At 40.8% G+C, this 60,948-nt stretch overlaps 5 protein-coding genes across 6 annotated transcripts; 2 read left to right on the forward strand and 3 right to left on the reverse strand.

Moving 5' to 3' along the window:
- Positions 1-12,455: 12,455 nt before the first annotated feature.
- LOC129718059 (zinc metalloproteinase-disintegrin-like BmMP) lies at positions 12,456-18,234 on the forward strand. The gene is made up of 4 exons (XM_055668469.1): positions 12,456-13,671; positions 14,687-14,937; positions 14,997-15,167; positions 15,231-18,234. The coding sequence occupies exons 1-4, from the start codon at positions 13,554-13,556 to the stop codon at positions 17,946-17,948; spliced, it is 3,258 nt and encodes a 1,085-aa protein (XP_055524444.1). The 5' UTR covers positions 12,456-13,553; the 3' UTR covers positions 17,949-18,234.
- Positions 18,235-30,036: 11,802 nt separating this feature from the next.
- LOC129733848 (facilitated trehalose transporter Tret1-like) lies at positions 30,037-31,953 on the reverse strand. Its single transcript, XM_055695392.1, has 4 exons — positions 31,916-31,953; positions 31,717-31,819; positions 31,239-31,652; positions 30,037-31,171 (listed from the first exon to the last, which is right to left on the reverse strand). Exons 2-4 carry the CDS (start codon positions 31,763-31,765, stop codon positions 30,234-30,236), a joined length of 1,401 nt encoding a protein of 466 aa, XP_055551367.1. The 5' UTR covers positions 31,766-31,819; positions 31,916-31,953; the 3' UTR covers positions 30,037-30,233.
- An 8,378-nt stretch (positions 31,954-40,331) lies between these two features.
- On the forward strand, positions 40,332-42,088 carry LOC129734090 (facilitated trehalose transporter Tret1-2 homolog). The gene is made up of 4 exons (XM_055695817.1): positions 40,332-40,380; positions 40,477-40,579; positions 40,644-41,057; positions 41,125-42,088. The coding sequence occupies exons 2-4, from the start codon at positions 40,531-40,533 to the stop codon at positions 42,009-42,011; spliced, it is 1,350 nt and encodes a 449-aa protein (XP_055551792.1). The 5' UTR covers positions 40,332-40,380; positions 40,477-40,530; the 3' UTR covers positions 42,012-42,088.
- Positions 42,089-51,421: 9,333 nt separating this feature from the next.
- Positions 51,422-53,653, reverse strand: LOC129717226 (uncharacterized). The gene is made up of 3 exons (XM_055667082.1): positions 53,559-53,653; positions 53,369-53,439; positions 51,422-53,304 (listed from the first exon to the last, which is right to left on the reverse strand). Exons 1-3 carry the CDS (start codon positions 53,651-53,653, stop codon positions 51,422-51,424), a joined length of 2,049 nt encoding a protein of 682 aa, XP_055523057.1.
- A 3,877-nt stretch (positions 53,654-57,530) lies between these two features.
- On the reverse strand, positions 57,531-60,088 carry LOC129727312 (facilitated trehalose transporter Tret1-like). Of its 2 annotated transcripts, XM_055685039.1 has the most exons (4): positions 59,752-60,088; positions 59,036-59,136; positions 58,805-58,960; positions 57,531-58,745 (listed from the first exon to the last, which is right to left on the reverse strand). In XM_055685039.1, the coding sequence occupies exons 3-4, from the start codon at positions 58,938-58,940 to the stop codon at positions 57,559-57,561; spliced, it is 1,323 nt and encodes a 440-aa protein (XP_055541014.1). In that variant the 5' UTR covers positions 58,941-58,960; positions 59,036-59,136; positions 59,752-60,088; the 3' UTR covers positions 57,531-57,558. The 2 variants fall into 2 exon arrangements, with proteins under 2 accessions (XP_055541014.1, XP_055541004.1); XM_055685029.1 differs by lacking the exon at positions 59,036-59,136 and having other exon boundaries at positions 59,752-60,085.
- Between the last annotated feature and the right edge of the window lie 860 nt (positions 60,089-60,948).

Raw genomic sequence — 60,948 nt, forward strand, 5'->3', positions numbered from 1 at the left:
CGACAAGCTCACGTTCGGGAGTCCCGTCGACTATGCCTGTAAGAGGGCCTCATCGGCTATTGCAGCACTATCTCGTATGATGTCCAATAGCTCAGCGGTTTATGGCAGCAAGCGAAGACTTCTTGCCAGCGTGGTTTCGTCCATACTTAGGTATGGTGGGCCAGTGTGGTCCAGAGCGCTAGGTACTAACAGCTACCGTGGTAAACTGGAAAGTACCTACAGGCTCATGTGCCTGAGAGTTGCGAGTGCGTATCGTACGGTGTCATACGATGCAATCTGTGTCTTGTCCGGCATGATGCCTATCAGCATAGCCATCAAGGAGGACAGAGAGTGTTTCGACCAACGTGACACAAGGGGCATACGAGGTACCAGAAGGTCATTCTCGATGCTCGGTTGGCAGCGGGAATGGTCCAACTCCACAAAGGGCAGATGGACGCACCGACTCATACCGGACGTATCCGGGTGGGTCGGGAGACTACATGGTAAAGTGAACTTCCACCTGACACAAATTCTGTCAGGCCATGGTTGTTTCAGGAAATATCTGCACAGGTTCGGACACGCGGGGTCCCCCATGTGTCCCGAGTGCGTGGAGGATGAAAGACTGCTGAGCATGTCTTCTTCGTATGTCCCCGTTTCGTAAGAGCGAGGAGCGACATGATGGCTGTGAGCGGGCCTGGCACTACTCCGGACAATCTAGTCCGGAGGATGTGCAAGGACCCGGACATCTGGAACGCGGTCTGTGCGGCCGCCTCTCAGATTGTCCTGGAGCTGCAACGTGTGTGGCGGGTCAACCACCAACACGCCAACAATACAACAACAATATCGCATGCTATTCTGGGGGCTAATGTGGTCTCGATCAACTAGATTAGTTGAGAGAATTCGTTATCGATATTGTTTTCGGCACATTTTGCATGTTGTAGGATAAGTACAACGATACACCGTGCCCCAGTGCTGAGTCGAGAAAATTTCCAGCTCGAATCGAATCGGGAATCGAACCCGATATCACAACCGTGTGGGAGAGCTAGCCGACGGACATCGCTAACCACAGAACCACGGGGACCACACCACCAACACGCCAGTGGTAGCTAATTACCAGTCTCCAGGTAGTTAACTAGGAGGTTAAGAGTAAAGAGGGTGCATCACGCACAAAAGCCCGGTAATACTTAACCGTCGCTCTGGGAAGACCAGGGCTGGAGACTGGAGGGGTTTTAGTGGGTCGTGACAGGGACCAGTAGTTGCCTGGGGAGTGTAAGTACCCCAGCATCTCTCCCCTAGTCTCATCCGCACACCCTGAGTTCTCTTCTCAGGTGTCTGTTTGCAGATTTACCCGCCACCTTTAAAAAAAATACACATACACACTAGGGTGGGACAAAAAATAAATGTTAGCTCCCATGCACTTTTCGTGTTCCTTATGGGCAGGGTTTACACATTTTGTGTTTTCCCTTGAAAAAATCTGAGCATCTGTATCTGGAACAAAAATATCTGTAAAAAAATCTGTATTGTTCAAACATAAAGAACTTTGTATTTTTTAAGTTTTTATGATACATAAACAAAATTTTTAGCTTAAAACGTGTGAGGAGTTGAAATATGTTCAATTTGCTTAATATTTAATAAAATAAAATTTGGATTGTTTTTAAAAAACTAAGGTCAATTTCGAAAAATCTGTAAATCAGTACTTTTCGACGAAAATCTGTATACCTGTATATACAGATTCTGTACCGTTACTTCGGCCAAAAATCTGTAAAATACAGATTAATCTGTACATGTGGCATCCCTGCTTATGGGTCCCATAACAACTGTGTAACTTTTCAGATCGATCAGTGAAACGCCCGATTTTTAAAGTTTCCATATGATTTTATATGAGAAAATCCACTTTCTCAATACATATTCTCTAGAGATGTCAAGTTGGCTCTTAAAAAATATCATTACATGATATTTGTAGGAAATTTTCCTGGGAAAAGTTCTTCTGAAGACCGTACGGCGCTACGATGCTTGTAGAAACAGCTATTCACCCCAAACTGATTGAGTGTCTGACGGACGGCTCACTATTGAAATTTGCCAGCAACACTGCTACAGCATGCTGCTATTGCTAACTTGATTAAGTATGAGAAATAATTTCGCGTGGAATTAATTTTCAAAGTGTGATTTTTGCTCATAGTATCTTCGGGGAAGCCTCCAAGATAAATTTAAGCGATATCATTTCTCATCACATGGTTAAATTTGCAACAGCAGCATGCTGCAGCAGTATTGCTAGTAAAATTCAATGGTGAGCCGTTCGCCACATATTCAATCAGTCTGGGGGGATTATCTTTTTTCACAAGCGCCTTGCGGTCTTCAGAAGAGTATTTCCCAGGAAAATTTCCTATACATATCATTTATTGATATATTTTTAGGAGCCAAATTGTATGGAAGCTTTAGAAATCGGGCGCAAATCGGGCGTTTCACCGATCGATCTGAAAAGTTATACAGTTGTTATAGGACCCATAAGGAACACGAAAAGTGCATGGGAGCGAAAAAATAACACCATCGCTTTTTTCCCATATAACCGTGTCCCAGTCTAATACACACACGTACACATACAGACGCACACACACATACACACACGTACACGCACACGCCACTCACACATACACACACGCTATTCACACACCCACACGCTACTCAGACACACACGCTTGATATACAACACACTATACCTACACTATCGGCAGCACCCAAACGGCTTCCAAGTCTTCCAATGGTTCCTTCCAACGGCTTCCAATGGTCTCTAGTGCCGTTCACGTCCAATTTCGGGTTGTATTCCAACAACGATATCTGAATTAGATTAACACTGGTGGGGTCCAACTCAGATCGCAGGGAAGCCGAACTGTTCGCCTTGACGGTCGACCAGGGAATGATCTTCTCTCAACACGGATTGTCCTTTTATAGCGTCACTCAGTGTGGGGAACTTGGGTGATTGGGGAAAGAACCAATCACGTGGAAGCATGTCTGCTTTCTGTCTTCGTCGTTTACGTTGGGTGATGAATGCGATGCCAATTAGCTGGCATTGCTAGCCAATGACTGAATGCGTGAAATCATTTCGTCTATGTTTTTTAAGTCTGCGTTAGGGAAATATACCAATCGTATGAAAAATGTATGTGGAATTCGACCTTCAAACTTTTCCGCAATTTTCACGGAGTAATAAGAAAATGGTAACTAAAATTATCATGTTATACAAATCTTGTATATTTTAGCTTTCCAACGGTATATTAACTATTGAAATCGGAACAGTTGTTTGAGCGCTATTAGCATCTAAAATCTTCCTTTCCGCCAACCAAAAACGTTACATGTTCAATCTAGTTTTCACAGAATGTACTTTAGTATAGTGAAGAAAGACGTAGTCCCACGTCAAAAAAGTGCGGTACAGTCAAAATATTCGGACAATGCCATAAAAGATCTGGTTGCAGTGATGTTTTTGCAAAGAAAATATCTCTTCACATTTCAACGAAAAACGTATCGTAAAAGAATTGGACAGGAATTATCAGTCAAAAGTTAATTACATTATAACAGTTAATAATCAAAATTCAATCTAATCTAGCCGCTTCGAATAAAAACTCTTTTGATCTGTGAAAAGGAATACTCACCTTACCAATCAGCTCCAGGCCGAAGTATCCCTTGCTGTTCGAGGAAGTCGTCTCCATTCATTTCGGTTCATGGCTGCAGCTCGACAGCCATGTTGTCTGCGGAGGCCCCGCAGATCGTCTTTCACTTGATCGTGCCACCTTGCTCGCTGCGTGCCTCGTCACCTCAATCCAGTCGGGTCGTTTTTGAGAACTATTTTTCCCGGGCTGTCGTCCGTCATCCTTACAACATGCCTAACCCACCGAAGTCTCCTGATTTTTGCCGTTTGAACGACAGGTGGTTTGTTTCCCCAGTAGCTGATGCATCTCGTGGTTCAACCGCCTCCGTCATGATCTATCTTCCATCTGCACGCCACCACAGATGGCACGCAGCACTTTCCGTTCGAGAACCCCAAGGACATTGGTCCTCCACGAGCATGGTCCAGGTTTCGTGGTCGTAGAGAACTATTGGTCTGATTAGTGTTTTGTAGCTGGTCAACTTCGTGCTGCGGTGGATTTCATTCGAGCGGAGCGTCCTCTAGAGTCCAAAGTAGGCACGGTTTCCATTAGGCCCATAAGGCGCCCACGAATTTCTCTACTGGTGTCGGCAGTCACCAGTGATTTTGCATTGCCGTTATCCGTTTTGATGTTGACAGTTGCCTTACCGGTGACTGTCTTGTCATTTCTCTAATATACAGGTTCATTAGCAGTCACCAGTGTTTACGTAGACGCGTCGTTGACGTCTTGTACACAGCATGCACTGCATAGTAGATCAATGCTTGAAACACAGTGGAGCAGAAAATTGTGAATCTTACAACGCTAAATGAAGGCGCAGCTTATTGCTTTTAAAGTGAAATAGCGGGTAAACTAAAAGAGTTAGATACTTGGTGCCAAAGAACAACTTGTAGACTAGATTTCAATGTATAATTTATTGAATAACGAAGCCCATGTTTATCACACATTGCAGAGAATAAATTGCAGTTTAGTTCTCAAAAAAACATTTGAATTTACATTTGTTGCTTTCTAAGTGCTTCCTATTCTATCTGCTTCGACGTTTTTGAGATACTATTGATAGCGAAATTTTCTCAACTTTCCAAGAAAATCAACATAATTAAGCTAGCTATCACACTTCTTGTGCTAGACCAAGTTGAAGGTAAACATAACCGAAAACTGAAAAAAGTGAATAACTCTGCAGTAGTTAAATTATTTACCATACGCGTAGAAGGATTTTTTCATGGAATAGGATCCTCTATCACTCCTTAAAGAATTTTAAATCAGCTCCTCAACACCCTGTATATTCTATGGTACTGTTGCTTTTACCAGCATGTTTTCTTTCAAGACATTAGTTTTTATCAGACTATAACAGTAGGTTTAAAAAATGTTCAAGAAATAGGGTTGCTTCAAACTTTACGAAAAACCTTTACCTCTGAGACATCAAATTAGTCTAAGTCCATGAAAGCAAACATAAATTGACCTGTCGGGACGGGGAGACGGTTAATTTCATTTTTATATTGATACAGAGAATATCACAGGAGATGGTTGGTGTTATTCATGTCGTCTGTGCTAGGAATGCTTGCACGTGATTGCTTCATTGTTCGCGTGAATTTGTCCTTGAAACTTATTAAATTTTACCGCTTAGAAATGAAATAATAACGATAACTAGCGTATTACAAAAATTCCAACATTTTATTTATCCAAGAACATATTGGTTATTGTTATTCATCCTGTGGTTATGCTGTTATTATAGTTGGAATTCTGACGGAACATTTGCCAGTTTCATTTCCAATTTTATAGAATGGATTCCAGTATAGAAAACAAAAACGTAGTTCCACGTCAAAATTGTCCGCATAATAGTGATTCTGTGCTAATGTTTACATCGATAGGAAACACAGTAAAATACTACAGCGGTTTACGACGCGAAGGAAGAGCGGGCACGCTTTGATAAGCATCGGTTGCTTATATCCACTGAACGGAGTACGGAGAATATGAAGAGAAGAATAAACTCCGATGAGTCACCTGTGTTTACGTTCGTCGGTTTCTCTCAGACCGTCCATTCATAAGTGAAATACAAGGTGGATACGCGATTTGCATGCTTGTTAATCGGATAAATGTCATTGACGACGCCGTTGTGATATGAGCAAAGTGGGTTGCCCCGTGGAATTTCCTTACGTAGGCGTATGTGAGAGCTTGCGTGCGAAATTCTTTTTAACTATCGGCTGGTAACCCCCAGCTGTGGAGCAACTGTTTAGTCGTTATTGGGTGTTAACATACATTACATTCAGCTGAAAGATATGTGACTTGTACCTGTGGAGTGAGCATATTTTTGGAAGCGCACTGTTAAAACATTAATTTCCCAAAGGACATCAAGAGTGAACCGTTTCGTTTACTGACTGTGAAACACGCTTGTGTGTAGATTTATTGATAATACGCCAACGTCGCCCAATCGGAAACTGTTCTATCGCAAGCGAATGGTGACGTCAACGGTGGATTTGTATTGTTGGGTGGATCGTCCCAATACCCAGCAGGAGCTAAAAATAGCCTATTTGGTCTATTTTAGGCTTTAGAGTAATGGAAACGACAGCGCCTAATGTGTGCTAACGGAAACTCGAGCCTGACTGTGCAAGTTTCTTTGTGTTTTGTTAACGGCAGCCGTGTGGAGGTGGAAGCTCAATAATTTGGTGTAATGAAACTTAGGATTAAACTTTGCGACCGAATATAAATATAAATAGATATAAATTTGATTATTCTTTGTCCTCGAATATAAAAAAATGTTCTTTAGTAAGAACTCTTTAGTTCATTTAAACCTTTGAACATATCATTTTGGTAACGAGGATCTCAAGAATCCACGAACTTGGCAGAAGATAGATTTGTTCAGTAGCCGCAACGGGGAATTCAAGATAAGATTCTCAAGATGGTCCAACTTTTACAGCAGATGGCGGCCCAATAGCAGCAGCCTCAGTATCAAACCCCGGAGCAGATTTTGGAGTCCCTCACATCGAACATCACCGAGTTTGTCTTCGACTAAGAAAATGGAGTTAAGGTCGGACACTGGTTTAACAGCTACCAGGACCTTTTTGAGAACGATGCAGGCCAGCTGAATGATGCGGCGAAGGTACGTCTACTTCTTCGGAAGCTGGACACCCATTCGCACAGCCACTATCTCAACTACATCCTGTCAGAGCTTCCCAAGGACGTGAAGTTTGAAGACACAGTCAAGATTCTCAATAAAATCTTCGGGCATCAAACGTCAACGTTCCGGAAGCGGTTCATGTGTCTTTTCACGATTGTTGTTAACCATCTGCCGATAAACACTCAGCAAGCAGAGAGCACTCAACCGCTCCATTGTTGACCTGACCTAGGTTTTCACCCGACGTAATGTGCTGAAAGGGCTTTCGGCTAGCAGGTCTGTAAGATCCAGCTCTTCAAAGTTCTTACAGTCTGCTCTGCTGCAATGTTAATACCAAACTTCCACCTCTCCAACAAAATTGTCAACTTCGTAAAAAATTACGAAACTTCCGGTTTTGCGCTTGAACTCTTCAAACGACATGCGTATTAGGTTAGCGGGATGCAGCAAGAACAACGCGTAGGCAGATGAACTATCTTCACCAAACCGTGTTTCCAGTAAGGTTACAAGAGAATCAAGGTAAGGAATTGTCACAGCTCGGTTCCAATACTCCAAGCTAGTTGATGCAGGCGGATTTGCCCGGTACTTTGCCGCTGCAATGTCCTTGGTGGATCAATTGAAAAACCTGTGCAATTCACGCAACATAGGGCAAGCATTTCAATCAATTATTTTTTATCTGGCTTATACTTTACACAGATGTGTCTATGGGCTAAAGATGTCGTTTTGTGCTATTAGAGTTATTGAAAACAAAATTCTGCACCAATGTCCTAGGGGTGGGGGAGGGGTCAACGGCCCCCCTTGCCCCCCCCTCTGGCTACGCCTATGGGTACGCGAACACGTTACTAATCAAGTTGAACCGACACCCTAGTAGCATCCATTTATTGGATACGCCATTGCGGTGACAGAAAATAACCTAGATTCAACTTATTAAAAAACTAATTTTACCTAAACATAAGCCGACACAAACTAGGGTTGTTGGCCATTTTGGATTGTTCTTGTCTGGGGTCGATTCGCAAGTCTCTGGGTGTCAGGAATTTTTGAAAGTATTTGTCCACTTTAAATTGATTTTCAGAAACTGAAAGTTGTTAGCTTGGAATGCAAAATGTCGTCTGAAGTTGATTTTCGGTCCCGGGAATAATCCGTGTTTCGAAAATACACATATTCAGTGATATCTATTATTTTTTTATTATTTCAGGCAGAGAGAAAATTCGATGTCAAACACCTGAGAGACCAACCTCAGGTTGAGGTTTGACCCACTCAAAACCCTCCAGTCTCCAGCCCATAATACTCCTTGGCATAACCGCTAGTGGGTTGCTGCAGAGAGCGGCTTTTATGCTTTGTGCAACCTGGCTCTATCAAGTCTCTTAGCTAATTAGCTGACTAACCTGGAGACTGATAGTTAGCTAACACTGACGTGTCGGTGGTCAACCTGTCGCCTGCTTTGTAAATCTAGGATTATTTGAGAGGTGGCTGCACAAACCGCCCTCCAGGTGTTCGGGTCTTCTCACATACTCTGAACTAGGATGTCAGGAATAGTGTTTGGCCCGCTCACTACGAGGACATACGAAGAAGACATGCTCAGCATATGGACCCAGCATGCCCGAACCTGTATAGATACTGCCTGAAGCAGCCATGTCCTGAACGGATCTGTGTCAGGTGGAAGTTAACTTCTCCATGGCGCCTCCCGACTCATCCGGATACCACCGGAATAAGTCGGTGCGTCCATCTACCCTTCGCAGAATTGGACCATTCCTGCTGCCATTTGATCATCAAGAATGATCTTCTTGTACCTTATCTGACACTTGTGTCACGTTGATCGAAGCATTCTCCGCCCTCCCTAATGGCTATGTTGATAGGCATTATGCCGGACAGGACGCAGATTGCGTCGTAGGACACAGTACGAAACGCACACATGAGCCTGTAGGTACTTTGCACTTTAACACAATAACTGTTAGTATATCGCTTTGGACCATATTGGGCCTCCATACTTAAGTATGGACGAAACCACGCTGCCAAGAACACTTGCTGCGATTCATCGCTGAGCTATTCGACATCATTCGGAATAGTGTTGCAATAACCGTTGAAGCCCTCTTCCAAGCATAGTTGACGTGACCCTCAAATGTGAGCTTATCGTCAACCATAACACCCAGGATCTGATTTGCGGTTATTCACAACCGTGACCTCCGTCTTATGGTGCGCTAACTCCAGTTTCCTGGATTGCATCTTCGACCTTGCGTATATAGTGCGCGGCCGTCAACTCGACCTCCTCGATCGACTCACCGTAAACCTCTAGCGTTATGTCGTCTGCAAAGCCGACAATCAAAATTTCTCCAGAAAACTTGGGTTTCAACACCCCGTCGTACATGACATTACACAAAACCGGTCCCAGGATAAAACTCTTGTAGTAATAGCAAAGCACTTCGATTCTGGAAGTAGTTTTCCAGAACCTTGTACAGCGAAACCGGTGCATGGATGCTCTTATACCACAAAAGATCAAAATAATGATCGCAGTGGTCCAAATCTTACAAAAATGGATGCTCCTGAGCGCAAGCGCAGCGCGTTCAACAGTCCCAACTGGCGCTATTGAACGCATTCTTTACGTCTTGCGCTGGAATGCTACCTCCGCCGTATTGGTGACGAATAGGATAGCATCCAGCGTGGAATTGGCCTTCCGGAAGCCGAACTGGTTACTTGCCAGACCGTTACACTCTCTGTGTACCTCACTAGTCTGTTGAGGATAATCTTCCCAAGCACCTTACCCACAGTGTCCAGCAGGCAGATAGGCCTGTGTGTCATCTGAAGGTTTCCCAGCCTTCGGCAGTAAAACCAATATCTGCTGCTTCCACCTCTCCGGAAAGAGACAGTCATCCAGGCACCTCTGCATGGCTGCTCGAAACAGCCCGGGGCCGTTTTTATCGCCAGTCTGATTGCCAGGTTAGGAATTTCAACCGATCCCGGTGCCTTGCTCACCTTCAGAGAGTTGGCAATCAAGATCCTCATTCGTAACCCTAACCTCTCCCTCGGTCTCGACATGGCTGTCGTCGCACACGGATGGGATGTCGTCGCACAATATCTGGTCTGTGTCTGAGATACTGGAACGTCAGACGAGAGACTCGACTGCTGGAGGCCAAGGACTGGGCTCGTGGCGTGGTAGAAGTCCCCCGATGATAGCTCCAGCATCGCTGGCGATCGCTCTGTAGGTACCAGCGCGCCTTTGGTCTTGGATATTACGATCCTGTAGCCATTACCCCATGGGTTCGTATTGGGATTGGTCAGCAAGCGGGCGGAGCCAACTGCCTCCCTCGCGCACTTGTCTCATTACCTCTTTGAATACCTCGGCATTGAAATGCGATGTCTTCCACCCGCGGAAACTTTGAAAATCGGGCGCAAAAATATAGTTCTACCGATCGATCTGAAAAGTTACACCAATGTTATAGGACCCATGAGAAACACGAAAAGTGCATGGGAGCTAACATTTATTTTTTGTCCCAACCTAATGTACATTAATTCCCAACGTTGGCCAGATCTAGATTGAGCTCTACCAACGCCTCCAATAAGATCTGTCCCCTCTGGTTCGTAGAGCGACTTCTCCACTCAACAGCCCAAGCGTTGAAGTCGCCCGCCACCACAAACGGCATTTGGCCCGTTAGCTCTATGGATAACAGGTCGACTATCTGGGTGAATCTTACGGTAGACCAACGTGGCGGAGCATAGCAACTGCAGTAGAACATTCCTTTCACCTTGGCAATCACTTCCCCCTCTTTTGAGGTTGAAACAACCTCCTAAACCGAAAACTTACTCGTCGTCTATATTAGGGATGTTACGGATATCCGCGTCTGCATTTGCCTTAGTGTATTTACTGCTCGCTTGAATAACTTTTGCTCTGGGGAGGGACATGGTCATTTGACAGAAGCATAATAAAATACCAGGGACATCCGCATGAAAATTGACATCCGCTTCTACATCTGCATCCGTAATCACACATCCGATTCCGCATCTGCAGATGTCTGAAAAATCACATCTGTAACGTCCCTGGTCTATATGGCCGTCAACCTGGACTCACGATGGTAATGTCCGACAACGACTCAGTGGCTGCTTGGTGTAGCAGTTGTTGGACCGCGAAGCAATGGTTCAGGTTCAGTTGCATCACCCTTACGCCCGTGGTTTCGCAGCCAGCTTACCGTCTGGGCACCTGGGGCTTCTCATGATGTGGCTGGCGTCCCGATTTCCGGAACATACCATACACTTGGTGCAATTCCCGCAGTCCTTCGCTTTATAGTCTGCACCACCATATCGCCTGCAAAACAGGCTCCTATCGGACCCCTTGCAGGTCCAGGACTTATGTCCTCCCTCGAACACCGGAAGCAAATGTTTGGCTCAGGGGGCATACAGAGCAGTCGACCTTCAGTTTAACTTCCCTAAGTGCCAGGTTAGCATCCACCGACGCTACTCGGAAGGTAGCTACCTGGGTCCCCGCCGGACCTTTTCGGAGGCGGATTGACTCAGTAGCCATCTCCACCCCGCACATCGCTTTGGGGGCTTGTGCAATGTCGCACCCCTCGGTGATTACGTCTGGGTTTTTAGACTGGAGAGTCACCAGTCATGCAGGATGACATCTGATTGTTTTAAACTGTATTTTAGAAACCGGAAGTCGCCGTCTGTGTCTATGGTGGAATTCTGACCTTTGGATATCATATTCCAGTTTTTGCCATTATAAGTCGCAACAGACACGAAGAGAACAATATGAATAAGATTCATGGAGATAATACAGAACATGATTCGTTTTTGTACTACAAGTTTTGGCACAAGCATAATCTATCTCTTTCCTTAAATCCTGATGGTGTCAGTCTACAACAACGTTTCTGTAAGGGCTTACGAACACTTAAGGTTTTATAATTTTATTATTTCATTCACATAGTCTTGTCATATTCAAAAATTGTAGAATTTCCTAAATAAGGTACAATATACACAGAAACGTCGGATGAAGGAGCAATACTAGTCGTTTTATTGCTAAAAAGACTGCGATTCCAAAAAACAAGCACTCACAGATACAATTCCTCAGTCGATAGCATATGTTACAGTTAGTTATTATCATTATTACTATGTTTAATATTTCTATAATTAAAAAGACGTAGTAATCATTATTCTGTTACATTTACTTTTCTGAGAGTTAACGTTTATTTCATCACAAAATAGATCTTGTTTTAGAAAGGCCAGATCGTACCTCTAGGTAGAATAAATCGTGTTTTTATTAAATTATTGAAGTATACACACATAATAAAATAAAAAAAAGCATTAAATGAATTCTATTAGTCAGCACGAAAGTAACTGATGCTGAAGTTGAATATATGTTCTTTTCGGGCAAAACACTAACTGCAAAAACGACTAAATTGAGTGTTACATATCCGCTTGCTTGCTTCGGTATAAAAAATGTAGAAAGCATAGAATAGCTCATTCATGCAGTTAGGCAAGGGGTGAAAGACCAATTATCTACACAACACAATCTTTCGGTTATCGAGAATAATTGGGTATAGGACTCATGTCATTCAACTGTATAACCTCTAGCAAAACAAGTTAGGTGTTAGCCAGAATTTAGTGAAAAAATCAATTCACGAATTTTGTTTCGGTTGTCAAAGATCTTTTGCTAGTTCCAGAATTGTATTATTTGTACTTTATTTTACCTAAGTTTACGAAAGTTGTGCATATTATGTTGTACAAAACCAATTCCGTGTTATTGTAATTATTACTCAACATTGCATGCCAAAATTGTTCAACCTAGCATTACTAATTTTCTACAGTTCTAGAAATCGTCATTAATATTCACGTTACTAACATGATTTGATTTTTGTATGAAGTACTTCTACAGTTGAACTCTGTTGTCATATAGGTTTTCCAATTATTTAATTAACGCATTTCAATTTAATTTTCGAGCTTTCAACCATTTATTTAAACACGTGCTCACAACAATGAAATCGGAAGCGACTTTCACCGTGCCCATTCATATCTTCGGAAAATCCGGTTTCCCGTTCGTCACTCGCAGGAGAGCAATATTCTCTTCTCACAGCTGAGCTTTGATTTAACCTCGCGTTGTTTACTTACGGCCCACTCACATGTAATATTATGTATGTACCGCAGGCTTTATCATTTATCGTTGGTATCCAGCAGTGTAATCATAAATGAACATTAGCTACTAGACTAACCTCAAACTTTGAAATCCAATCAAATCGGTCTACCGCGCAATATGAATGAATCAACCACGGCAACGGCGTTCGAGAGAAACATTGCAAGAGAGAAAAGGGAATGAACACTCTCAGCTTATATCTAGCAGTCGTAAATCGCACTCGCTTCAATTAACATTTCAGAACTTAAGCGACCGCGGCCGGATGAGGACTTACTGATTGGTAAGTCCGCTAACACGGGTACCATCATCACGGATACATTGCAGAAAAGGTATTCCAAGAACTGCTGAGTCGTCTTGAAGATAGCAAACCAGTTTGTTAGTCATCCAGTTGGGCGCGTAAATTTTCGAACATTGCTAGTAATTTTCATCGGTGCAAAGTGGAATCGCAAGCAAACGGACCGGTTGTGGTTGTGTTTCGATAGGCGAGTTTTTGGGTGGCAATAAAATCGCAGTTCGAGGTTACAGGCGATTAGCAGTTTTGGGCAATGTGTATCTGCATGGAAAACGTCATTGCCAGTTGTGAAAATCTAGTGCGGTCAAGTGGCTTCCTGTGGCAGCAGTAAAAGCGATTATTTAAGTGATAATTTCCAGTAGCGGGTGGAAGAATTTAGTATTAAACATATCAGTCTCATTCCCTGTGGGTACTGCAATGCAAGCAACGAGTGCCTTCTTCGTACTGTCTGTGATAGTAGTGGTTTGCGATGGACTGAACGTGAGCGGAACTTCGAACGCTGGACTGTTCGTTGAAACTGCAAACAAAAGTGAAGGTATGTAAAGTTCTAAAAGTTCAGTTGAGGGTTACTATTCAAATGATATTTTTCTGTTTTTCGGCTTCGAAGTCACAAAGAGGCGCCCCACTTGCAAACACAGGTTAGGTCTATATTTTTCATTTTTAATGAGTTATTTAGGGGTCTATGACCCGATGGGTCAATTCAAGCAACCCACAAACCCACACTCCCAGTCTCAATTTCTTTGAAAGCTTTAGAGTATAACAATAGTTTTTCAAGCTTTAACTTGATACCAATTCGAGATGCATTTCTTAGAACCGAACAAACAAAACGTCTGTATCTTGAACACGATCTGATGAATCATTTAAGTTTCCTGCTCTGTTGAAGCAGCACAAAGCAGGACAAAAAATCATTTGTAAGCAGCCAGCATTTACAATAGAATACACACCAGTGGCGAAAAGTAGGAAAGCACGACCCGGTCTGCCTCCGGTAGCGATGCTACTTCGCTTATTGATTGTGATTCATTCATACTCTCACGTCGGTCAGTGGACTGTTACGGCATTTCAGCGCTAAGTTAAATGTATACCCCGCTCTAGCCCTCATCTCCACAAGGCGTAAAACCGCAAAGTGGCAAGTCAATAGTATGGCAGGGCGGAAGTTGGTAGACTCTAGACGCAATCGAGTGTCGCTGTTCAGCTACAAGTCCAATACTTATCAGAACTTTTATACTATCTAAACTAAACGCTGTTGTGGTGGCAAGTGATGCACAACGAGCGCGTCCGCCGCAGTAGAGCGTAAAATGAATGTCGAGGTTTACCGGTGCAAGGTTTCACCCGCAATGAATTAAGATCGGAATCACCTGTTGCACACTTTCTCTGGCTGCGTATCAGAAATAGTTCACTAGTTATAGGAATGAATAGATTGAAGAAGGGAGCATGATGGTGACGTTTTTTATTATGGGCTGTACCAATTTCGTGGGGTTTCCCGATATAACCTTCCTCATAATGACATTTGAATAATCGATATAATAACGGATTTCTTTTCACCATTACAGGAGCGTTTGTCCGTTACGCTAGGATTTTCCCGGTTCTACATCCTGATGGTTCTTCGCTGGACGAAGAAATTATACCATCAATAAGTAGGCTATCGAGTATAAGCTACGTTTTGGATGGCGTGAATGTAACGCTTGATTTGGTTCTCAGTGATGGAATTGTACCCGAGATGCATTTTGTTAGTTTGCAAATTAACGGAACAGATAAACCAAAGCGTTTAATGGAGCACGAAATTGATTTGTGTCACTACCACGTAAGTTGTAAATTGTGTAATATGGAATACGAAAATTGTAAATATTTGCTTCTTCATAGGGAACTATACGCGGCCAGCCAGACTCGTACGTGGCATTGTCCGCTTGCAACGGTATCCGTGGAATTATATACGATCAAAGTGAAACGTATCTTCTGGAGTTTGATGACGTCAGCCCTAAACAGCAGGATCATTATGTATACAAACCTGCTCAGAAAACGACTACAAAACGAGTATGTATGAAATTATCATGTATACCCAGCATTAAACTAACCTAAATAAACTAACTATTCTAGATCAAACGAGACCTGGAATCATTCCAACCAACGCTAACGGAGTCGTTTCGCGCGGCTTACCGATCATCGGGATCGTCGAATTTCGTTGAATTGGTAATAGTCATCGACCGCAGTTTGTACCAAATTACCACCAATGTTCAACGTATACACCGATACTGCCTGGATTTGGTGAATATTATGAACGCCATTTACCGACCACTCAATATTTACATCGCACTCGTAGGGGTAGTGATTTGGTCTGAGCGCAATGCGATCGACATCACGCATGACTCGAAAAAAACGCTGGCAAACTTTTTAAGTTACCGTAGAGATACACTAATGAAGATGATCCCTCATGACAACGCTCATCTACTGACGGCGATTCATTTTACAGACAGTGTAGTGGGAAAAGCGGAAATGGGTTCCATGTGCACATACTCCGGATCTGGAGGAGTAGAAGTGGTTGATACAAACTACGTAGCCCTGCAGGCCAGTACGGTGGCACATGAGATGGGCCATAACTTCAACATGGACCACGATGGACCCGAATGTCAATGTCCAAGCGGAAATTGCGTGATGGCTTCTAAGACAGTTCGTAGCCAAGCTGCCCCGAAAGATTGGAGCTCATGTAGTTTTCAATATTTAGAAACCGGACTGAAGCACGGTTTGGGAGCTTGTTTAAAAAACAAACCAGCCAAAATGTTTGTGAAAAGCACCTGCGGGAATGGTCTACTGGAGCCTGGGGAGGAATGTGACTGCGGCCTACCGCACGTATGCGACACAAAATGTTGTGATGCCATGACCTGTCGATTGACGATAAACTCGACGTGTGCAACAGGTGAATGTTGCGATCTAGACAACTGTCAACTGATTAGTGCTGGTCGATCATGCCGCGTTGCCACTGGTGAGTGTGACCTGCCTGAATACTGCGATGGTCAAACGGCTTTCTGTCCGAAGGATGTTTATTTGAGAGATACGGAAACCTGTGCAGGAGGCAAAGCGTATTGCTATCAGGGACAATGCAAAACACGTGATAATCAATGCAAGGTGCTATGGGGGTCATCGGCCAAGTCTATTGACGATTATTGTTACCAAACTAATCGTAACGGATCAATTTTTGGAAACTGCGGGAACAATTTACAAACAGATGAGTACCTGAAGTGCAATCAAGAGGATATAATGTGTGGTTTGTTGCATTGCAGTCATCGGAATGAAAAGTTAGACTATGGAATGCAAGCGTATTCCAAGCTAACTACTACCAAGTTTAGTCACTACGGGCCAAGGGGAACAGTAAGGGATACCATTTGCAATTCTGCCATCATCGATTTAGGTTTACAAGTAACTAATCCCGGGCTGGTCCCGGACGGAGCGAAATGTGGCACAGGAAAGATGTGCTGGAAGCAGCGATGCGTGCCGTTAACATTCTTACAAGAGAACGACATCGGAGAGAATTGTGCTGAGGGGTGTAATGGTCATGGTGTGTGTAACAGTGAAGGAAATTGTCATTGCGATGAAGGCTATGGAGGTCAGTTCTGTGGAAAATCCGGCCCTGGAGGATCGATAGATAGTGGACCTATTCTGGATGAGACAAAATCAATTAATTCTACACTGGCTTTGTACATCTCATTCACTTCGTTGTTGTTCGCAGCGATTGCTGGATTTTTATATTTCTACCGCACTGTACTCGGAGAACAATTGAGAAAAATTCTAATTAAGTTTAGAATGCGAAAATACGGGCACATGGTACCACCAGCTTCGCCATCAATTGTTGCTCCCCCTAAGCCTCCCCGATTAATCATTTCACCATCTGTGAACAATGTTAACCATGTACCAATAGGCACCGAGGTAGTGCCAAGACGACCAGCTCCAGCACCTCCAAGCGAACCATCTCAACATTTTATCAAAGTGAACATAAGCAACGATGGTAAGGTTACAATAGAAAACCAAGTGATCAATACACCATTCCTATTAAGCTCACCATTACTGGACACTCACGAAGCAGTTCATGAAATCAAATCTAAAGGAGTTCCTGCAATTCTCGAACAGCGTTCGATCAGTGTAGATTCTGAAAGTCCACTGATAGATTCTCCAGAACCCGTTTCGTCTATCAACTCGACAACTGCTATTACCGAGCCGCTAACGAACATTGGCACACTTCTTAGCCAGGTCAAACTGAAGAAAGTACAAAACTTTCAAACTTACCGTTCCAAAAGCGATGAGAAGCCACAACGACGTCTGCCGGAGCTACCAAGGCAAAAGACTATAGGTGAATTTCAAAACGTTGTAGCCGAAGTCCACTCTAAGAGAAGTCCAGCAGTGGAAGAGCCTCCTACCAATCCATTCAGTGAGGTTACATTGAAAAAAGTGAAACCTCGCACGCCGCATCTTAGTCTTGAAAATCTTGACGAAATCAAAGAGGAAGATTCTAGTTGCAAGCAGGCGCACCCTAAAATAGGGACGAAACCATTACATGGGCCTGATCTCCACGCCGTACCCAAACCGATTCTACCTCAGAAACTCAAACAATCCACTGACAATCAAGGTGGCGATGGAAAGCCGAAACCAACTAGGAAATTACCTCAAACTCCACAGGTTGAGGCTGGCAAGAGTAGACCCCCTTTGATGAGAAAGCCTGCTATTAGTGAAGATTTGGAACCCAATCCAGCCACAAACAGCAGCATATCTGCGCTTAAAGCCAGACTAAATCTAGAGCAAGTAGCTGGAGGTATAAAACGATGATAGGCTGCCGTGATCCCTCAACTTTGTCTATTTATTGATACTGTTATAAGCGCAACTGAATCGTTTTTAATATTTGAAACCAATTTTGTACTATTAAGTCATTTGTATACTTGTGATTTGTAACGACACTGTACTTCGAAGAAGTTCTACTCTTAGACTGTAAGAAACTCTCATTTCAAAACGCAAATGACGACACTATGAATTAGACTGCTTACAATCATTAGATACTTAGCGATACATATCGAATACAAGAATGAAACTAGTCAATTGATAAGATATACCTAACTATAGTTCCTTTGTTATTTAATCAAAACGATGACCAATTCATTTAGACTACCAAATAGTCAGCCAGTAATCTGAATATGTTTTGATTTGGTTTCGACCTTTAAGAGAAAGCTAATGCTACAAAGATAGCCTTCGAAATTCGTACAATTTCTCGATAAAATCATCGACTAACGACGAGGGTGTAATATTTCTTTATTCAAAACATTCTTCTTTTCTTTCATTTAATTGAAGGAAGTGCATATATTCCGGTTATTTTCTGAATTCGAATATTTTTGATTACGTTCATCCGTCTAAACATTTTTTCTGGAATCTATTTTCTCGTATTCTCATAAATTTTGAAGTTTTTAACCGTCTGGTAATTGGAAATTTCGTAAGGCTAATCGAACATTATTCCGAAACCCGCTCTATGACAGTATATAATTAGGGTGGGGAATCGTTATATGGAAAAAAACGAAACTTGATAGCAGAAAACCAGAACCAAGTATTTTTTGTTCTATTTGGGGCCCCAAACAATCCTGAGTTTATTGGAAGTCGATTGGTTTTGTCTCCGCTTGGCGCATTGCATTTTAAATTTATATGGAGGTTTGTATGGAAAAACCAACTTTTTTGCATTTTCCATTCTAAAGAGCTCAAAATGACTCAAACTATAGGTTTCATAACTTCAAATGGTAGGTTTTTTGATGCCTAAGAACTTGGCCGAAGACACTAAAGAGCTAGGGTGTGCCAAAAAAATACTAGAGCTGTTCAAAGTTGAGTATGTCGAAATTTATGTTGCAAATCATTTTTTCTGCCAACACTGCCAGTGTACCGGCGTCAGTCAGATTTCCATCAGAAGTAACCTCTGAAACACGTTGTAGATTCTATTTAGGCCTAGAATATTGACCTGAATTTGTTTGCTTGGTCCAGCTGAGTGTATAAACTCGTTACGACAGGTTACTTCTGATGGGAATTCTACTGACGCCGGTACATTGGTAATGTTGGCAGAAAACAAGATTTTCTGCATTTAAATCGACATACTCAACTTTGAACAGCTATAGCTCTTCTTAGGGACATTCTAGCTCTCCAGTGTCTTCTGCAAAGATGTTGAGCATCTAAAATACTATACTTTAACATAATGTAGTGCATTATTAGAGCATTATTGAGCTCTCTAGAAAGGTAAATGCAAAAAAGTAGGTTTTCCCATATGAATTTTTATACAAATTTGAAATGAAATGCGCCAAGCGGAGAAAGAACCAATCGACTTCAGGTAAGTTTAGGGTTGTTTGGGACCCCAAAAGGAACCAAAAAAAACTTGGTTCTGGAAAATCGATAACTTTTTCCCACCCTAGTATATATCAAACACATGAGCCAAAATATTTATCCTTCTTCGTCAATTTCAAACGTGACTCCGCAGTGCTTGTTCGTTGACTGTTCACGGAGACTTTTATCAAATGGGCACTAAGCTCTTTTGAGCCTATGAAGTCACCGGGACCGGGTGGCATTCTACCAATCTTCCTGCAAAAATCGGAGCCGTCCATCCAAAGCCGGGCAAAAAAGATATAACATTGCCAAAGGCTTTCAGACCTATAAATCTGACGTCAACGCTTCTCAAGTTGATGGACAAAATTGCGGATAACTACATCCGCAGCGAGATTCTGAAGGATTTGCCCATAAGCATCAATATGCCTATCAACAGGTCAAATCTACAGAAACCGTTCTGGATTGCCTAGTGACGAAAGTCGAGAAGACACTGGCATATAAAGAAACAGCGATCCACGCTTCTTTTGACATTAAGGGAGCCTTCGATAACACGTCCTATGCGTCAATTCACAGGGCTCTACAAAATAAAGGAATCGATAATACTACAATGAGCTGGATTCAAGCAATGCTTTCAAGCAGGAAGATCACAGCTGCATTGGGAGATCGTCTGTCACAGTTGAGGCAGTAACAGGGTGTACGCAGGAAGAAGTTCTCTCTCCACTGCTATGGTCACTGGTGGTAGACGCTCTTCTCACTAAGTTATCGCAGCTAGGCTACGAAGTCATTGGTTATGCCGATGACGTAGTCCTTATTGTTAGCGGAAAATGTGATGCAACTCTTTCTAGTCGAATACAAACGGCTCTTAACACCACCTCCCAGTGGTGCTTAGAAGAAGGGCTGAACATTAACCCACTCAAACAGTCATTATACCCTTTACCAAGCGAAGGTTGCATTCAATCACTCCTCCACTATTGCATGGGGTAAGACTGAGCTTCAGCAGTTGGGCCAAAAACCTTGGAATTATTCTGGATAAAAAGCTGAATTGAACTGTTCAACTAGATTAAGCTATCAAGAAGGCGACTTCAATACACTGTTCGGCAAGACCAGGGGACTAAAACCACACCATTTCTACACGAATGGCTCAAAAATCGGGTCTCAGACTGGAACAGGGATCTACGGACCAGGTATAAAGGCCACTATCTCTTTGGAAAAGTGGCCAACCGTCTTTCAAGCAGAGGTGTACGCAATATATATATATTAGGGCGCCAATCATCGTATGGAAAAAAAGTGACCAGAAAATTTCAAAAAAAAAAACCCTATACAAAATGTTCACCTGCTCGAAAAAACACCCTGTGCAAAATTTCAGCTCAATTGGACTTAAAATGGGGTGGCGCAAAGCGATTGAAGTTTGGCTTTTTTGAAAACCGAAAAATCACCCAAGGGGGAGGGTACGTGAAATTTCGGTTTTCGAACATTTTTTTTGATGCCAAATGACTTAAAAACGCATGAAACGTCGAGAATTGGTGTCATCTGAAAAAATTTTTTTTTGCAAAAATTTACTCTCTGGGACTTAGTCGTTTTTCCAATTGTGGAAGGCGGAGTTCAAAATGTTTAGAATTTATCTTTTGAAATTGATCACTAGTCTCTCGAAAAAGCTTGTATATTGATATACACTATAACTAGCATCGAATACATTATGTTTCATTAGGGTGGTTCATTTATTCGACATAGGGTCCATAATATTGTGTAAAAATGAGTATAAAATGAAAAAAATTACTTTTCACTGGATACCAATAGAAAAATTCCTGAAAATATATTTGTTATATCATTGTCGTTAGGGTGGCAATGTTGAATTGGAAAAATTATAAGTAAAATGGCAAATTTACAAAACAAATTATCTCAACCAAAGGATTGTGTCTCGTGGAAAATGTTGAACGCTTTCATGTCATTTGCAAAATCACACACGGGAGGTACATGGAATTTTGATATTTGAAAAAAAATTTCGATTCCAAGTGTCTTAAACTTTTAAATGAAACGGTGGAAACTGATGGAATATGTTATATTACTTTGTTTGTAAAATCCTTTCTCTAAGACTCTTGCACTCGTCTTTCGAATGTTGTACCAGACAATTTATTCGTTTTATTTACCACAGTAATGTCCTTTGCCAACACTTGATTGAACACACAGTGCTAATATAATCGGACAAAAGACTGTGTCGATATTATTCAGTGATAATGAGAGTATAGGGATCTCAATCAGATACGCAGCACAATTGACTCGTTGTTTCTGGATTTGCGTCGTTTTGACAGTTCGACCATGCATTTTCTGTCAAGTTTACATCATCAGAACGTGAACGTGCCCATTGGCTGAAACTTTGCATAGACGTTTTTATAGGCAAAAGATGCCATTTTGTGCTATTTGTTCAATTTATTGAAACACAACTCATTTTTGAAAAGCTATTGGAAAATGCTAAATTTTTAGAGCCAACACGGTTCGTTTGCGCGGTGTGACATCTTCGGCAAAGTTGTAGATAATAGTTTTGTTTTTCAAAAAAAAAAAAATATATATATATATATATATACACTCTAAAAACAAATTACTAATATAAAAAAAATTAAAGAAAGTTATAAATTAATTATCGAAAACAGCCCATATAAAAAAAAGATTTTTTTATAAAACTACGAAAATTTACCTGAACAACGAAACCGGCCATGAAGAAATCAGAAAAAAGTTATATTTTTTAAATTTATTTTTGTTTCACAGGGAACATTTTTTTTGGAGGAACGAAGTTATTATTTACAACTTTGCCAGATACACTATGCCAATCAAATAAACCGTTTTGACTGTATAAATATTCTTGATTCCTCATAGAGTGTTCTATTGGAAATTAAAAATATGTCTACAGTCAAAACGGCATAGTGTCTTCGGCAAAGTTGTAGATAATATTTTGTCCTTCCAAAAAAAATATGCCTTTTAAAACAAATAATTTAAACTTACTTCTTTTTTTTCAAAAAGTATTTTTATACTTATTTTTCTTGATTTCTATATGATCGGACTGGTTTCATTGTTTTGGTAATCTTTCGTAGGTTTTATTAAAAAAAAATCAAGTTTTTAAAAAATGAGCCCTTTTGAATAATTAATTTTTAATCTTTCTTCTAGCTTTTAAATGAATAATTTTTTGAGTGTAATTTTTTTAGAAAGACAAAGTTTTTATCTACAACTTTGTCGAAGACGTCACATCAATCAAACGAACCGAAGTGCTTTTTTTTATTTTATACTCATTTTTACACAATATTATGAACCACCCTATGTCGAATAAATGAACCACCCTAATGAAACATAATGCATTCGATGCTAGTTATAGTGTATATCATTATACAAGCTATTTCGAGAGACTAGTGATCAATTTCTAAAAATAAATTCTCAACATTTTGAACTCCGCCTTCCCCAATTGAGAAAACGACTAAGTCCCAGAGAGCAAATTTTTGCAAAAAAAAATTTTTCAGATGACACCAATTCTCGACGTTTCATGCGTTTTTAAGCCATTTGGCATCAAAAAAAAATTTCGAAAACCGAAATTTCACGTACCCTCCCCCTTGGGTGATTTTTCGGTTTTCAAGAAAGCCAAACTTCAATCGCTTTGCGCCACCCCATTTTAAGTCTGATTAATCAGTGCGTCTTGAACTGTCCTACAGATCAGACGTTTTTTCGGTTGCTTGTGGACTGGTCTTTGACTGCCTATAGCTTCAAAGTATGTGTTTTGTCAGTGTGTCTCTTAAAGACTACCTGAAAGTTATTTCCCATCAGTCTTTCTCAAGACTACCTACTTTTGAATTTAACATTTGTTTTAACTTGTTTCGTATCACCTGAAATGGCTGGACGGAAAAAGAAACCGCGCATCGCTGCGGGGAGGAAAAGAGAGGCATCTCTTTCTGACACTTCGAGTGTCTGTAGTGACAATCCTTTTGATATTTTGCTTGAGCATGAAGCTGGTGAAATGGAAGTTACCAATAATGAAACTATACAAAATATAAAATCTTTAAAAAAGGAGAAAGTTCCACCTATTGTGGTAACTATTTCTTCTGAATTTAATATATTCAAAAAGGAACTTTCAACGTTTGTTTCTGACGTTAAAGTTACCTATCAAATTGGCCGTAGAGGTGAATGTCGCTTATTAGCCGACTCAGTAAAGGGTCGTGATCGTCTTGTTCAGTATTTAACTGACAAGATGTACAAATTTTTTACATATGACACCAAGAACGCCAAGCCGTTCAAGGTTGTCTTGAAAGGTCTCACCAACGATCAAACCGTTGATGAGATCAAACTTACTTTAACAGAATTACTTGGCATAGCCCCTACCCAAGTAATTCTAATGAAACAAAAATCACGAGGCGAAAACAGTCAGAGAACTGGAATTTCCCTTGTTAATTATTTAATTCATTTTAACCGCAATGAGGTTAACAACTTAAAATTTTTTGAAAAAGCACATGCTTTGTATAATGTGCGTGTAAAGTGGGAAATTTATAGGAAGTATGGCGGAGGTGAAAAGCATATCACCCAATGCCGTACTTGCCAACGTTATGGCCATGGCTCCAAATTCTGTAACATGGACCAAACATGTCTTAATTGTGGAGACTCTTCTCACAAAAAGGACACATGTCCTGTGAAAGAGAGTAAAAATTTTCGCTGTGCGAATTGTAACGGCAACCATATGTCAAATTTTTATCAATGCCCAGTCCGTTTAGCAATTGTTAAGGCAAGGCAAGGTAAACAAAATTCAATTTCTCAATTAAAACCAACTTCAAAACAAAATTCCCCAAGCGTACCAGTGACGCATAGTTTACCTACTCCTTTGCATACCCGTTTAACTTATGCACAGGTTACAGGTAGTTCGAACATTATACCGCCTAGTGTTGGTAGTTCGAAAATGACCGTTAATATGGGTAAGCAAAACACGCTAGAAAATAATTGTACACCTATTACTCCAGCTAATATTGCTGCCGAAAATATTTTTTCTAATGTCAACTGCCTGGGGCCTATTACGGCAGGTAAACTTTCTTTTTTGCAACAGGCAATGTTCGATCTTATGAACGCCATGTTGCAGGCAAAATCAATGTTTGAAGCCATTCAAATAGGCACAAATTTTACTATAAAAAATTGTTTCTAATTTAAAATTTAGCAATGATTTTAAATAAAACAATTAAAATATTAAATTGGAATGCTCGCTCATTGAAGGCCAATGAGAATGAGCTTTTTAATTTTTTAACAGTAAATAATGTGCATATTGCAATTATTACTGAAACATTTTTGAAACCTAACATAAAATTAAAATATGATCCCTATTACGTGGTTCATAGATATGATAGGATTCAGGGTTCCGGCGGTGGAGTTGCAATTGTTATTCATCGCCGAATCAAACATCGTGCTCTTCCCCATCTTGAGACGAAAGTTATTGAAACTTTGGGAATTGAAGTTCAAACTGAACTTGGGATTTTATTTATTGCCGCAGCATATTTACCATTTCAATGCACACGCGAGCTCAAAAATTATTTTTAAGGTGATTTACAAAAACTCACCAGAAATCGTTCGAAATTTTTCATAATCGGCGATTTTAACGCTAAACATCGTTCATGGAATAATTCTCAAAGTAATTCCAATGGCAAAATTTCATTCAATGATTGTTTTTCAGGATACTATTCTATTTTGTCTCCGAATAGTCCTACATGCTTTTCTTCTGTAAGAAACCCTTCAACAATTGATTTGGTGCTAACAGATCAAAGTCATGTATGTAGTGATTTGATCACACATGCTGACTTTGATTCTGACCATCTTCCAATAACTTTTTCTTTATCACATGAATCAGTTTCAAACCCTATGAGCTCTGTTTTTAATTATAACAAGGCTAATTGGGAAAGATACAAAACTCATATTGAGAGAAATTTCAATAATGAGCTTGATTTGCAAAACGAAGTGAATATTGATTCCGCTTTGTAAGCATTAAAATGTGCAATTGTTGATGCCAGGAATTATCCTATTCCAAAGGCTTAAGTGAAATTTGATTCATCAATAATTGACGAAAATCTTCAACTTCTAATTCGTTTGAAAAATGTCCGCAGACGTCAATATCAACGTTCTCGTGACCCTGTTTTTAAAACTATTTATAAAGATTTACAGAAAGAGATTAAGCATAGATTTACTCTTCTGAGAAATCAAAATTTTGAGACTAAAGTTGAAAAATTTAAACCATATTCAAAACCATTTTGGAAGCTGTCGAAGATTCTTAAGAAACCTTCAAAGCCTATTCCAGTTTTAAAAGATGGTGAACGTTTTCTTGTATCCAATGAACAAAAGGCTCAAAGACTTGCTCAGCAGTTTGAGAGTGTTCATAACTCAAATTTGAATTTTGTGAGTCCAATTGAAAATGAAGTCACACGTCAATTTGATTTAATTTCTTCCCAGAATTTTTTACCTGCAGAAATAATTGAAACTAACTTGAATGAGTTTAAATCAATTATTTAAAATTTCAAAAATATGAAAGCACCTGGTGACGATGGAATCTTTAATATACTAATCAAACATCTCCCTGAGAGCACAATGGAATTTTTAGTGAAAATTTTCAATTGTTGCTTCAAAATTGCATATTTTCCCAAATTATGGAAAAATGCAAAAATTACTCCCATTTTAAAACCGGATAAGAACCCAGCTGAAGTTTCAAGTTATCGACCAATCAGTTTGCTTTCTTCATTAAGTAAACTGTTTGAGAGAATTATTCTTAACAGAATGATGTCACACATCAACGAAAATTCAATTTTTGCAAATGAACAGTTTGGATTTCGCCATGGGCGAATTGCTCAGAGTAACTAATATGATACGAGCTAACAAATCTGAAGGTTATTCCACTGGAGCTGCTCTTTTAGACATAGAAAAAGCATTCGACAGTGTTTGGCATAAAGGTTTGATTGCGAAATTGCAAACTTTTAATTTTCCAATTTTCCTAATAAAATTTAAAAAAAAATATCTTACTGATCGAACTCTGCAGATCTGACTCTGATAGATTTCCTGTCAGAGCAGGTGTACCTCAAGGTTCAGTCTTGGGTCCAGTCCTGTACAACATATTCACTTCAGATCTTCCTGATTTGCCTCCAGGATGCACAAAGTCATTGTTCTGCGATGACACAAGCATTTCCGTAAAAGGAAAAAGTCTTCGTGTCATATGCAGTCGATTGCAGAAAAGTTTAGATATTTTTTCTTCCTACTTGCAAAAGTGGAAAATCTCTCCCAATGCTTCTAAAACTCAAATGATAATTTTTCCTCAAGCCAAACAATAATCACGTGGTCAAGATGAATGGGGTTATTTTAAGTTGGTCCGACAAGGTTAAGTACTTGGGACTAATTTATGATAAAAAACTTATTTTCAAAGAGCACATTGAGAGTATACAAGCCAAGTGCATCAAATATACGAGATGTTTATATCCTCTCATTAACAGGAATTCTAAACTTTGTTTAAAGAACAAACTTTTGATTTACAAACAAATTTTTAGACCAGCAATGCTTTATGCTGTACCGATCTGGTCAAGTTGCTGTTCAACAAGGAAGAAAACGCTCCAAAGGATTCAGAATAAAATTCTGAAAATGATTTTGAAGCGTCCTCCTTGGTTTGGTACACTCGAATTACATAGACTTACTGGTGTTGAACCATTAGAAGCTATGTCAAATAAAATTATTAACAATTTTCGACAAAAATCGTTGCAATCCTCAATTGCTACGATAAGCTCTCTTTATAGCCAATAAGTTAGCAATTAAGTTAGTTGTAAGTTTACTTCCCCTTTTCTGACAAGTAGGTTTAAATCCCTACGAATGATAAGTCCTAATTGCGAAAGCAAACAAATCCTAACAATTAAAATTACAAATTTCTAACAGTGTTGAGAAGTCACCATTTGTGATTGGACACACATACTCATTATTTACTAAAATTTATCATAAAAACTTAAGCTACTAACAAATCCCCCCTTAAAAAAAAAAGTCTGATTGAGCTGAAATATTGCACAGGGTGTTTTTTTCGAGCAGGTGAACATTTTGTTTAGGGATTTTTTTGAAATTCGAGATGACCATTTTGGCTGGCACCCATATATATATATATATATATATATATATATATATATATATATATATATATATATATATATATATATATATATATATATATATATATATATATATATGTATATATATATATATATATATATATATATATATATATATATATATATATATATATATATATATATATATATCTGTGCTACGATATGTCTGAAGTGCAACTATAGACATGCGAACATCGGAATCTTTTTAGACAGTCAGGCCGCACTGCATGAATTTCCAGGTTAGTCTGGGAGTGCATTGCAACACTCAGGGAACTTTCCCGCCTCAACAAAGTTATGCTACTTGGGGAACCCGGATATTGTGGAATCGAGGGAACATGCCGACAAGAGTGAATATACATTTATTGGATTGAAGCGTTCATGTAAATCTATTTTTACAAATAACAAGTTTGAATGAGAAAGGCTGGGTCTGACCGCTAGCTGGATTAATTTAGGTTTTTTAGTTTGACCTTCGGGGCCACACTTGTGTTGACCAGTGTAATCGGACTTTAATTTTACCCATTATGTGTTAAATTGTAAAAATATTGAAAGTCTATTCTCTCAAAGATTTCACGACTTATTTTAAGAAAACAAGTGTCAAACGAACAGGTTGTTCCACAAACTTACAAAAAAAAAACCCAAAGGCTGTTAAAAAGCAGCTGCTTTGATCAAAGTTCGAAATTAGGAGTCATTATGATAGAAAAACTATTTAATTAGTACAAACATTACGTTAAATTTCAAACACTATGCTCCAATTATTCCTTCAAATGCAACATCAATATTCTAAAATCCAAAGAGTGGATATACCTTTATTGGATTATATTTGGTAATTGATAGATGTTTTCCAGGAACCGGAAGTCGCAAATTCGGATTTCAAAATGAAGTATGGAGTTGATTCCTGGCCTCTGAGCATCATCCCGAGTGCTGAAAAACTCACATTGCGTAATGTATGTCTTCTTTAGACTGGTTTTCAGAAACCGTAAGCTACTGTCTAGTAATTTAAAATGGCGTCTGAGATGATTTCTGGCCTCCGGGTATCATGCCGTTACCCCAAATCGTATTGGATGATATTTGTCACTTTAGGCTGTTGATCGGAAACTGACGCCATCCTAGCCATCGAAATACCCAGATCGGGCTGTTCGACAATTTTTTGATGGATTTTATGATTATCATGCAACCAGATGTGGGCATCTAGATTAAAAATGGGGTTTGAGGTCGGATTCTGGCCACTGGGTAATCCAGGTTTCAAGAACCCATATTGATTGGTATTTGCCCATTCATTGGATGCCCCTCAGAAACGATCAGTAATATCAACTGCGTTAAAGAATTTCATTTTCACTGATAAGATCATTCAAATTTATGTATTTGAAACAACATTTAATAATACATTATTTGAAATCTACTGACTAAAGTTGACATAAACAATCTAAATATTTATACGCAGTATATGAGTACAAATCGATTACACCACGACCAAAAACAAACTTGTATCATATATTTGAAAGAATTTAATGGTATTTGCATGTATATGTGTTAATGTATGTTCATATGTGTGTGAATGATATATTTTAAATGTTTGATATAGTTGTGCTGTTGGCTTACAAAAATTTGTTGTTTAGAATGAATAATAAATCCAGCAGAAATTATCAAGGTGTATTTTTTAAGTGTTGGTGTAAATCTATTTCAATAAATAATAAGTTTGAATGAGAAAGGCTGGGTCTCACCGCTAGGTGGATTAATTTAGGTTTTTGTTTTGTTTTGTATAGTTACCATTTTTTAAAATGGCTTTGACTCACTCCATATGTAACTTGTTGTTCATTGCTATGATTACATACTTCTATGGTTTAGCGCCAAACTCGAAAAAGTAGAAGCAACCGATAGGACCGATCGATTTTTAACGTTATGTTGCAAAACAATAGGTATCTTGTAGAATTCAAAATTAACGGGGTCTAACCTCTAAATCAGTACGACTTTTCTTTTTTTTATCAATTCATTGGCTACGTTTTGAACGGGTAGACCATAAAAAACCATACAAAATAACATTTTGGGTCATAGCGGGGGGCCTAGCGTAGTTTGTAATATCTCCGCCTCCGGCTGGTGGCTTGGGTTCGATCTCACCGCTAACACAGGTGTCGATGGTTGTGGGGTGGCGTGTTCACTCACAACCAACTTAACTGGTCTAAGATTGATGCTAGCCGACACCGGGAGATTTTCTTTGACGAAAAATCTATGGGATCACGCCTTCCATCACATGAGGAAGTAAAGCCGTTGGTGCTGGTCCGTTAATCAACGGGTCGTAAGTTAGGGTCCTGAGTGGAGTCGTCTCCCCGGGCGTCGGTGATTGGCACAACAACAGTGGCGGAACTAGACCGACGGAATATAAGCAAGAATAAAAACAACATTTTGGGTCTGCACAAATATTGCTCTTTTATAGATCACTTTCACAATTTAGTTTAACACTTATACCTATGTATTAAACGAAAATTTTGTTTCTATATCGGTGTTTTGGATATACCTTCGCAAACGAAAAACAGCTTTATATGAAATGCTTTTCATTTATTCATGAACATTATCGTTAATCTATAGAAACAATTCTATTGGATGAAAAAAAAAAAACATTCTAAAGTGCTTCCTTCGTAGATTTTCCACCGAGTCGTTGCTGTATTTCTTCAAGACTCAGCCCTTTCGTTTCGATGACGAATAACCATGTAAAAATGAATGCAGCTACACAAACCAGTGCAAAAATCCAAAACGCCCATTCGAATCCGATAGATTCGCTGATCAACAGGAAGAAGCGTAGCGCTAGGAAGTCCAGTATCCACGTAACGGAGACGTTTATCGTACTGCCGAGAGCTTTCACGTCATAGGCGAAGATTTCTGACGCAATTGCCCACGGTACTGGACCAAAACCAAAATTGTAAATAGCGATGAATCCGATCATTCCGGTCAGTGGAATCCAGCTGATGTGTTCTGTTGGAATCGCCATTGGTTCCATGACAAAGTATACCCCAAGCAGAGCTAGCGATATTGATAATCCTACCGCAGAATACATTAACACCGGTTTACGGCCAACAAGGTCAACGAAGAATGGTGTCACGATGCAACAGATCACTTGCACGATACCAATGATAATGGTTGAGATATCCGGAGAAAGAGAGATTCGAGCCTTAGCAAAAATCAACTCGCTATTGGATAATATGCAGTCTATTCCAGTCCACTGTTGAAATGACAGCAAACAAAAACTGATGAGGATGGCTTTCTGATTCGCTCGGTAAGTAAAGAGCTTTCGAAAAGCGTTTTCCTGTTGCAGATTCTCCTCTTGACGAATATACCGCTCTACCGCATTTATGTCTGGTTGGATTTCCTCTGCCGTAGCGTCACGAAGGTACATCAGTGAATGAAGAGCTTTTTCGTGCTGGCCTTTAGAGATTAGATAGTGCGGAGTTTCCGGCATATAAACAAAGCAAATTCCAAACGCGATAGGGACGGCGCAGCATATCCACTGGAATGCGTAATAACCGACATAAGGACCGATGCAATAAACGTACAAAATACCAACTGAAACCGTAGGATAAAACCATTTGAAATGTGCTGTGTGTGTATGTGATTTCTTATCGAAAGGTACCTGTTTGACCAATTTGCAAAAAAGAACCTAATATTCCTCGGTATTTGTCACTGGCGATTTCACCTATATATATCGTTAGGGTGATCAAAATGTACCCATTGCCGAACCCTAGCACAAACCGGGCAGCTATCATTAGGGGTACCGACTTCGCAAGTAGCAACATGCTCCAGCCAGCAATATGGATAACACTGCTAAACAGATGAGCGGGTTTTCTGCCTACACGATCGGAAACATATCCCGCAACAAAAGGCCCAAAAAATCCTCCAATTGCTAGTACCGAGTTTATCCAAGATTGCTCACTTTCGACTATCACATAACCGATGGGATTTTCCACGAGGGTCTCTTCCGTAAGCTTTTGAAACATTGGTGATGGCCATCCTAGAGCCAACCCCATTGCGATTCCCGAAATACTGGCTAAAATAAGACTAACCGTTAGTAAACACAAGTAGCCAAATAATGTGAAAAACTAGAGGCTAACCAACAGCTGCCACCAGGAATTCACGAAACGTAGCCTTCGCTCGATGCATCCTATCGCTACAAAGGGGTATTATAAAATCGGATGCATGCCATTCAAATTGACACTATAGAATAGTAAGTTCATCAGATAAAGAGTTGGTAAATAATTGTGCCGATAGTCGGACGCAAATAGTGTACAATGTGTGCAACGTCACTCATACCTTAGTTCCAAACAACTATTTTTTTGCTATCTCAAGTGTATAAACAAAATAAAATTGAAGGAAATTTAGCGGAAATAGAATAACAACATACAGGAAGATGGCCTGCTCCGTTTTGTACATTCCCTATGAAAAATCCAAACTAATGTGGAACCATGCAGAGAATAATTATTTTGGGAAATTCGGAATAGTATTTGGGAAATTCGGAATGAGAAAATCCTCGTCTTTGAATTTGCTTTAATGTAGGGGAAAGTAGGTAAAGACGGACACCCTAAGGTTTAATCTGATTAATTACCTAGGTATTGCTATTTAGATCGCAGTAGTCATACAAATTGAAACTTAAGGTCATTCGTTTTCATAATCATTTTTGGTATTAGTGAACTTCCTCCAAGTTTTATGTGTTTTGGGTTTTCAAAAATAAGACTACAAATTGCTGTTTTTTGACATGGTTGGGAAAGACGGACACTTTGGGGTGGGTAAGATGGACACTACGGAGGTAAAGGTGGAGTAAGTTAAGTATTCTTTTGATTTATGTGTTAAATGATGGCCATACATTACTCTACGTTATTAGAGTCCATCTATACATCACGTGAACAGTTTGAGAGGATGGGTTTCGATGAAGGCGAAAATTCTCCGCCTATTTGGCCTGTTCTAACTGCTAAGTGATTAATATCTGCTGGTTTCTCTCGCGGATGTACTTTGTGGACATCTGTAGTACACAACAGATGCTATATGTGAAAATTGTTGGAAAATCCATGTCCATCTTTCCCTACCTTAGTGTGTCCGTCTTGCCCGACCTGGTTGTAAATTTCTCAAACGATCGTAGCTCTTAATCGGAACATCGAAAATCTGCTGGATTTTCACTAGAAAACCGAGGAAAGACTAATTTATCACTTTACTATTGTGAACAAATGAAAACACGTAAGTTTCACGAGTTTTTCACTATTTTCCGTGGAATAAAAATTACATCAAATTGCGCGTTCAAGAAAATATTCTCTGTTTTACTCACAAATTTGACAGTTTGCTTGCTGAAAACCGATAATGCAACTCGAAAGCATTAACACACTATAAAGAAGTAAGAGGTATTCGCATCACTCAACTATCATAATACATTCTAGTTTGTGAAATATTAAAAGTGTCCCTCTTACCTGCAGTGTCCGTCTTTACCTACTTTCCCCTACCATTGCTTGTAATATATGATTAAGGTTGGTTCAGGTTTCGAAGCATGATCCGTTCGATAGTTGGTTGCTTGTTACAATCTACTGATTTATTCACACAATATGTTGATTTCCAAACAAACTGGCAAATGACTGGACACGTGTAACTCAAGACCTTAATGTGGCCATTCACTTCTGTCCAGCAACTCCTATCCCAACCTCCACGTGGTGCCGAACGGAATACGAGTAACCTTAGCGGAGATCGGGTACCAACCCTCGGTGGAAACTATGGTCGTATGCTGACTAGGAAGGGGGTCGTACGCGGCTGTATCCCCATATTAGGGGCGGCGTCAACAGCGTCTGACCAGGAGCGGGCGGCTGAATTATGGAATGCTGTATCCCACCATCTATACCTAAGATGGCAGCCCCATCAGCAGGATGTAGGTATCGCGACCCTGGTAAGGTAGCATACCGAAACCTTTCTTCAACCACGAACAACGAATTTAGAAATACGGAACGGATCAATCGGCAAAGACCTAGGCTAAGAACAGGGAAAAAGATTAAGGTAAACGATTGGAAGTTGGATACTTGGAACGTCCGATATCTCAATGAACCGGTGCGAACTGGCTTGCTTGCTCGAGAACTACAGCGGCAGGGAGTCGAAATCGCAGCGATTCAGGAGGTGGTCAAACTCCGGAGACCCTATTGCACGCACTTCTTTCCAGTACCACATCTACTACATTGGCAGCAAAGCAGCGGAACGGGGCGTCGGTTTCATAGTGATGGGAAATCAGAAAACAAGAGTCATCCGGTAGAGGCCCGTAGATGACCGTATATGCGTGTTGAGGATTAAGGACAAATTCTTTAACTACAGTTTAATCAACACCAACGCACCGAAAATGACAAATCCGATGAAGTCTAAGATGAGTTCTATCACAAGCTTGAGCGTATCAATGGCAAGTGCCCAAAACACGACGTAAAAGTCGTCATCGGAGACGCGAACGCACAGGTTGGGAGGGAGGAATTCTTCCGTCCGGTCATTGGAAGGCTCAGCCTCCACTCGTCAACCAATGAAAACGGCCTTAGGCTGATAAAAGTTGCCGCGGCTAGAGAAATGGCCATATGTAGCTCCTATTTTCCACGTTTGAATATTCGGAAACACACCCGAAGGCATCCAAATGGAGAAGCCTGCTTCCAGATCGATCACGTACTGATTGACGGTCGGCACTTTTCGGATGTTACTGATGTTAGGACTTTTCGGGGACCAAACATTGACTCTGATCATTATCTCGTCGTTTGTAAGATCCGCGCACGGTTGTCGAACGTGCTGAAATCTCGCACAGAGAGGACGAAGCGTTTCAACATTCAGCAGTTGAAAGCTGATGGCGTGGCAGCATAATACGCCAGAGAGCTGGTTCAACGTATCGCAGAACAGCAGGAGGAACGAGTGAAAGGCATAAATGGGCTGTGGAGCAGTATCCACGGCGCCATCGAAACGACTGCGAGAGAGGTGGTAGGACAACGCGTGGAAGACAGCGTAATGGCGGGTTCGATGCCGAGTTCCAGAGAGCGACAGATGAGAAGAACCGTGCCAGGAGCCGCATGCTCACTGCGGCTACGCGTCAGAACAGAGAGAGGTACAGAGGGGCAAGAGCTGTCGAAAATACAACCCACCGTCGGAAGAAGCGCGAGTACGAGGAGCAGGTGCTCGCCAGCGCAGAGGACAGCTATGCTCAAAACGACGTGCGGAGATTCTATAGAACTGTCAACAGAGTCAAAAGCAGGAATTTCCCTGTGCCGGTCATATGTAATGACAAGGACGGCAACCTGCGCACTGATAAACCGACGGTTGCAGCCAAGTGGAAGGAGAATTTTCAGGCGCTATTGAACGGTGAGGAGCCGGATGAGCAGAACAGGACCAGGATGACGATTATGATTGACGAACAAGCTGTGGAGCCACCAACACAGGTGGAGGTGAAAAAGGCGATTAGTGAGCAGAAAAACGGCAAGGCCACTGGGAAGGACGGTATCCCGGCCGAACTTCTTAAAGCGGCAAGCGAGCGGCTGTACTATGCGATTCACCAGAGAATACTAAGGATCTGGGCGGATGAACAAATGCCGAACGACTGCTTGGAAGGCCTCATAAGCCCTATCTATAAGAAGGGTCATCAATTGGATTGTGGCAACTACGACTCAGTGAAAAGAAACGAGCTGGGCAGATCAAGCTAGAACACGGTTTCCCTACGAAACTAATTAAGCTGAGTCGTATGACGCTGAAGGAATCGAAATCGTGCGTGCGGATAGCTGGAGAGACATCAGCCGCGTTCGTAACGTTGAATGGACTGAAGCAGAGGGATGCGCTCTCTAACTTACTGTTCAACATCAATATATATATATATATATATATATATATATATATATATATATATATATATATATATATATATATATATATATATATATATATATATATATATATATATCTGTGCTACGATATGTCTGAAGTGCAACTATAGACATGCGAACATCGGAATCTTTTTAGACAGTCAGGCCGCACTGCATGAATTTCCAGGTTAGTCTGGGAGTGCATTGCAACACTCAGGGAACTTTCCCGCCTCAACAAAGTTATGCTACTTGGGGAACCCGGATATTGTGGAATCGAGGGAACATGCCGACAGCATAGCAAGGAAAGGATCTGCTCAGCAATATATTGGACCGGAAACGTTTCTGTGTACCTCCATATCCGCCTTTAAAGGCGAACTTAGTACATGGGAAAAGCAGGTTTGTAGACAAGCTAAACAGTTTATCCACTCAACCTTGTGGTTACCGAAGAGCTACTAAGTTTAACTCGTAGTGAAACACGCATCGTCACGGGGCTCCTCACCGGACACTGTCCCGCTTTTTATCATTAAAAGAAAATCAGCAAAGTCCCAAGCGACAGTTGCCGCTTCTGCAACGCTGAACCTGAGAGCTCAGCGAATTTGCTTTGCTTTTGCGGAGCTCTTGTGTCGTCAAGGTTCAACTTCTTCGGAAGTCTCAACTCCATACCTGGTATGGAGCACCAATCCCAAACGGTCACTGGTTCCATCAACCATGTTGTTCTGAATTCTGAACATACCAAGGAATTGTGTTGTTCGATGCCGGTCCTAGCTGGTGGATACTTTTCATAAGTCCACCATAGTTTGCGATACCGGTTGCAAACATTGACAAGTCCTTCTCCTCGGTTCAGAGTAAACAAATCGAGTTACAATACCAATCAAAACCGTACTGCCTTTTTTCGATTTTTCTGATCAATAGTTCTGCGTTAAGTTGCACATTCGACGAAAGAGAAACTCATTAACGAATTAGAGATGTCCTGCTTCTTCTGTCTTGGGCAGCCATTCTCCAGTCTCTTCGTACACCAGCGGGTCGTGCATCTTCTTCCACCGCGCACATCCACCTTGTGCTAGGCCTACCACGGAGTCGACGGCCTCTTCCTGGTTCTCTACTGAAAATAGTTTTGGCGGCTCTTTCGTCAGGCATTCTGGCTAAATGTACAGCCCACTGAAGCCTGCCCCGCTGTATTACCTTCACTACATCAGCAAGTTTGTATACCTGGTACAGATAATGACAAGTCCCAATCTCGCTGCTTCCCTCTTAAAAGGTACGAAGGCCTCTCCCACGGCCTTACGGTTGATACCGATGATATCGATGTCGTCCGCAAGTATGTGAGATTTCGTGATGATCGTAACATTTCTTCCCACGTTTGCTTTTCGTACTGCGCCTTCAAGAGCGATGTTGAACAGTAAGTTAGAGAGCGCATCCCTCTGCTTCAGTCCATTCAACGTTACGAACGCGGCTGATGTCTCGCCAGCTATCCGCACGCACGATTTCGATTCCTTCAGCGTCATACGACTCAGCTTAATTAGTTTCGTAGGGAAACCGTGTTCTAGCATGATCTGCCCAGCTCGTTTCTTTTCACTGAGTCGTAGTTGCCACAATCCAATTGATGACCCTTCTTATAGATAGGGCTTATGAGGCCTTCCAAGCAGTCGTTCGGCATTTGTTCATCCGCCCAGATCCTTAGTATTCGCTGGTGAATCGCATAGTACAGCCGCTCGCTTGCCGCTTTAAGAAGTTCGGCCGGGATACCGTCCTTCCCAGTGGCCTTGCCGTTTTTCTGCTCACTAATCGCCTTTTTCACCTCCACCTGTGTTGGTGGCTCCACAGCTTGTTCGTCAATCATAATCGTCATCCTGGTCCTGTTCTGCTCATCCGGCTCCTCACCGTTCAATAGCGCCTGAAAATTCTCCTTCCACTTGGCTGCAACCGTCGGTTTATCAGTGCGCAGGTTGCCGTCCTTGTCATTACACATGACCGGCACAGGGAAATTCCTGCTTTTGACTCTGTTGACAGTTCTATAGAATCTCCGCACGTCGTTTTGAGCATAGCTGTCCTCTGCGCTGGCGAGCACCTGCTCCTCGTACTCGCGCTTCTTCCGACGGTGGGTTGTATTTTCGACAGCTCTTGCCCCTCTGTACCTCTCTCTGTTCTGACGCGTAGCCGCAGTGAGCATGCGGCTCCTGGCACGGTTCTTCTCATCTGTCGCTCTCTGGAACTCGGCATCGAACCCGCCATTACGCTGTCTTCCACGCGTCGTCCTACCACCTCTCTCGCAGTCGTTTCGATGGCACCGTGGATACTGCTCCACAGCCCATTTATGCCTTTCACTCGTTCCTCCTGCTGTTCTGCGATACGTTGAACCAGCTCTCTGGCGTATTATGCTGCCACGCCATCAGCTTTCAACTGCTGAATGTTGAAACGCTTCGTCCTCTCTGTGCGAGATTTCAGCACGTTCGACAACCGTGCGCGGATCTTACAAACGACGAGATAATGATCAGAGTCAATGTTTGGTCCCCGAAAAGTCCTAACATCAGTAACATCCGAAAAGTGCCGACCGTCAATCAGTACGTGATCGATCTGGAAGCAGGCTTCTCCATTTGGATGCCTCCAGGTGTGTTTCCGAATATTCAAACGTGGAAAATAGGAGCTACATATGGCCATTTCTCTAGCCGCGGCAACTTTTATCAGCCTAAGGCCGTTTTCATTGGTTGACGAGTGGAGGCTGAGCCTTCCAATGACCGGACGGAAGAATTCCTCCCTCCCAACCTGTGCGTTCGCGTCTCCGATGACGACTTTTACGTCGTGTTTTGGGCACTTGCCATTGATACGCTCAAGCTTGTGATAGAACTCATCTTAGACTTCATCGGATTTGTCATTTTCGGTGCGTTGGTGTTGATTAAACTGTAGTTAAAGAATTTGTCCTTAATCCTCAACACGCATATACGGTAATCTACGGGCCTCTACCGGATGACTCTTGTTTTCTGATTTCCCATCACTATGAAACCGACGCCCCGTTCCGCTGCTTTGCTGCCAATGTAGTAGATGTGGTACTGGAAAGAAGTGCGTGCAATAGGGTCTCCGGAGTTTGACCACCTCCTGAATCGCTGCGATTTCGACTCCCTGCCGCTGTAGTTCTCGAGCAAGCAAGCCAGTTCGCACCGGTTCATTGAGATATCGGACGTTCCAAGTATCCAACTTCCAATCGTTTACCTTAATCTTTTTCCCTGTTCTTAGCCTAGGTCTTTGCCGATTGATCCGTTCCGTATTTCTAAATTCGTTGTTCGTGGTTGAAGAAAGGTTTCGGTATGCTACCTTACCAGGGTCGCGATACCTACATCCTGCTGATGGGGCTGCCATCTTAGGTGTAGATGGTGGGATACAGCATTCCATAATTCAGCCGCCCGCTCCTGGTCAGACGCTGTTGACGCCGCCCCTAATATGGGAATAGAGCCGCGTACGACCCCCTTCCTAGTCAGCATACGACCATAGTTTCCACCGAGGGTTGGTACCCGATCTCCGCTAAGGTTACTCGTATTCCGTTCGGCACCACGTGGAGGTTGGGATAGGAGTTGCTGGACAGAAGTGAATGGCCACATTAAGGTCTTGAGTTACACGTGTCCAGTCATTTGCCAGTTTGTTTGGAAATCAACATATTGTGTGAATAAATCAGTAGATTGTAACAAGCAACCAACTATCGAACGGATCATGCTTCGAAACCTGAACCAACCTTAATCATATATTACAAGCAATGGTAGGGGAAAGTAGGTAAAGACGGACACTGCAGGTAAGAGGGACACTTTTAATATTTCACAAACTAGAATGTATTATGATAGTTGAGTGATGCGAATACCTCTTACTTCTTTATAGTGTGTTGATGCTTTTGAGTTGCATTATCGGTTTTCAGCAAGCAAACTGTCAAATTTGTGAGTAAAACAGAGAATATTTTCTTGAACGCGCAATTTGATGTAATTTTTATTCCACGGAAAATAGTGAAAAACTCGTGAAACTTACGTGTTTTCATTTGTTCACAATAGTAAAGTGATAAATTAGTCTTTCCTCGGTTTTCTAGTGAAAATCCAGCAGATTTTCGATGTTCCGATTAAGAGCTACGATCGTTTGAGAAATTTACAACCAGGTCGGGCAAGACGGACACACTAAGGTAGGGAAAGATAGACATGGATTTTCCAACAATTTTCACATATAGCATCTGTTGTGTACTACAGATGTTCACAAAGTACATCCGCGAGAGAAACCAGCAGATATTAATCACTTAGCAGTTAGAACAGGCCAAATAGGCGGAGAATTTTCGCCTTCATCGAAACCCATCCTCTCAAACTGTTCACGTGATGTATAGATGGACTCTAATAACGTAGAGTAATGTATGGCCATCATTTAACACATAAATCAAAAGAATACTTAACTTACTCCACCTTTACCTCCGTAGTGTCCATCTTACCCACCCCAAAGTGTCCGTCTTTCCCAACCATGTCAAAAAACAGCAATTTGTAGTCTTATTTTTGAAAACCCAAAACACATAAAACTTGGAGGAAGTTCACTAATACCAAAAATGATTATGAAAACGAATGACCTTAAGTTTCAATTTGTATGACTACTGCGATCTAAATAGCAATACCTAGGTAATTAATTAGATTAAACCTTAGGGTGTCCGTCTTTACCTACTTTCCCCTACATTAAAGCAAATTCAAAGACGAGGATTTTCTCATTCCGAATTTCCCAAATACTATTCCGAATTTCCCAAAATAATTATTCTCTGCATGGTTCCACATTAGTTTGGATTTTTCATAGGGAATGTACAAAACGGAGCAGGCCATCTTCCTGTATGTTGTTATTCTATTTCCGCTAAGTTTCCTTCAATTTTATTTTGTTTATACACTTGAGATAGCAAAAAAATAGTTGTTTGGAACTAAGGTATGAGTGACGTTGCACACATTGTACACTATTTGCGTCCGACTATCGGCACAATTATTTACCAACTCTTTATCTGATGAACTTACTATTCTATAGTGTCAATTTGAATGGCATGCATCCGATTTTATAATACCCCTTTGTAGCGATAGGATGCATCGAGCGAAGGCTACGTTTCGTGAATTCCTGGTGGCAGCTGTTGGTTAGCCTCTAGTTTTTCACATTATTTGGCTACTTGTGTTTACTAACGGTTAGTCTTATTTTAGCCAGTATTTCGGGAATCGCAATGGGGTTGGCTCTAGGATGGCCATCACCAATGTTTCAAAAGCTTACGGAAGAGACCCTCGTGGAAAATCCCATCGGTTATGTGATAGTCGAAAGTGAGCAATCTTGGATAAACTCGGTACTAGCAATTGGAGGATTTTTTGGGCCTTTTGTTGCGGGATATGTTTCCGATCGTGTAGGCAGAAAACCCGCTCATCTGTTGAGCAGTGTTATCCATATTGCTGGCTGGAGCATGTTGCTACTTGCGAAGTCGGTACCCCTAATGATAGCTGCCCGGTTTGTGCTAGGGTTCGGCAATGGGTACATTTTGATCACCCTAACGATATATATAGGTGAAATCGCCAGTGACGAATACCGAGGAATATTAGGTTCTTTTTTGCAAATTGGTCAAACAGGTACCTTTCGATAAGAAATCACATACACACACAGCACATTTCAAATGGTTTTATCCTACGGTTTCAGTTGGTATTTTGTACGTTTATTGCATCGGTCCTTATGTCGGTTATTACGCATTCCAGTGGATATGCTGCGCCGTCCCTATCGCGTTTGGAATTTGCTTTGTTTATATGCCGGAAACTCCGCACTATCTAATCTCTAAAGGCCAGCACGAAAAAGCTCTTCATTCACTGATGTACCTTCGTGACGCTACGCTGACGAATCTGCAACAGGAAAACGCTTTTCGAAAGCTCTTTACTTACCGAGCGAATCAGAAAGCCATCCTCATCAGTTTTTGTTTGCTGTCATTTCAACAGTGGACTGGAATAGACTGCATATTATCCAATAGCGAGTTGATTTTTGCTAAGGCTCGAATCTCTCTTTATCCGGATATCTCAACCATTATCATTGGTACCGTGCAAGTGATCTGTTGCATCGTGACACTATTCTTCGTTGACCTTGTTGGCCGTAAACCGGTGTTAATGTATTCTGCGGTAGGATTATCAATATCGCTAGCTCTGCTTGGGGTATACTTTGTCATGGAACCAATGGCGATTCCAACAGAACACATCAGCTGGATTCCACTGACCGGAATGATCGGATTCATCGCTATTTACAATTTTGGTTTTGGTCCAGTACCGTGGGCAATTGCGTCAGAAATCTTCGCCTATGACGTGAAAGCTCTCGGCAGTGCGATAAACGTCTCCGTTACGTGGATACTGGACTTCCTAGCGCTACGCTTCTTCCTGTTGATCAGCGAATCTATCGGATTCGAATGGGCGTTTTGGATTTTTGCACTGGTTTGTGTAGCTGCATTCATTTTTACATGGTTATTCGTCATCGAAACGAAAGGGCTGAGTCTTGAAGAAATACAGCAACGACTCGGTGGAAAATCTACGAAGGAAGCACTTTAGAATGTTTTTTTTTTCATCCAATAGAATTGTTTCTATAGATTAACGATGATGTTCATAAATAAATGAAAAGCATTTCATATAAAGCTGTTTTTCGTTTGCGAAGGTATATCCAAAACACCGATATAGAAACAAAATTTTCGTTTAATACATAGGTATAAGTGTTAAACTAAATTGTGAAAGTGATCTATAAAAGAGCAATATTTGTGCAGACCCAAAATGTTGTTTTTATTCTTGCTTATATTCCGTCGGTCTAGTTCCGCCACTGTTGTTGTGCCAATCACCGACGCCCGGGGAGACGACTCCACTCAGGACCCTAACTTACGACCCGTTGATTAACGGACCAGCACCAACGGCTTTACTTCCTCATGTGATGGAAGGCGTGATCCCATAGATTTTTCGTCAAAGAAAATCTCCCGGTGTCGGCTAGCATCAATCTTAGACCAGTTAAGTTGGTTGTGAGTGAACACGCCACCACACAACCATCGACACCTGTGTTAGCGGTGAGATCGAACCCAAGCCACTAGCCGGAGGCGGAGATATTACAAACTACGCTAGGCCCCCCGCTATGACCCAAAATGTTATTTTGTATGGTTTTTTATGGTCTACCCGTTCAAAATGTAGCCAATGAATTGATAAAAAAAAGAAAAGTCGTACTGATTTAGAGGTTAGACCCCGTTAATTTTGAATTCTACAAGATACCTATTGTTTTGCAACATAACGTTAAAAATCGATCGGTCCTATCGGTTGCTTCTACTTTTTCGAGTTTGGCGCTAAACCATAGAAGTATGTAATCATAGCAATGAACAACAAGTTACATATGGAGTGAGTCAAAGCCATTTTAAAAAATGGTAACTATACAAAACAAAACAAAAACCTAAATTAATCCACCTAGCGGTGAGACCCAGCCTTTCTCATTCAAACTTATTATTTATTGAAATAGATTCACACCAACACTTAAAAAATACACCTTGATAATTTCTGCTGGATTTATTATTCATTCTAAACAACAAATTTTTGTAAGCCAACAGCACAACTATATCAAACATTTAAAATATATCATTCACACACATATGAACATACATTAACACATATACATGCAAATACCATTAAATTCTTTCAAATATATGATACAAGTTTGTTTTTGGTCGTGGTGTAATCGATTTGTACTCATATACTGCGTATAAATATTTAGATTGTTTATGTCAACTTTAGTCAGTAGATTTCAAATAATGTATTATTAAATGTTGTTTCAAATACATAAACTTGAATGATCTTATCAGTGAAAATGAAATTCTTTAACGCAGTTGATATTACTGATCGTTTCTGAGGGGCATCCAATTAATGGGCCAGTGGCCAGAATCCGACCTCAAACCCCATTTTTAATCCAGATGCCCACATCTGGTTGCATGATAATCATAAAATCCAGCAAAAAATTGTCGAACAGCCCGATCTGGGTATTTCGATGGCTAGGATGGCGTCAGTTTCCGATCAACAGCCTAAAGTGACAAATATCATCCAATACGATTTGGGGTAACGGCATGATACCCGGAGGCCAGAAATCATCTCAGACGCCATTTTAAATTACTAGACAGTAGCTTACGGTTTCTGAAAACCAGTCTAAAGAAGACATACATTACGCAATGTGAGTTTTTCAGCACTCGGGATGATGCTCAGAGGCCAGGAATCAACTCCATACTTCATTTTGAAATCCGAATTTGCGACTTCCGGTTTCTGGAAAACATCTATCAATTACCTAATATAATCCAATGAAGGTATATCCACTCTTTGGATTTTAGAATATTGATGTTGCATTTGAAGGAATAATTGGAGCATAGTGTTTGAAATTTAACGTAATGTTTGTACTAATTAAATAGTTTTTCTATCATAATGACTCCTAATTTCGAACTTTGATCAAAGCAGCTGCTTTTTAACAGCCTTTGGGTTTTTTTTGTAAGTTTGTGGAACAACCTGTTCGTTTGACACTTGTTTTCTTAAAATAAGTCGTGAAATCTTTGAGAGAATAGACTTTCAATATTTTTACAATTTAACACATAATGGGTAAAATTAAAGTCCGATTACACTGGTCAACACAAGTGTGGCCCCGAAGGTCAAACTAAAAAACCTAAATTAATCCAGCTAGCGGTCAGACCCAGCCTTTCTCATTCAAACTTGTTATTTGTAAAAATAGATTTACATGAACGCTTCAATCCAATAAATGTATATTCACTCTTTAGGTTCTAAAAAATTGATGTTGTAGTCTATATACATATAAAAATGCAGTCCGATCTGTCTGTCTATCTGATCCATATAGGCTCGAAAACTACCGAACCGATCGACGTGAAAAATTGTATGTGGGGGTTTATGGTGCCGATAAAGGTTCCCATGATAGTTTGAGACCCCTCCTTTTTCTGGAAGGAAGGGTTCCATACAAATGAAACACAAATTTCTGCACATCTCGAGAGCTAATCAACTAAATGGAACCAAATTTGGGAGGCAAATGTTTTTAGTGGTAGAAAATATGTCCATAATGTTTTGACACCCCTCCTTCTTTTGGAAGGGAGGGGTGCCATACAAATGATTTCTGCACAAATTTCTGCACATCTCGAGAACCAACCAACTAAATGGAACCAAATTTGGCAGGTGAATGTTTTCAGAGGTAACAGATATGTGCATAATAGTTTGACTCCGTTCCCTTTCCTATAAGGGAGGGGTCCTATACAAATGAAACACAAATTTGAAACGCACAGCTCAAGAACCAATGAAGAAAATACAACCAAATTCGGTATGTGAATGTTTTTAGAGGTAACAAATATGTCCATAATGGTTCGACGCCCCTGCCTCTTCAGGAAGCACATGTTTCTACACAAATTTCTGTACGTCTCGCGAATAATCAACTAAATAGAACCATGATTTGGTAGGTAAATGTTTTTAGTGGTAAGAAATATGTTCCATAATCGACCTCAGGCAACATTTTGGATTGTAAGATGGCAACATCCGGTTTCTGGAAAACAGCCAAAAAAGGCCGATTTCCACCCAATATAATAATATCCAGATCTAGAATGATACACAGGAGCTAAAATCGATCACATATACCATTATGAATTCCAAAATGTCGACTTCCGGTTTCGGAAAACAGCGGAAACCAAATACCACCCAACATGGGTATTTCCGGAATCGTAATGATGCACTGGAGCCACAAATCGACTTCAGACAACATTTTGAATTGTAAGATGGCAACTTCCGGTTTCTGGAAAACAGCCTGAAGTGGACGATTCCCATTATATATGAGTATCTCCGGAACCAGAAAGCTGCTCAGAAGCTGAAAATTGATCACAGACACAATCTTGAATTTTAAGATGGTGACTTCCAGTGTCTGACAAACAGCCGGAAATGACCAAATACCATCCAATATGAATGTTTCTGGAACCAGAATTACGCCCAGATGACAGAAATTGATTTCACAGGCAAATTTAAAGTCCAAAATGACGACTTTCGGTGTCTGAAAAACAGCCCAAAGTGACCAAATACCACCCAATATGAGTATCTCCGGAGCCAGAATGTTGCAAGAAGCTAGAAATTGACCTCAGACACCATTATAAATTGTAGGATGGCAACTTCTGGTTTCTGAAAAACAGCCAAAAATGGCCGATTTCCGTCTAACATGAGTATCTCCGGATCAAGAATGATGCACCGCAGCTAAAATCAATCACAGACCCCATTTTAGATTTTAGGCTGGCGACTTCCGGTTCCTGGGAAACTGCCGAAAATGACCGAATAACACCCAATATGGGTGTTTCTTCAACCAGAATTACGCTCAGAGGCCAGAAATTATCTTAAATACCATTTTGAAATCCAAGATGGCGACTTCCGGTTTGTGAAAAACAGGCTTAAATAACAATTGAACCATTGACCTCAGGCACCATTTTGAATTGCCAAATGGCAACTTCTAAGAAATAGTCGAAAATGACCAAATAATACTCAACATGGATATTTCCGTAATCGAGATGATGCATAGAAAGCAAACATTGACCCTGGACATCATTTTGAATTTAAAGACGACCACTTTTAGTTTCTTAAAAACATCCAAAATAACTAAATTCATCTCAATATGGGTATTTCCGGTGTCAGATTGATGCCAGAAAATCTGCTGAAAATGACCGAATACCACCCAATATGAATATATTCAAAATTAAGGCGATGTACAGGAGCCAAAAGTCGAGGATGATGTCATTCCGATAAAAACAATCATTTCAAACGATTTGTTATTTGACTTTGATCATATTATAGGGCCGATTTGTCGTGCATTTGCAGACTTGAAACACATCGCAAGGAATCAATGAATTTGGAACGTTCAAATAGTACGACACCACCAGTTTTAAATAGTCTTTGAATTTCTTTTTTCCATAACTTTTGAGTTACACATCAAAGTGTTATTTAGATGAAGAAAAAAAATTGTTATGAAGCTTGATATTTGTAAGTTTGAGAGATGACTCGTTCGTATGACACTAGTTATATTCGGTTGTGTAGTTTCTGAGATAATGAAGTTTCGTGATTTTCACATTTCGGTACATTACAGACGAAATTACAGTTCGATTACAGTAGAATTCAATAGGGTGTTATGAGGCAGCTGGACTTATCATTTGACACTAATTTTGTGGAAATCGGGTCAGCCATCTCTGAGAAAAGTTAGTGAGTCCAAGTAGTATTCGGAATATGTTTCTTTTCATAGGATTTCACATTTTTAAACATAACAGGCAAAGTAATAGTCCGATTGCAGAACAAATCAATAGGGTCTTATGGGGCAACTAAACCTTCCATTTGACACTGATTTTATGAAAATCGGTTCAGCCATCTCTGAGAAACGTGAGTGAGATTAAACAGTCCTAAAAACACGTTTCTGTTCATAACTTTTGAACCACAAGTTCAATCTTCATAAAATTCAAAAGTTAAAGGTTTTTCAGGTAGCCCGTTCATCTGAAACCAGTTTTGTTCAAATCGGTTATGTGGTTTTAGAGATAATGATGTTTCATGATTTTTACATTTTGATACATAACCTCTAAACTAAAAATCCGATTACATTAAAATTTAATAGAGTCTTATGGGACAACAAGACCTTCCATTTGCAATTAATTTCATGAAAATCGGTCCAGCCATCTCTAAGAAAAGTAAGTGAGAATAAAAATCTGCACATACACACACACATACACACACACATACAGAAAATGCTCAGCTCGTCGAGCTGAGTCGAGTGATATATGCCATTCGGCCCTTCGGAGCACTTTTATATCTTCGGTTTTGCAAGTGATTGCTATACCTTTCTAGGAGAAAGGCAAAAAATTAAAAATTATAGCTTTTCCTGTGAATCTTTTTTTCTAGGGCAACTATTGTGAGCTTTAGAGCAGCATTTTTTTCGATTTTGTCAACCAGTATTATTATCAAATGTAATGGGTACCAATACAGCAACTAAACCTTCAATTTAAAACTAATATTGTTGAAATCAGTCATGCAAAACGAGTGAATTTAAAAAAGTTTTCTGAACACGTTGTTTTTCATAACGGTTTTGAAGACAGTCCGTTCATTTGATACCAATTTTGTTCAAATCGGTTGTGTAGTTTCTGAGATAATGGAGTTTTATAACTTTTACATTTTGATACATAACAGACAAAGTTACAGTCCGATTATAATAAAATTCAATAGGGTCCTATCAGGCAACTAGACCTCTCTATTGCAACTTATTTTGTGTAAATCGGTCCATCCATCTCTGACAAAATTGGGTGAGTTCAAGCAGTCTTAGAAACCTGTTTCTTGTCATAGCCTGATTTCCCATTATTACACATAACGGACAAAGGTAAAGTCCAATAACAATAAAATTCAAAAGGGTCTCATGGGGCAACAAGAACTTCCATATGACACTAATTTTATGAAAATCGGTCCAGCCATCTTTCAGAAAAGTGAGTGAGTTTGAACAGTCTTTGAAACACGTTTCTTCACATAACTTTTGAACCACATGTCCGATCCTTATAAAATTATTTTACAAATGGTTTGAAAAACAAGTCCGTTCTTTTGATACCAATTTTGTTCAAATCGGTTGTGTAGTTTCTGAGATAATGAAGTTTTGTGATTTTCACATTTTGATACATAACCTCGAAACTAAAAATCCGATTGCAATAAAATTCAATAGGGTCTTATGGGGCAACTAGACCTTTCATTTGCAATTAGTTTCATTAAAATCGGTCCAGCCATCTCTGAGAAAATTGAGTGAGATTGGGAGACCGTTACATACATACACACACACACACACACACACACACACACACACACACATACAGAAAATGTTCAGCTCGTCGAACTAAGTCGATTGATATACGAGATTCGACCCTTTGGAGCACTTTTATACCTTTGGTTTTTTCAGTGATTGCTATACCTTTCTAGGAGAAAGGCAAAAATTCCTATTTCTCTACAAGTTTTTGTGTTAGGTAGTACCTAATTTGGGTATTTTAGGCTGTTGAAAATCAATTTATATTTTTATGAACAAGAAAAAATAAAAAAAACCCGTATAGTATTAACGGTACAAATATTTTATTGAAAATATTTTTGTTTTTCCTTCATACTGTGTTATTAGTAATTTTGTGGGCGTAATCATTGACCATTTTATTTTCCAAAATCTTGTGGTCCCCGTGGTTCTGTGGTTAGCGATGTCGGTCGGCTAGCTCTCCCACACGGTTGTAATATCGGGTTCGATTCCCGATCGAGTCGAGGATCTTTTCGAGCTGGAAATTTTCTCGACTCAGCACTGGGGCACGGTGTGTCGTTGTACTTATCCTACACATGCAAAATGTGCCAAAAACAATATCGATAACGAATTCTCTCAACTAATCTAGTTGATCGAGACCGCTATTAGCCCCAAGGCTAAGCGTGCGATATTGTTTTTTATTTTCAAAAATACAAATTTTTATTTTTGAAATTGATTTACTACTGTTGCAAGAAATGACCTATTGCATTCAATAATATTCGACTTGTGTTAAGAAATCATTAGAGTCATTAGAGATTTGTACATTCTCTGACAAGCACAATCACTATTAAATTCTTAACGTCAAACGGAATTGCTTTTTTCAACTTGCAAGTTAATCATATTATCTCAATGACCTTAAATATAGTGGATCACCCTGACGAAAAGTTAATCTTTCTTTTGATACAAATTGGAATTTACAAATGTTTCAAATATTGTTAGCTGGATAAGATGTTTCCCGATGGAAGTTTTGTGGAAATTCCTCCGAGTTTTCGCATTAATTCAGGTAATCTGACCAGTGGTCCACTAAAGGACGTTGTCCATCCAAGGTAGTTATGCCTTCAGCAAACCGGATTCATTTAACAAGGAACATTTGTAAGTAAGAATAGAGGCAGATCTGCTTTCCAGAATGTAATTCATGATATTCCCGTCCAATTTGGGGTTGCTCGGTAAGCTTTTTGACCATTTGTATAGCAGGGTAGAACTGTCATGGATGGACCGTTTTCCTTTAGTTGACCACCCGTTGGAATCATTTTAATTTAATCTTGATAAAAATCGGAATTTATAGAAGTTTCTCGTGATTCTGAAGCAGATTAGATAAAAAAGATGTTTCCGGATGAAAGTGTTCTGGAAATCTCTTTTCGTTGGGTAAAATTACCATGGATGGACCACCACTCAGAATAACTCAATTGATCGACAAGATTTATAGTACCCCAAAAATCAGTAACCCAGCGATTGCTCAGTATCTCGAAAAAGGACTTGTGTGCCTTCAGTGGCCATGTAACGGGCATTACAAGATTACAAGACAATAATCCCCAGCCTGTCGCTTTTGTAAAATTACAAGATGATGCCTGTCGCTTTTGTAACTTGAATCGAGAAACCTCAGAACATTTACTATGTGACTGTGGAGTACTCTTTCAAAAGAGGAAGCAATTCTTTGATTTCGTGTATTTCGTGTATTTCGTGTATTTGGTCTATTCACCAACAGGCGAGCAAGTGCCCCAATGGTGTAACTTAAAGCTAACAATAAAAAAAATATCTTTAGAGAGTCAATACATATAAAGAAACGGGAATACAACAATATGACATTACAACTAGTCAGATCTTAAAAAATATAAACGATATCGCCGACGAAGAAGCGTTCGAGATGAATTGAAGTCGAATAAAGCGGATACTCTATTAAATAATCTTTGGAGACCAACTATTGCGCCAAAAATGCTGTAGTTAGTTCGTTGAGCAGGTAATCGCAGCATCGAGTTGTTTCGCAGAGCACGAGGTTGCACGTTTATATTCACTTGTTCCAAAAGAGCGGGGCAGTCTATGCGGCCTTGCAAAAGGTCTGTGGTAAACAACGCCCTGGCCGTGTCTCTACGGACAGACAAAGGCTCCAAACGTATTAGTAAGCAGCGACTTTCATAGCTTGGTAGGCGGAACCGATCCGTCCATGGCAGTTTACGAAGAGCAAATCTCAAAAAGCGCCGTTGAACTGATTCTATTCTTTCCGCGCCATTGTTGTAATGAGGGGTCCAGACAACCGAGCAGTACTCTAATATAGAGCGAGATATTGCGCAATACAACGACTTGAGGCAGTAAATATCTGTAAATTCCTTAGCGGTCCTGAAGATGAATCCCAGAACTCTTGAGGCTTTGTCGATGGTAAACGAAATGTGAGGCTTGAATGTTAGCTGGGAATCCATAATAACCCCCAAGTCTTTAACTTGGTTTACGCGCTCGATTTCAGTTCCTAGCAAAGCGTATTTGTAATGTAAGGTCTGTTTTTTCCTCGAAAATGATATAATCGAGCATTTAGATGGATTAACGTCCATACGGTTCTGATGGCACCAATCGGCAAAAATATCTAGCTGACGTTGAAGGAAGTGGCAGTCTTCAATTGTGTGAACTTCAAGATAGAGTTTGAGATCATCCGCCTAAGACAACCGTGGTCCTTTAATAACTAGGTTCACGTCATTAAAATAGAGCAGGAAGATGAGTGGTTCTAGGTGACTTCCCTGCGGTATTCCAGACGTAGCGTCAAAATAATAGGATTTGCAATCCCCAATAGCAACGGTTAGACGGCGACCGGTAAGGTACGATTGGAACCATAGTAACAGATTCCCATTGATTCCAAGATTGTCAAGTTTTGCGACGGCTATGCGATGGTTCAGTTTATCGAAGGCAGCTGTCAAGTCAGTGTAAATGACATCCGTCTGAGCACGTTTCACCATACTGTCACTGATGTACGAAGTGAGACAAAGCAAATTAGTAGCGGTGGAGCGACCGGCTGTGAATCCATGTTGGTCAGTGCTTATGAAAGCTTTACAGTGAGCGAGCAAAGGCTCCATGATGACAAGTTCGAACAGTTTTGCGACAGCACAGAGTGAGGTGATGCCACGATAATTGCTCACATCGTGTTTTTTCCCTTCTTGTGTACTGGAAACATGTAAGCAAATTTCCAGCATGACGGGAAAATACCGGAAGTGACAGATAGCTGGAAGACATGCTGAAGCGGAGAAATCAGGTTAGCAATCTGCGTTTTCAGAAACTTCGACGGAATCCCGTCAGGACCCGGGTTTAGGGATGATTTAAGTTTGCTGCAGGCTCTGGAAATCATTGTCGCGTCTAAATGAATGGTGCTCAAAGCTTGACCGGATCGTGGGGTATTACTGGCGGCACGTTCAACGTGGTGATCGCTTAGTGTCTCATCAGTGAACACACTGGCGAATTTCTTTGAGAAAAGCTGACAGATGTCTTGCGAGGTGGTTGCCTCCTTACCGTTAAATGTCATAGAGGATGGTATTCCTTCTTCATGTCGCTGTTGATTGACGAACTTCCAAAACTGCTTGGGATGAGACTTGAGCTTCCTCTGTAGATCTTGTTGATAACGAAGAAAGCATCGTTTCGCAACACTTTTGTATGTGTGGTTGATTCTCACATAATGGCGTTTTAGGGATAGTGAACGGTGCTTAGTGAATTTCTTCAAGGCAGCTCTCTTTTCAGATTTCAGCTGTCGAAGTTCTCTCGTTAGCCACGGCTGTCGGGGCGCGGGATGTTGGATCTTCTTTGGAACGTATCGGTCGATGGCATAGGCCAATACGTTGGAGAGAGTTTGAGCGGCGTTTTCGGCATTGACGGAGTCTAGAATAGAGTTCCAGTCGAGCTCGGAGAAAAACTCGGCGATACTCTGGTGGTCGGCAATGCGGAAGTCGTAAGATACGGTAGCGGATGCAGTGTCAAGATCACGTTTCAGATCGGCATTAATGGTTACTAATAAAGGTGGGTGGTGGGGGACTATTTTTACTAATGGAGCAGGGGCTTCGCACAAATATGGGGCCGTATCCTGGGCGCTCACAAAGCAGAGGTCTAAGATGCGGTTGTTCTGGTTAGTAATATGATTGATTTGGGTGAGTGTGGCTGAGCTATAACAATCCAAAAGTGAAGCAGCGTTCGGATGGATACTCGAGTGATCCAAGTCCGGAAAGAAAAACCCGTCTCGATATTCTCTCCATGAAATCCGAGGAAGATTAAAATCGCCGAACACCATAACTTCGTCTGTTGCTTTTGCGGTTTCCAGTACTGAGAAGACTGAACGGCAGTGGGCAACAATCAATTCACGCTCGTGGACTCGATCCGGAGGTATGTATAAAGCGCAGAGAAATAGCTTACGATCGCCCAATTTGATCGCTGTCCAAACCTGTTTCAGGCTCAAATAGGCGTCATCCTCTAATGTTCTAGCTTGAAATTTAGAATTGACAGCCACGAGAACGCCCCCACCAGTAGATTTACGACTATTTTCGGCGTTCCTATCACAACGGAAAACCTCGTAGTTATTTCCGAACACCTGACGAGAAAGTGTGCGCGAATCCAGCCAAGTCTCCGTAAGAACTATGATATCATAGCAAAGATCCGAGACAGCAACGCGGATATCATCGACAACGCTGTTCATACCGCCGATGTTCTGGTAGTACACGTTGACCTCCTGGTGGCGGGTAGAGAGCAGGCAGCTTGTTGATCGTATTGTTGATGTGCAGCTCGAAGTGCTGGGAGTGCAGCTAGAATGCGAAGCGGTATCAGGCATCGAGTGTGATGAATCAAAGTTAAACTCGCCTGCTGAAGTCGGTTGGAAGACCCCCAATCCCCGTCTGCCGTCAGGACCGAGACGACTGTGATGAGCGCTGGCTGCAATAGGCGCGACTGGAGGCAGAGGAACCGGGGGCTTCCATGTTGCTTTCCACAGTGCGTCCCGGTTGCAGCTGCATTCCAAGATTAGAGGGCTCGGTTTCAGCGCTGTAATTTAAAATAACATCGGAAAGCAAAAAGCAATCGAAACACGCTTGTGTCGAATACTTGCCAGAGATAACAGACTGGAAGGTCCCCTCTATTCCTCTGAGTTCGGTACCGGGACGGCTCTGTTGGCAGGAACTTTGATGAAAAACGGAGAGATTGTCAATTCTTGGAGAAGGTAGAACCGAAACAGAGTCAGAGGGGACTTCCATTGAACCTTGTTGCGTGCATCCCGGTATATCCAAGTAAGTTGTTACCTGGACATCGAAGATGGTGGATCGGTTCCTGTGGCATCTGCGGGTTGGATAGGTGAATTCAATGGTTCCTTCGGAGTAATCTGTTGTTGTCTCATTCGGTAGAGCGGTTGTGAGGGAGTGTTCCGAGTTTAGCACAGATTCGTCATGGGCGTTGCTGGAGACGGAACTTGGGATAGCAAGAGCGGTGTCGTTGTTTTTTTGGTTTTCAGCGGTGCGCGAAATTTTGGTGCTTTAAAATCCTCGAATTCGCGAAAGAGAGTACCCTCCGGCCATGTTTCTGGATCCAGTGCCTTGGCCTTTAGGGAAGGATCAACTCCAATTTTAAAGGACACGAACGTAAGGGTGCTAATGTCCTTGTCCTTCGGGACGAGTTTGACAACGACAGGGTCGTCGTCGGTCTCGAGATAGGCCTTCGCTATTGTTAACATAGATTCCGAAGAGAAATCAGGCCGAATCCTTGATATATACAGCCAGAGTTTATCTTCGATGTTATTGGTAGCGGGTGCTACAACAAAGCTGTTCAGATAAATACTTCTTACAACCATTAGATATATGGATATGGATGACTTCTCCCAAAAAGGTAGTGAACTTTATTCGTTCAATAATACTTTTTTGGGACGATGCCCATTTTCAGCAAGTGGAAACCGTTTGCAATTAATCCAAATTTGTACATTAATACCCGAGTGTGTTAATATATGTTGTTTGTCAGTTGTTAGGAGTTGTTTTTATTTAAATTTTTTTTTGTGGCGACAACCGACATATTCGCCACTGCATGTTTGTTTCAATAAGTTTTAATGTGTAGTTTTCAGGATAATTCTTCTGATTCCGATGGAAATCAAAAAGAAATAGACTGTTTCCGAAGGTCTTGCTCAAACGACTCTTTTCGAGTCATTCTTGATGCGGTAAAGACCAACCTGAGCGTCCAGAGTTGTCCAGTTGTTTTAGTATTTGGAGGAAGTAGGTTAATTTGGCGGAAAGGTTCAATGCAGCACATAGTACAGTTCGTCGAATCTATGTGCGTGAAACATTACGGTCGTATCATGCCAGCAAACAACCCAACAGGACGCAGAAAGAGAACCTGGTTGCCAAAACCCAAGCATATACGATATACGATGAAAATATGTCAAAATGGGAATGCTCCAGGTAGGTTCAAATTAGTTTTCGCGGATAAATACGCCCGCAAGCTGATGATTTGGCAAGCCATCTGTGGCTGTGGAAAGAAAACAAAAGTTTTCATCACTGGAGCAACCATGAATGGACAAGTTTACAAGAAGAAGTGTCTTCAGAAGATAGTTTTACCGTTCATCCATTCACACGAAGGTCCCGCGAAGTTCTGGTCCGATATAACTAGCTGCCACTACGCCCGGGATGTATTGGAATGGTACGAGCAGAATAATATTGATGTTTTCGAAAAAAGGATTAATCCACCAAACTGCCCACAGTTTCGTCCCGTCGAAAGATATTGGGCAATAGTCAAGCGTAAATTGAAGAAGTGTGGCAAATTAATCGAAACATCATCTGATATGGCGAAGTGGTGGGAAAAAGGACCGTTACGGTTGATGTTGCCACTGTGCAAAAATTAATATGAGGTATTCGATGAACAGTTCGAGAATTCATTAGAACAGCAAACTAATAATTTTCTTGTATTTTTTCCTTGAAAATTAATAAAAACCCAAAAAACATATTTTTACCAATTTTATACGTTATTTCCTCATGGAGAAATCGGAAATTGTTTGTCAGGGTGGTTTACTGAAGGAAGTGGTCCACCCTAGGTAGTTCTACTCTATGCTCAGGACTTTGAATTTAAAATGGTGGCTGGGGATTATTGTTGTTGTTGGGTGTAAGTATTGGATAGTATTTGGTCAATTTAATTGCAATTTCAAAAGCCGGAAATTGCCATCTCAGAATTTAAAATTGTGTCTGAAATTGATTTCCCATCCCTGGTCTAACTTTCGGTTTCATAAATAAGCATACTGGATGGTATTTGGCAATTTTGGACTGCATGCTAGAGTCCAGAAATTGCCATCTTAGCATTAAAAATTGATATATGGGGTCCTGCTAGCATAATAATCTGGTTCCGAAAATGTGAATATTAGATGGTATTCTGAAGTCTGAAACAGCCTGCATTCTAGAACCGGTAACCACCATACTGGATTTAAAAAGGGTGTCAAAAGTCAGATGTTGACCTCAGGGCATCATCCCGTTTCCGAAAATACTCATAATAGGGGATGTTCGGTTATTTTGTGGTATAATACACCTCGGAAACGAAAAAAATCATATCAATTTACCGCCTTAAATGAACAACAATTCTTGAGTACTTTGTGATAAGGTCGTATGTCGAAAGGTTCAGTATATTCCGCTTTGTAAAGATCAATTACGGCGCCGGCCACGTCCGTACGGTCGTTAGGGAAAGAAAGAAGGAAGTGTTACAACCATTGTTGCCAGCGACCGAGTTTACCTCTGTGTTTCTAATGTCAATAACTGACTGGAGAGGTATTTTATTCAACTCTGTTCGAGATTTTTTTTTCTGAAATTTAGCGTGAGGGAAGAGTCGTGATCGGTGAGATGGGAGAGAGCCTGAGAATAAACTAAGAACAATTCAAGATCATTCGCTTGTTGAAGGGAACTTTGTAGCCTTGAGGCTACGAGCTCCCCTAGAAAAAACACATATTTATATGGGATATTTTGTATAGTAACACCATAGACTAACAGACGTAACACTGGAACCTAACCCAATCGCCACAATAAACGAACATTTCAAATTTTCAGTCGCATTACAATCATCGAGCGACAACACCGCCTTGGGCGCTGTCTTGCTGTCTGTCTTCTTCTAGAAAATACTATTTCAAGCTAAAAATGGCGTAGATGTTATCAAGCTATTATACCTCTTTTTCTGCTGAGAATTGAAGTTTATGTGCTAATATAGTGGTTTTCAAACTTGCTAATAATACTGCAATATTTGCGAATATTGTTAGTCACAAAGGCGTAATACATGAGAAATTTTACCAATCGCAACTACTTTTCCCTCCTCCAACGGCTTAATTTCTCCCAAGGAGAAAAACGCTGGTCTAATCAATGCTCTTCCGACATCATTGGCATTGCAATATTGTACCAAAGGAAAACCATTTTTATTTCTATCGAAGTGTATGAATTTTAGCATCACTGGTTTCTATTACAAAAGACAAGGCGAGCAACTCGCCTCGCCCGCAGTCACCGACGAGGCAAACAAAATGTTGTATTAGGAAACGGGAGTTCCCTACAAACGAGCTGCTCGATCCACCCGACTCGCCATCTGCAATACCAAAATTGGTCGGACGAGTAACTCGCCGTTTTACTCATCTTCTGTAATAGGGGCCAATGAAAACACTAAAAATCAGCGTTTGAAAAGTGTCAACTTTGTGAATATCATCCGGTAATTTTAAGCACGAATACTTTGGCTCGCTTTTTAAAACCAGCTGCATATGTTACCTTCATGTGGAGAGCCGGCAGGTAAAGCATTTTAACGACTAGCAATGTTACAAGAATTACTTAATGTCTTACTAAGAATGCCGCTGTCTATTTTATTTTTATTACCTAAACTTCAGTTGATCACATGCGACGGTAATAATATTTATTAACTAGTTTACCACAATGAAAGCCCCTTGTTGTGAAGTTCAATAGTTATAAGTAAAACACTAAACTAACACTCCACTAATCCCACACTACTGATTTTCAGGCTCCAATTCTTTCTTTGCTAAATGCCGCTCTGCCACTTGAAGCGTTAATACCTACAAGCCACTTGTAGTTCCGTCCGTGGGATGGAAATCCCTTCCTGTGGTAAATGATGACGCAACACCAAACAACCATGAATTTTTACGATCTAGTTGGTAAGTTCGAATAACTATATGCGGTGCAGTACAACGAGTATTTTGTCTAGGATTGGGATCAATTAAATTCTTGAGGGACAGCCATCATAACAAATAAAACGATAGATATTGTAGTAAACGCTAACGAATCGCGTTCAACCTTTAATAACGGGCGTAGTTTCATTTAGTCTAGCTTGAATTTCCGGCAAGCTTAATCCCTTGGTTTCTACTACACATAAGTAGGTAAATCCGAAAGCTGCCGCACAGCAGATAGCGAAAATCCAAAACAACCAGTGTGATCCAACGGCTTCATCGAGAGCGGTGAAGTAGAACAAAATGAAGAAGGACGTGAGCCAGCATATCGATGACACAATCGATGAAGCCATTGACTTGATGTTTGGAGCGAACATCTCACCCAATAATACCCATGTTATGGGTCCAAACCCGGTACAGAACATGAAGACGAAGACCACCAGTGACAGAACCGGTAGAAAAGATATACTGTCAATTGATTTCGACCCTATATCGTCCAGGTAAAAATATGCACCAAGGGTGGATAATGCACAGCACATACCGATCGCCGACACTAAAAGAGTCGGTCTCCGACCTACTTTATCCACGATGAGTGCTGTTATAACGCTGGCGACTACCTGAAATATTCCAAGTAGAATAGCAGATAAATCTGCTGGCAGACCCGTTCCGGTTTTGTCGAAGATCGTCTGTGCAAAGAATTGTACTGGGTTGATTCCAGAGAGCTGTTGGAAAACGACAATCCCTGTGCAAATGGTCAGTGCTTGCAAGTTTGCATGATTGCTATATAGATCACGCAGCGCTCCACGATTGCGCATAGATTCCTCCACGGAGTGCTGAATCAAGTTGAATTCGTACTGCAGTTCTGAGATTGGTTCCCCTCTAATGTATGCTAAAGACTGAGCTGCAGCTGGATAATTTCCTTTTGATACATAATAATGTGGAGTCTCCGGCATTTGTATAAACCCGATGATGAAAGCAATCGGAAGAATCATTTGAATCCACTGGAAAGCGGTATAACTAACGTAGGGTCCAATCGCGTAATCGAACAGAATTCCGAGAGTCATGAAGGTTTGAACCAACGACCCTAATGCTCCACGACGATTTGCTGTCGCAATCTCAGCAACATACAATGGCGTAATAGTGATAGCGAATCCAATTCCGCAGCCTTGCACAAATCTACCTACCAGAATTTGCACTACAGTTGTTGCCGTGAGAAATAGGATATAGGCCGTTATGAAAAAGGCAGCGCTAGCTAACATTGCGATCTTTCGACCAAAGCGGTATGCTACAATTCCGGCGAATGCTGGACCTGTAACGAAAGGCATTAACTTTTTCGAAGCCAAGGGAGCATTCAAGAGCAGCATTTACCTGCGAGGGATCCGAGTGTCAGAATGGAGCCTATCCAGGACAGTTCGGTCGATGTCGGCACGTTAAGAAGAGGAGATTCGCTCACGATTTTCAGTTTCGGTTCAACCGGTGACGTCCATGCCATGCTGGCACCCATGCAGGCAATTGCTAAATTTGCTGCGAAAGGCCAAAAAAATGAGTGAAATTGTTTATTTTTACTAGACTTCGTAAAATATTTAGTTAATTTCATACCTTACAGTTTTTGTAATGGTGCTATTATTCTATCTATTCAAATTTTTTCTAAACTCGAGTTGACAAATTGGAATTTGATAACTCCGCAAAATTTGAAAAATCTATAATGAGCGTAGTAGAGTGATTAAAGAAATCAGACGAGAGAATTATAAGTTTCCGTTAGACTCTATTAGAAACTAGAAACTAGATACTCCGCAAAAGGAAAGTTAACGGTTGTATTGAAAAATCGGTCGAACAATGATTATCATAAAATAATGATTATAATAATTAGATTTCTGAAGCCTACTCGTGTTCTTCAAGAAACCAAAAATTAAGCATCTTCCGGTCACTACATTATAATTATCCACTGATTGTATCAACGATCGCTATCTCACACTAATCATTTTGTGTAATTTCCATTGAATCCTTTCACCATCTGACAGACTCTACGCCCCGGAGAGGTGTTATCAATTTAATTAAATCATCCATAGGAGCTATTCATCGCACAATCTCACATCTCTGCACCCAATAACCAACGACTTTACCTTCACTTATTCTTCGCACAACTCAGTCATATCGTCAGTCAAACCAAAACACAAAAATTCTGCTCGTTTTAATCTAATCGTCTGACCGTGGGGCCCGTCGAATGCTATTCTAGTTTCGGCAACCGGTAATCAGGTAGGTCATCTTTGCGAGCCTTTTGCGGTGCAGTTTGTGAAAAATGCACGAATATTTACCCACTAATGCGGCCAAATACTGCCTCTTCCCGCGAATGGCATTTAGCACTAATTGCATCATTTTTGCTATATGTTTACACAGCCACGGACTGTCACTCTGTATCTAATTGCAAGAACAATTACTGTAGGCCTTTTGATTTATCGTATTACACTTCAAACAAATTAAACAGATCGATATTGTTGAATGTATGTGCCGTATTACAAAATATTGCAATGCTCGCGTATCAGTTTTCGAGACTACACTGAATCGCCCTCCATTCTCCCAGGATGGTCAAGTGGAACTAACCGGCAAAGCGATTGATTGCAGCTTGTGTTTCGTTGTACCACTGTGGACTTTAATTATCAAGCACATTATATTGCTACTTGTTGAACCGTTTGATACTGCTTAAGAACCGTGTCTATGTCTTGTGCGCATTTAACCCTCTCCCGCTCACAAGGTTTATCATTAAAATTTATAGCTTCACGAGAAAATTCAAGCTGAACACTTTGTAGACTAACTAAAATTACTGTCCACTGTAGTGTTTTGAAGAAAATGCCCAGTGATGCTCTTAGGCAGCATATAAGAGTTTATGGAACAATCGTAAGCACAACAAACTATTTTGTGTCAAGATATGATGATTATAATTCTTGGTGCTTTAGAGTCACCATGAGCGGGAAAGGGTTAAGAACTCGCTAAATAAGTCAGTTAGTTAATACTACTTCTACACCCACAATGTCCATGACCCTATAATAACTTACCCAATGACACCTTTGCCCTATCGATATAAAACGAACATATGAAAAAAAATACCTCCATCAAGCCGGACATTTGATCACGGACAACCTTCCAAAGCGACCGTTCGCTCTTCCAGAGACAGCGTTCCGTCGTTTAGATTGCTTTCAACTGTCCAGCTACTAAGTCAGTCCGTTACAGCTCCCAGAAGTATAACTAAAGGCGCTTGCCATTGTTCTGAAATTACCTTTTTCCTGTGTGTCGGAAGGCGTTAATGAAGAGTGTTTGATCGCCGTTGCTGTCGTTAAAATTAAGGCCTAAGCACAATGGATACGTTGCGGCTGCGTTTGCGGCAATTTGACAGTTAGCCCAAACTTTTTCTGTCAAATTAACGTCAACGCAACGCAAACGTATCCATTGTCTTTGGGACTTTAGTATTCGTGAATATCGTGCGCTGAAATTGACAACCTTCTTTTACCTCGCTA

The sequence above is a fragment of the Wyeomyia smithii genome, chromosome 1 (assembly GCF_029784165.1).
Source record: "Wyeomyia smithii strain HCP4-BCI-WySm-NY-G18 chromosome 1, ASM2978416v1, whole genome shotgun sequence".
Classification (NCBI taxonomy): Eukaryota; Metazoa; Arthropoda; class Insecta; order Diptera; family Culicidae; genus Wyeomyia; species Wyeomyia smithii.

Excerpts from the sequence above, each read along its gene's own strand:
- LOC129718059 (XM_055668469.1), top strand. The coding sequence starts at position 13,554 with ATGCAAGCAACGAGTGCCTTCTTCGTACTGTCTGTGATAGTAGTGGTT. Across the intron at positions 14,938-14,996 it reads TTGATTTGTGTCACTACCAC|GGAACTATACGCGGCCAGCC; the intron begins GTAAGTTGTAAA and ends GCTTCTTCATAG. Across the intron at positions 15,168-15,230 it reads AGAAAACGACTACAAAACGA|ATCAAACGAGACCTGGAATC; the intron begins GTATGTATGAAA and ends TAACTATTCTAG.
- LOC129733848 (XM_055695392.1), bottom strand. The coding sequence starts at position 31,765 with ATGCATCGAGCGAAGGCTACGTTTCGTGAATTCCTGGTGGCAGCTGTT. Across the intron at positions 31,653-31,716 it reads ATTCCTGGTGGCAGCTGTTG|CCAGTATTTCGGGAATCGCA; the intron begins GTTAGCCTCTAG and ends GTCTTATTTTAG. Across the intron at positions 31,172-31,238 it reads TTTGCAAATTGGTCAAACAG|TTGGTATTTTGTACGTTTAT; the intron begins GTACCTTTCGAT and ends CTACGGTTTCAG.
- LOC129734090 (XM_055695817.1), top strand. The coding sequence starts at position 40,531 with ATGCATCGAGCGAAGGCTACGTTTCGTGAATTCCTGGTGGCAGCTGTT. Across the intron at positions 40,580-40,643 it reads ATTCCTGGTGGCAGCTGTTG|CCAGTATTTCGGGAATCGCA; the intron begins GTTAGCCTCTAG and ends GTCTTATTTTAG. Across the intron at positions 41,058-41,124 it reads TTTGCAAATTGGTCAAACAG|TTGGTATTTTGTACGTTTAT; the intron begins GTACCTTTCGAT and ends CTACGGTTTCAG.
- LOC129717226 (XM_055667082.1), bottom strand. The coding sequence starts at position 53,653 with ATGAGACAACAACAGATTACTCCGAAGGAACCATTGAATTCACCTATC. Across the intron at positions 53,440-53,558 it reads CCACCATCTTCGATGTCCAG|TTCCTGCCAACAGAGCCGTC; the intron begins GTAACAACTTAC and ends TTTTCATCAAAG. Across the intron at positions 53,305-53,368 it reads CTTCCAGTCTGTTATCTCTG|CGCTGAAACCGAGCCCTCTA; the intron begins GCAAGTATTCGA and ends TTTAAATTACAG.
- LOC129727312 (XM_055685029.1), bottom strand. The coding sequence starts at position 59,812 with ATGATGCAATTAGTGCTAAATGCCATTCGCGGGAAGAGGCAGTATTTG. Across the intron at positions 58,961-59,751 it reads GTATTTGGCCGCATTAGTGG|CAAATTTAGCAATTGCCTGC; the intron begins GTAAATATTCGT and ends GGCCTTTCGCAG. Across the intron at positions 58,746-58,804 it reads GACACTCGGATCCCTCGCAG|GTCCAGCATTCGCCGGAATT; the intron begins GTAAATGCTGCT and ends CTTTCGTTACAG.